We start from the raw sequence: 72,089 nt of genomic DNA on the forward strand, positions 1-72,089 counted from the left end.
GTATCTATAACTATTGGTGGACAAAGAACACTGGAAATACATGCATTTCATGGGGGAAATTCAGTGCAAGGAAAAAAGAAACTGTGCAAAAAAATAAATAAAGGATCTTGGTTTTCACGCCCACAAGGGAAATGCAAACTTGAAATAAGGATTTTTTTCCAGATTAAATTATATTGGCTTTTAACAGAGGTGGTCTTTGCACAGGATCAGGTCCTCCAGGCCCACAGCCAGAAAATGTTCATGGGGAGGAGGGCAAATGAGTACCGTGGTGGTCAGCCCATCATTACTTATTTTCGTTATTATTTATTTATTTCTGCCTGGTTAGTATATGGATGGGAGACCACCAAGGTTGTGATGCAGAGACAGGCAATGGCAAACCACCTCTGAACACTCCAGGCCTTGAAAATCCTATGGATAACAGTAAGTCAGCTGTGACTTGAATACACTTCCCATCATCCACGCAATGGACTATAATTGCCAAATATTTCCATTTTCTGGGGTTCATCAAAACTGCGATGTTGGATCAAAAGGTGACCTCTTACTTACAAAGTCTTCTGGTGAGCTGAAGGATACTTTCAACAAATTCGACAAATTCATTCTGGATCCAACCTGTCATTTGATAGTATGGAGTATAGTTCTGAATCCAAAACATGAATAATAATTGTGTGCTGTCATGGCAACCCTGGGGATGTACAGCATGTTCAAGCAAGGGATAAGCAGAGGTGGTTTGCCATTTCCTTCCTTTGCATATTATCCCCAGTCTTCCTTGAAGGTCTCCCATCCAAACACTAACCATGGCCAGTCTTTCTATGGCCCCTTCCGCACACGCAAAATAATGCGTTTTCAAACCACTTTCACAACTGTTTGCAAGTGGATTTTGCTATTCCGCACAGCTTTAAAGAGCACTGAAAACAGTTTGAAAGTGCATTATTCTGCATGTGCGGAATGAGCCTTTGTTTCCAAGCACTGATGAGATTGGGCTAGGCAGGATTATCAGGCTGTCCCTATACATTGTGTAAATTACATAGTATTTGATCCTGAAATCTACAAGTAGAAGTCATGTATTTTCCCCATATTACCCTCATCCTCTCCAACCCCTAACAAATTCATTCCTAGGGTCAAGGACCTGTGTGGTTTAATAACCATATAGATCAGGAGAAAAAAGTGGAGAAGGGGAATGAAGCAAAACTGCCATCTCCCCTTTCTTCCATCAAAAGGAAAAGAGGATTATTTCTCCCCCCCCCCCCTTCCCCTCTGCAACCTCCTGATGAACCTGTTTATTAGAATAAACTTTCCCAGTGTCAGGGGAAACTGCTGGAGGAGGGCAATGCAAGAAAAATCCACCACCCCTGCATACATAGCTCACTGAGTTCAACCCATACTTTTTACATAACAGAGGCTATAATGACCATCTAAATGCCATCTAAAACGTTCAACATACTTTGCTTGCAATATAAACAAACCCCACCGTGAATATGGAAAGCCGAAACCATTGACGAATATTCAAAAAGCATATTAAAAAGGAAAGCAATAGAGAACATTTGCGCAGTCCTAGTTCTAGGTTGATAATAGCTAAAATTAAAAAGGGACAGTCGTGTCGTACAAATCAGATGTCAGAATGCTGACATCATCAAATGGAAAAATGCACTTCAATTGTATCCAATACTCCTTTCCTCGCTGCAAGAACTGTTAATCCTTTCTGCACTGAAAAATGCACTGTTCAGGAAAGTGGATGAAATCACATCTGAATTTATTACCAAAGATGGTCCCCAGGTGAATGGCAACACTATCCATCTTTTATAGGTAGGCACATATAACAAGTTTAAATATCTCTTTTCAAGCAGTTTAAAGGCTGGGGGTTTTGCTTTCATGGGTTTATTAAGTTTTCATTAAATTACAAAATGGCCCCAGTGGCAAAGTTCAGTTATTTTTGTGTACCTGAACCAGGAAAAGTCAAACTGTTCAATAAAGTAGGAAATTCTTTCAAACCAGCCCTCAAAACACACTTCCATACACATACATATAACTAATGTGGGACATTTTAATGAATTAATGTGTCGGCTGAGGTATAGTCTGACTTATAGCAATCATGAGACGCAACTACATGAGGTGTGTATTCAGAACATCAGAAACAGAAGAAGAAGAAGAGTCTGGATTTATATCCCACCTTTCTCTCCTGTAAGAAGATTCAAGGTGGCTCACAAGCTCCTTTCCCTTCCTCTCTCCACAGCAGACACCTTGTGAGGTAGATGGGGGATGAGAGAGTTCTGACAAACTGTGACTAGCCCAAGGTCACCCAGCAGGAATGTAGGAGTGTGGAAACACATCTGGTTGACCAGATAAGCCCCTGTCATTCAGGTGAAGGAGTAGGGAATCAAAGCTGGTTCTTCAGATTGGAATCCACCTGCTGTTAACCACTACACCATGCTGGCTCTCAAGGGAACCAATTTTAAGTATTATATCTCAAAGTTATATCTCATTTTAAGTGTTATATCTCAAAGTGACTTGGTGAAGAGTATGTGTTGAGTACCATGGAAGCTGAGGCACTGAGGGCCCAATTCATGCTAAGATGGATATAGTCATGGAAATATCTGGAATTCATCATATGCTTGATTACATCACTCGATCACATTACATTACTACATAGATTACATCACTGGAAAACCCAACCAGTCCCTTGAAAGGCCAATCCATTTGAACCCCCGTGGAACACATTTTGGACATTGGGACTGCTGATTTGGGTATCTGGGGAAATCACACCATCCACTTTAGGCAGAAAACCTAAGTCAAATGCAATGAATTAGAATAGCTATGTTGATAGTAGAGCCAGACACTCGCCATTTGCCTCTGTAACTCGCTTCTTCCGTAGGAAGGTTAAGAGCTCGTGTATCTAATCTGGAGGAACCGGGTTTGATTCCCAGCTCTGCCGCCTGAGCTGTGGAGGCTTATTTGGGGAATTCAGATTAGCCTGTACACTCCCACACATGCCAGCTGGGTGACCTTGGGCTAGTCACAGTTCTTCTGAGCTCTCTCAGCCCCACCTACCTCACAGGGTGTTTGTTTTGAGGGGGGAAGGGCAAGGAGATTGTAAGCCCCTTTGAGTCTCCTGCAGGAGAGAAAGGGGGGATATAAATCCAAACTCTTCTTCTTCTTCTTCTTCCCCTAGTTTCTAGTAGTATCAACTATATAGCATTATAATAAATATACCATATCTGCTTGTCTAGTGTAATAAAAATGGCAATGGAAAGATATTATGCAGGAGCGGCAGGCCATATGAGCAAGCATCACCAACTGGAGGGATCCAAAACCTTACATTTGTACAGATGTTTCAGTTACTTGAAAGTGCAGCAGCTGGTTTGGCAGCTGGTAAAAGTCAGTGGCAGCACATCTCACCAGTTCTCATAGAACTTTACTGGTTGCAAAAAAATAAAGGATTGATAGTCATTCAAAGCTGCTCAAGGTGGCAAACTGCACACTCCTATACATCCTTTCCAGGTTGTTAAGATGAACTTTAAAAGTTGTGATCTAAGCAGCTCATATACAGAAGGAAGGAAGGTGGCAACCAGGACAGAGATCTTTTCCGTCATGGATTATGGAATCCCTCTTTGTATCCATTCACTTGTCCTAAATTTGGTGACCCTCAAACTATGGGTACATTTTGCCAAACGATAGAAGAATAAAGGAAAATCCAAGCAATTATTTATTTCCTTTTCATGGAACTAACATATGCCATCAGAGACTTTATTTTCATGTACTGTTAACTGTCATCAAAGTGAGTCACCTCATGAGTGAATTAGGATATATCGACACTGTGCCAGCTCAACAGGTCAGTGTGTACTTAGAAGGACCTTCTGCTCTCCAGATGTCTTATGACAGGAAATTGTGACAGAAGCATGTTCCAGATGCCTTACATCGGCCCTCATAAGTCATTGAGCAGTACAGGAAATGTCTAGACAGTCTACAGATCTTTGTACGTTTCTGGAATATTCTGAGGAGTTCAGAGTGTTCAAAAGAAGCCGCAGCAACAGCTACAAATAGAAAAGTAGTTCCTGCAGAGTTATCACATTGAACTACAACCCTGAGCTTGGTCCCTTTTTTTGGTAAGAATTAGATCTTTCTCTAGTTAAAAGGCTGGCCAAGTTCCAGTCAAGCAATAATGGGGACAGAACTACAAGCTTGGAGGCTGGAAAGAGAATGGGGAGGGAGGATCAAGGAGGCTAGTCCGAGCCAAGAGACCCACAGCTTCACCGTGTTGAGTGTACAATGGAAGCCCCTCCCTAGAAGTAAGCACCACTGTAATTGTGCCCAGTCATGTGGATACATGTTGCATATTTGAGTTGTGCCACGTACTAAAATCACAGTAGACTGAAGTGTACTGGGTCACCAGTGTCAGGTTGGAAAATTCCTAGAGATTTGGGGGTACAATCTGGGGAGAGCAAGATTCAGAAAGGGGGGTCACCTCAGTGGGAAATAAGGCCATAGAATCCACTTTCCAAATAGTCATTTTCTCCACAGGAACTGATCTCTTTACTCAGCTGTAATTCCGGAGACCTCCTAGTTCCACTTGAAGGTTGGCAATGGCAACCTTAAATTACAACCCCCTCCCTCTTCCCCCCTCTCCCCAGTATGGGTCTCCTCCCCCTGGATAATGGGCCCCTCCCCCACCTCCCTCCCTATTCCTTGGGTGGGTTGTCCATGACAAGATGATGACCCCCCTCCCCGTCCCTCCCCCAGGGTGGGTGGGCCATGACCAGATGTCAGAGCCCCTCCCCCCACAGAAAGATGATAGTAAGGTTGTATATTCCTCTGCCATAGAACAAAGCATGCCCGACCTTCTTTGTTGTAAAATGCTCTGCCCGAGTCCCAGTGGTTACCTGGTCCCACTCCCCTCATCCATTTGAAAGGTGTTCAGTGAACTATAAATACTCTTGCATCAAAGAACCATTTTCAATAATGCACAAAATAATGCCTTTGACAAAGTGTAAAAATTAGTGAAAATTCTCATATGCGTTCAGGACTATATTCTAATATAGGAGGAGGAGGAGTTTGGATTAATATCCCCCCTTTCTCTCCTGCAGGAGACTCAAAGGGGCTTACAATCTCCTTGCCCTTCCCCCCTCACAACAAACACTCTGTGAGGTAGGTGCAGCTGAGAGAGCTCCGAGAAGCTGTGACTAGCCCAAGGTCACCCAGCTAGCGTGTGGGAGTGTACAGGCTAATCTGAATTCCCCAGATAAACCTCCACAGCTCAGGCGGCAGAGCTGGGAATCAAACCCGGTTCCTCCAGATTAGATACACAAGCTCTTAACCTCCTACGCCACTGCTGCATACAATATTCTCAACCATTGCACTTCAACTGACCATTTTATCATCTTTCTGTGGAACAGAGTACAGTATGTTCCTATAAGACCAACACAAAAATGGCACTGGGAGAAATGCAGGCCACACTACATCCTGTGAAGTGTTCTAAAGGTCTGTACATCCAAAAAAAGTCTTAATTCCTTAATTCCTAAAGTGTTCTGAGCTACTGCTTAGCCTTGTTCTATAATTCAATGTTAAGTGTGTTTGTCCATTCCTCAAACTCAATGAAATTTTCCACTGTGTTCAGTGAGGCCCTTGTTTCAACTTAAATAATCAACCATTATCAACACCTTGTAATCTCAGGATCTCTGCAATGACTTTGTGAAATTCCACAGATGCAGAAGTAATGCCAAATGGCAGGGCCTTAAATTTATAATGTCCAAATGGTGTCTTAGACGTCATTAAGCTTAGAACTCCTTTAACTACACAAGTGAAAATGCACATCTAACATCTACCACTGAAAATACTGTGTGCAATTCCTTCAATACTTCCACTAGATAACATTCATATTTTATGACTTTATTTAAATCCCAGGGATCAATGTGTATCTGTATTTTGTTATTTCCAGTTACTATTTCCAATTGCATACACAATAAACAGTTTATTAAAGCTTTTAAAATCTTGTATATTTTTCAGTAATACTGAACATTTCCATATTACTGTGCAATTGAAAAGGGGGGCTGAAGCCACATTGGAAGAGGTGGAAGGGTTGCACCAGCATCCATCTCACCAGCACCGTGCAAAGTGGCACAGACGCTAGTGCCAAAGGACTTAGTTTGGTGGCTGGTTGCCACAGTTTCCAAACCCAGAAGCCCACACCAGCATGGAGGGGTATTTCCCAGAGGCGGAGCTGTCCCGAAGGACTTTTGTCCTGGGAATGCCCCCTTCCAGTGGCACAGACTTATGCTACCATAAAAGGTGGTGTGAGTCATTTTTTGCTATGGATCTTCCTGGGAATGAAAGGAGTTTCTCCTTCTTCCCCGGTGGCCACACTGTCAATTGCCTCTTTGGAGGCAGTTCAGGGCACCTTCTCCAGATGCTGTTCTACTGTTCCCCTCTTTGGATTGGGCTGTTAGTGTTGACTTAATATGGGAAACCATACGGCATTCTTGAGCCAGGGGAAATGGCTGCCACTACAAAGTGTCTGCCACAGTTTGGAGGCAAAGAGGTTGCTGTGGCCAATCACAAAATGTTGGGAAGCAGGCATTTCTGACTGAATGCTCCCTAAAGGTTGAAAGCCGATGCCATTTGGGGTCTTCTAAAGCACCTCCCATTCCAGTGAAGTTAAGGAAAGCCAGGACTGGCTGTTTGCTTTGGAGAAAAAAATGGTTTGTCTAGACTCTAGACAGCAAATGGGTACTAGGAAACTCATTGGCAGATGTTACCTCAGTGATCAGTAAGATAGAGCTATGGAGCTCGACAAGAATATATTATTCTTCCAGACATTTAAACCATGACAGGCAACAAAACCCTGCATTTTATATTTCACGTATTTGGGGAAAATAACTATTATTGAAGTTCACAGGACTGGAGAGTCTTCTGCCGCTTTCTCCATGTTAACCCAGTGCAGCACATAGCACTAATCTGAATTTATTGGTGCAAGCATGGAAACGTTCAGTGTTACATCTACGTTTATTGCTGATAAAGGAATTAAAATGCAGTAAACTATAAAAGGAGTTGGTATATCTGTACATAGAAATTGACAATTCACATATTTTGATATCAAATATCTTTCACAGTCAGGCATCGTGGTCCCTGTCTTAAATTGTGGGTGCCAGTAACCCCAAGAGGATTGAATACATTTTTCCTCAGCGGAACCTTTCTCTCCCAAAGTTGAAGGCTCTACGTTAGAATTCTCCCCGCTTCTAATGTTATCTCTGCACTGTCTTTAAACAATTCAAAGTTCAGCTTTTAAGCAGGAAAGGAGATGTTTATAAAGATCAAAGAGTATATTTCTTCCTATAATAACATACACATATTAAAAAGCAGACAGAGATGCATCTTGGAGTGCACAGGAAAAAAATCTTTTTCTGTGTTCATTGTAATTTGCAGCATCCAGCTCGTTTACCACTGGCTGGTTTTCCAAGGAGTTCAGAATGCATACATGGATCACCCCACACATACACACTTTATCCTTATATCCTTATAAGGCAGATCAGAAGTGAGCATGTCTCCTCAAAGGCCACACATGACTGAGGGGGGTTTCAAATCTGGGCCTCTCAATTCAACTTGAGCCATTACACCACACTATACTGTATTCTATCACTTCACAAAGCTAAGTTTTAGCCTTTTCTCAGCATCAGGGGCCACCCACTGGAGACTCATCTCCTAGAGGAAATCTTCTTGATGAACACTTGAATCCAGGGGCGTACTGCCCAGGGGACATATGTGGCCAAATGTCCCCGAGCTGCAGCCATATAGTCACGTGGGGGCGGAAAATCGCCCCTCCCACACCCCTCCTCCTTCCCCCTGGGTCCATACACTGACTCCATACACTGGTCATGGGGGAGGGTGGCTGCCCATATGGATGGGTGGGGGCAGAAAACTCAGATTTTGCATTGGGCTACATTTTCCCTAGATATGCCTCTGCTTGAATCTGCCCTATACACTCATCCTCAAGATCAGTACTGTCTACTCAGACCGGCAGTGGCTCCCCAGAGTCTCAGGTGGAGGTGTCTGGACAAATATTTCAAACACACTTGACTAGAATTGAAGGACGCAACTTATTACCTTCCCAGTGAGAAAGTTTTCTTTAAAATCTCAGGTATGGTTAGTTAACTGTGAATCACCCCAAGAACCACACACGCAGCTCTTGCAGTGCTGGAGTCAACATCCACAGCTCCCCTCGTTTTGGCTGTCAATCTACACATAGGCTCATTCCGCACATGCAGAATAATGCAGTTTCAAATTGCTTTCAGTGCTCTTTGAAGCTGTGCGGAATGGCAAAATCCACTTGCAAACAGTTGTGAAAGTGGTTTGAAAATGCATTATTTTGCGTGTGCGGAAGGGGCCATAGTTTACTTGAAAGGTTATATGAATACAAGCTTATTAAGGAGTCCACAGATAGTCCCATTTCTTTATTTATTTATTTGGCTCTTGTTTTAAAGCCTTACCTATTGCATGTGACTGGGAAAAAAATCAATCAGAGATTAGCTTAAAGCTTAACGACTTACATCAGAATGCTTGAATAAAAATGTCACTGGAGTTATTGAGGTGTACAATTAAACCCCTCCCACCAAATTCTTAGCAGTCTAATTTCTATCCAGCGCTGAGTCAGCAGATCCAAATGCCAATGGTTTCCTAAACTTCCATCTCTGTGAGCCAGCCAATATACAAATTGTTTTTAAGAGCCGCTTGAATAAAAAGCACTATATAACAGGGAGCGTCACGCATACTTCTACGATACACAGATGAGTTTTAAAATATATATCTAAAAAGATCCTTGTGATTTTTTTTCAGCTCGCTATATTTGATTTACATCAATTAGATCTTTCTTAGAAGATATCATATAACAAGAAGGCTAATAACCCAGAAATAACCTCATTAAAAAGACAGCATATCAGTCTAAGTAGAATGAACTCCGAGCAGAAAAATTAGTGACCTGGAAAGTAGCAGGAAGGGCTAATGGCAAAGGAAGAGGAAAAAATACATTCCCATTAACTAGTCAAAAGTAGAAATCACCAGCGATAAAAAAAAAAATACAATAAAAGCCGAGAAGGACATTTTTACAAATTATTTTTATCTTTTCAACGCCGGAGACTTCCCAGTTGACCTGGATAATTTGGGAGTATTGTCCGGTGCTTTCTACCATGACTTTTATGAGTCCAAAAACACATTTGGCAAGTCCAGTAACAAGCCATGTGTATTTTACAACAGAGAAGCCATTGGAAGACTGCTAAATACCATGGCTGTCCTTCTGGTTACTCTCAGTTACAGGAGAGAAGAATCATTGACAGGGTATATAATGCCCTAACATCATTGGTGTGCTATTCCAGTGATTATGAATCCACCCTATTACGGTTGATAATGGCCGTAAAGATGATTTTATAGAGGGCAAGCAGAAAAGGTGATTTAAAAAATTCTGGGCTTATCAGGAAAGTTGCAGAGACTGAACAGGCCCCTATTAACCTATCCATAAGCCCAAAATAACAGAATTGTGAAGCTGTTTTGCTGGCCCTAATCTTACCCCCTGCACTCTCTTTAACACACCCCCCCCCCATTTGCATAAGTAGGGGGAACACAGTGAGACGCGCTAGTAGCATGCCATGAATAGTTGTATTCTGTCTGCAGCCAGCTGTGGGTCTTCCCTACCCAATCAAAAGTGATGGTGACCGAACAAAGTCTTCAGGGGTCATAGAATCATAGAGTTGGAAGAGACCCCAAGGGCCATCAAGTCCAACCCCCTAAAGCACTCCTGTCAGTCACCGAGCCTCTCTTTAAAAACCTCCAAAGAAGGAGACTCCACCACACTTAGTGAATTCCACTGTCTAACAGCCCTTACTGTCAGGAAGGTTTTTCCTGATGTTTACATGGAATATCTTTTCCTTCACCTTGAACCCATCACTCCTGGTCCTAGTCTCTGGAACAGCAGAATACAAGCTTGCTCCTTCACCAACATGACTTCCCTTCAAATATCCAACCATGGCTATCATGTCACCTCTTAACCTTCTCTTCAGCAAACTAAGCATCCCCAGCTCCCTCTCTCCTCATAGGGCCTGGATGGTGTCATACCATCTCTTCCTTAGTTAGCCTCTGGGGATTTGATTCAAACTCTTATTGGGCAAGCAATGGTCTTCATAGGGTGGCTCGTGTATGAATGTGTAGACACCAGTTCTCCTTATGAAATATGCAGTGTGAAAAGTAAATGCTCCATGCACAGGCCACGTGTGCTCAATTGTTTTTATTCAAGAAGGGAGGGGAGAACCACACAGTTTTTATCCATATGGTTCCCATGATCCTCAGCATAACGTTTTCAGTCACATGATCCCTAGCCTCCTTTATTGTTCACCAGTGGAAAAGCTGGATGGATCTAGGGTTGCCAATGCCAGGTTGGGGAATTCCTGAAGATTGAAAGGTAGAGCCTAGGACAGTGGTGGCGAACCTTTGGCACTCCAGATGTTATGGACTACAATTCCCATCAGCCCCTGCCAGCATGGCCATGCTGGCAGTCCCCCCCCACCCCCCCCCCCCCCCACCCCCCCCCCCCCCCACCCCCCCCCCCCCCCACCCCCCCCCCCCCCCACCCCCCCCCCCCCCCACCCCCCCCCCCCCCCACCCCCCCCCCCCCCCACCCCCCCCCCCCCCCACCCCCCCCCCCCCCCACCCCCCCCCCCCCCCACCCCCCCCCCCCCCCCCCCCCCCCCCCCCCCCCCCCCCCCCCCCCCCACCCCCCACCCCCCCCACCCCCCCTCAACCCCACGCCCCCCCCCCCCCACCCCCCCCCCCCCCCACCCCACCCCCCCCCCCCTCCCCCCCCCCCCCACCCCCCCCCCCCCCCACCCCCCCCCACCCTCCACCACCCCCCCCCCCCCCCCCGCCTCCCCCACCCCCCCCCCCCCCCCCCCCCCAGTCCATAACATCTGGAGTGCCAAAGGTTCGCCACCACAGGCCTAGGAGAACAGGGTTTGGGGGAAGAGAGAGACCTCAGTGGGGTGTATAATGCCATACAGTCCACCCTCCAAAGCTGTCAGGAACTGATCTCTTTGGTCTGCAGATCAGATGTAATTCCAGGAGACCTCCAAGCCCGACCTGGACATTGGCAAGCCTAGTTGGACCCAACCCATTATGTTGGATGTACAGCGGACACCAAGCAAAGATGCATGAAACGTGCCCAAAAGCATGTCCTTGAAGGTCTCTTTGGGGAGACGGCACGAAGGTCTACTTGGGGAGACTGCACAAAGGACTCTGTGAAAAACACCAAGCATTTTGCACCCAGCTGTATCTATATGGTGTCTCTCTCTGATGATTTATGATGGTGGATGCCCTGCACACGTTCTATCGTTCCCAATGAATCCTAAATAAGGCTCACAACTTCACTCTAAGCACATTTCCTTTGCTTCCAAGTGTTGGGGATGAGTGGATGGTCCCAGCTTTCTTCCATTAAACAGTGATTCATTCATCAGTACATTTAGTTCTTTTTACATACTGTAGGTCATTTGTATGTACAATATGCACGTAATACTGATTTACTGACACACAAATAATGTTGAAAAATGCATTGGAGGGGGAATTGGTGCAAGGAAATTGAAAAATGGCATGAAAAATCACAGGGTTAATTCGTACAGGGCAGAAGTGAGAATGAAACAGGACTTTTCTGGTCAAAACACCACGGACTGCCAGTTATGAATGCAGGTAAGCAGAGAAATCCTATTTATGGCTAACATGATAGCTGCTGGTGCTAGATCTAAGCTTGGTGTTGATCCTGGCCAGTTGGTCTAGTTTTGGGATCCACTAGTTCTGTGTTTTGTTATTTATGTCATGTATAGTTCACCTTTCTCACTGAGACCAAAAACAGGTTATGTAATTAACAATTTTTAAAAAATAGCATTCTGCTGTAAATATTATGGATATTATGGATATTGTTCACATTCATAACTCACTTAACCATGTAAATTCGGAATAAGCAAAATATCAAACCATCATTTCACAATGTGAAATACTATAGTTAGTAAAAGAATAAGTGTGGAGATAGTTCCCTTTCCTTCTCCTTTCAGTGCAGTCTCTGCTTGCAGAGAAACAGTGTTTAAAACAATCATATGTATGGTTAGAAGAAAGCCTTCAGCTATGTGTTTATTCTGGGTTTAATCTACTTAGAATGGATGTTGGTTTATTTAGCCCTGGGCAGCACCTGAGGCCAAACCGCACTGACTGGTCAATGATGAGGTTTCTCCGAGAATCTGTGACATCTCAATTCATTTCCTTTGGCTCAACAGTATTCATCCATAATAAATGCTACACAACCAAGCTTAAGACCACAAAACACAGCTCACTAGAAACACTGAAAGATCTGTTTGTCTTTACCTTTCTTCAAAACTACAATAAAATCTACTCCTTTTCAAACATCTAAATTCAATTTGCTATAAACAATGATTATGCATCAGTTATCCAGCTTTGTTTTAAAAGATAAAATATGGGAATATGTTTTCCTTTCCACTGTTATGTTTTCAGACGTTTCAATAGGGTGGAGGGGCTTCAATAGGGTGGAGGGACTTCCCAGCAGAGGGGAAGGTTTAGGCCAGTGTCATAGAGTAATGTTTGGTCCCAAACTCTAGGCCCCCTTCCGCACATGCAAAATAATGCATTTTCAAACCACTTTCACAACTGTTTGCAAGTGGATTTTGCTATTCTGCACAGCTTCAAAGAGCACTGAAAACAGTTTGAAAGTGCATTATTCTGCATGTGCGGAATGAGCCTAGGACCCTTCCCCCACTTACCTTAAGCCCCGCACTACTCTCCGCAAGTAGCACGGGGTCCCACTGCACTCCTCACGTCAGGGGCGGCAACAGTGCAGCCGCCCCGACGCTGCCGCTCTTGCGCCCGCTCAGCACACGGCATCCCTGGCGCTGGCGAAAACGGCGCCTTTGGATGACCCCACCCAGAGCGCGGGGTCATGGGGACGTCCGGACGTGCGCCAGGGATGCCGCGCGCTCAGAGCAGCGCGCAGCGACAGCAGCAGCAGGAGAAGTGGGGAAAGGCCCTAGGATAAGAAGGTATCTACCATAGAGGTTTTGCCTAAATTCTAAAGTGTCCCATGTTGCTGGTGAAGCAGTGACATAAGTGGGGTATTGTGTGGTTGTGTGGTTTCTGGCCTGTCTGACCATGTTCTAGTAGCATTTTCTCCTGATGTTTTTCCTGCATCTGCAGCTGGCAACTTCAGAGGATCCTCTGAAGATGCCAGGCACAGATGCAGATGAAACATCAGGGGAAAATGCTGCAAGAACACGTCCATACAGCCCGGAAACCACACAACACCCCAGTGATTCCAGCTGTGAAAGCCTTTGACAATGGAATGACATAACTCTCAGTGTATACTGGATGTGATGTTGTCACATAGAAAAACAAGAGTTGGCTTTTATAACTTGCTTTTTCTACCTTTAAGGAGTCTCCAAGCAGCTTACAATCACCTTCCCTTCCTCTCCCCACAACAAGCACCTTGTGAGATAGGTGGGGCTGAGAGAGTTTTGAACAAACTGTGACTAACCCTAGGTCACTCAGCAGGCTTCATGTGGAAGAGTGGGAAATCAAACCTGCTTCTTCAGATTAGAGTCCACCACTCATATAGAGGAGTGGGGAAAGAAACCCAGTTCACCAGATTAGAGACTGCTGCTCATGTGGAGGAGGGGGAATCAGACCAAGTTCACCAGAATAGAGTCCAAATCTCATGTAAAGGAGTGGGGAAACACACACAGTTCACTATGTTAAATGCACTCCACTCATGCGGAGGAGCAGGGAATCAACCCAGTTCTCCAGATCAGAGTCCATGGCTCATGTGGAGGAGTGAGGAAACAAACCTGGTTCACCAGATTAGAATCCGCCCTCATTCAAGGAGTGGGGAATGAAACCCAGTTCTCCAGATTAGAGTTTGCAACTCTTAACTACTACACCTTTGCCAGTGACATCACTGAGACACCAGCCTAGGTATCACCCCCAATACTGGTAACACACCCTGCCAGCCTGCTGATTATATTGGCAGGGGCTGATGGGAATTGTAGTCCATGAACATCTGGATGGCCATGGTTGGACACCCCTGTACTGAAGTGTGCCATAGCCACACAGATGGGATCCAAAGAACTGACATATCCATGCAGGGGAGAAATGCACATTTATCCAGACCTCTTGCTTTTGTGAAAGAGGTGCTTTAGAAGAACCCAGAAGGCATCCCCTGTGTGTCTGCAGGGAACACCCATTCAAAGCAGCTCCTCGCATCAAAGAAGGATGCTTGATTTGGAACCTCTGAACATCTTGTGACTGGCCCATGTGGCACGCGTTTGTGGGACACTCACTTCCTGTTCTCAAAATTCCCACAGGCTTAACAAGATTGGTGACCCTTGCATGGAACATACATTTTTTCAAGAAAACAGCGAATTACCATACTTTAAAAACTTCCTCTAAAGCTCAGAGGGCATTGGTGAGCTAAGTAGGTGGTTGTGCCGACAATTTTGGCAGCACTGTGCCATCAATAATTTACACATCATGCAGAAAGCATATTTTTCACTGTCATAGCAATTTATCACTAGATAGATGTTCTTGGCACAAACACGCAGTGCTAAAACTTTATATAGACAGCCAAATAAGTGAAATGTGGAATGCTGACAGAGTAGCTATTGGCAAGCTTTGATGTATCAGTATTTTAGAAAAGATCAACTTCTCTGATGAATGCTGAGACAAGGCGAACAGTCGTCAAAAGTATTGTCAAAAGTAAGTGATTGGTGGCTGTTCTCTTAAAAGCAAGGTTCCCTCACACGCACACAAAAAATGCATATGTTTAGTAATAATTTGAGAGTTTGTTGGCTTCCAAATGAACTATAAGTGAGGTCAAATTTAAGTTGGGTTGAAGCTGAAGGCAAAAGCCACGCTAAAACTCCTGAAACTGCACTGCTTGGTAAAACTAGAGCTTTTTCTAAAGTCAAGGTTGTGGCTAAAGGGCATTTGATAGGACAACATTTGTGAAAGCCATTCATCATGGCTTGCTCTAGACCAGGAGTGTCCTACTCTGGCTCTCCAGATGTTCGTGGACTACAATTCCCATCAAAACCATCCACCAGCAGCTAACTTATGAACCCACAAGCTTTTTAAGGCAAGAGATGTTCAGAGGCCATTGCCTGCCTCTGAGCAACAACCTTGGACTTCCTTGGTGGTTCCCATCCAGTTACTAACTAGGGCCCCTTCCGCACACACAAAATAATGCATTTTCAAACCACTTTCACAACTGTTTGCAAGTGGGTTTTGCTATTCTGCACAGCTTCAAAGAGCACTGAAAGCAGTTTGAAAGTGCATTATTCTGCATGTGCGGAATGAGCCTATGGCTGATCCTTCTTAGCGTCTGAGATCTGATGAGCTTGGGACAAAGCCAGGTCATCCAGGTCAGGAGTGTTTAATGTCCTAAGAAAAATATAAGCTGGGGGAAAGAGTTCAGGGACAAATGGAGAACCCCCAACAAATCCTACTAGCCCCCAAAATGACCTACAAATCTCACATTGCTGCAACCACTACAGAATATTATAAGATTTGCCACAGTCATCAATGCTGCAGAGCATTTGCATACATTTATGAAGCAAGCAAACTTCTCCAAATTTCCCAAATGGTAGGTGATCACCTAGGAATGTTCCAATCATTACTCTCTTTTTGTTAGTCGGGAAAACCATTATTATCCTGTAAAAACCTTTTGGGCATTTTGTAGTGGTTAAGAGCAGGTGCAGTGGCGTAGTGGTTAAGAGCAGGTGCATTCTAATCTGGAGGAACCAGGTTTGATTCCCCGCTCTGCCGCTTGAACTGTGGAGGCTTATCTGGGGAATTCAGATAAGCCCATGCACTCCCACACATTCCTGCTGGATGACCTTGGGCTAGTCACAGCTTTTCAGAGCTCTCTCAGCCCCACCCACCTCACAGGGTGTTTGTTGTGAGGTGGGAAGGGCGAGGAGATTGTAAACTTCTTTGAATCCCCTACAGGAGAAAAAGGGAGGATATAAATCCAAGCTCTTCTTCTTCTATTTTATGGCATTTTTGCCATTGTAATGCTATATGCTGTTGTTCATGTTTTATATGCAACTAGTGCATAAACTGGAATATATCTATAGTGCAATATTTCTACTAGACTTGGTCAACATCCTGAGGAGAAAAAAAGGTGAGCACCATTTTGACACAAGCATGGAGGAACCAGGAAAGAAACTTCCAATTCCAACCACAGTTACTGAGAAACTCAGTAACCCCTCCTATTCGGTGGTGGGATCCATAAATTTTAGTAACAGGTTCCCATGGTGGTGGGATTCAAACTGTGGCGTAGCGCCAATGGGGCTGGGCGGGGCACGACGGGGGCATGGCCAGGCATTCCGGGGTGGGGCATTCCTGGGCGGGGCTGTGGCAAGGACGCAGCCGCTGTGCCAGTCCTTGGGTGGGAAACGAATGCACGCAGGCGCAGGCTGCCACACACACCGGTGCACCTCCTGCTAGACTGCTTTAAGTTCTGTGCGCTACTGCTGAGAGGAGGGGCATAACTAAGGCAAAAATCATGTGACAAAATCACCAATTAGTAACCCCCTCTCGGCACACACAAATAATTAGTATCCTACTCTCGGGAACCTGTGAGAACCTGCTGGATCCCACCTCTGCTCCTATTTCATATTCACCAAAATACCATTCTGAAAAGGCTCCAAGGTGGACTCCAGCAATTTCAGATGTGGACTCTCTCGCCCATCTCAGAGTCTGCCGCATTCCTACCCTTTCCTAAAGATGCTTACAGTCCAGAAACAGGTAAGACGTGGGGGGAGAAAGAGGAAATGATAGAGAATAATGAAGGAGGCCCAGGAGATTACTGGTACTTTAAGGTCAGTCTTGCTGTCTGATTGAAATAGTGCTGCGTTTCCACCGGGATCATTTCTGTTCTACAATCCCACCCACTTTGGTCAGAACATATTCTGAAAAGAGACAAGGAGGAGGGGTTTAGGATTGGCTACATTGTCTGGAGTGACACTTAAACACTGTTAACACCTTAGCTGTGGAGAAATATGGTCTCCTCCATAAAGGTTGCTTAAAACAAAAGCTCATTTATCAGAAGGCAGAAGACATAATCAATTTTCATGAGGAATTTCAAAATTAGTCAGATTGTAATGAACTATGAAATACTGATTAATGCATTTTTGCAATGTTTGATTAGAAGTGTACCATTTTCTGCAGCCTATTCTCGCTATTTTGGCATTTGTAGGCTAATAATGTGTTTCTTATAAATTGCCATCACATAAATATTCTCTGAATTATGTCTTTCTGTTTCTGACCGGGTTTTTTTTTTAATGAAAGCAAAAATAGTGTTGAAAACAGAGAGGCTACACAATAAGAGAATACAAAGCTTGAGATGCGGTGTATGTCCACATGTGCCCCTTTGAAAAATTCTATTCTATTCTATTTACATTTTATTGCCCGCCCTATCAAAAATAAAAATCCTTGAGGTGTCATTTCCAGCCTCCATGTGGTAGCTGGGGATCTCCTGGCTTTACAGCTGATCCCCAGGCCATACAGATTGGTTCACTTGGAGAAAATGGCCGCTTTGGTAAGTGAACTGTATGGCATTATACCCCACTGAAATCTCCCCCTCCCTAAACCCCGCCCTCCTTAAGCTCTTTCCCCAAAATCTCCAGGTATTTCCAGGTGTGTATTATCTCTCCACGCACTTCCTTGAAACTGTGAACCAGAAACTGCTAGGTTTAAATCTCAAAAAGTCTTTACCTGCTTGCAGTAGCCAGTGATAGAAGGAATTTAAGTCACGCGCAGGTTGAATCCAAGCACAATTTCTCTCTCACACAATGATCCTTATGCTCACACAATGCAATAGGAGGGAACCTTTGGATACAGTCCTACCGTCTGGATTCTGCCCACAAAGGCACATTATTTTCTTTCATGCCATGAATCCCAAGAAACTGGCTCTCCTAACAGTGAAAAATAGGTCTAGTACATTTTTTGTCTAAAGTGAGCATAACACCACATTAGAAAATTAGTCCAAATTTCTGTTTGGCCCGCGATCCCATACAGCTCATCAGCCAGACAAGGGTAATAATGTGAAAGAAAGGATCTTCCCAGTCCTGTTACTGCATTGTTCCATAAACTCTACACTGCACTGTATTCCTTCTACAGGGAGGAATGCAGCAGTCTACAGTGCCTGGGCATAGGTGTTGTTCTTTGATTCCACTGGTTTCCTGAGAAACTGCATCCTTCCTTCGGATAGGATCCAAGCAGGAAGGAGGGCAGAGCCCTTCCATCGCAGTCTATAGAGAAGTGCACAAGGACGGAAACTCACCTGCTTCAGGGTCCAGTAAAACAGAGTTCGTTTGTCGTGTGTGCTTGCAATTTGGGGGCTTTTGACAGGAGAGGAAGGACACTGTAGTCTGGGTGACTTGGGTATTGACGACTTTAATGGCTGCTACCCTGGACCCGTGAATTGGCTGTCCATAGACAAGAACCTTCTCTGCAATGGGTATGCACAGCAAATTAGCTGCTCTTTGGCCGTTTCCGCACGGCCTTTTTATGGCGCCCCGGGGACGGGATAAACGCCGTCCCCAGGGAGCCATTCGCACCTAAGACATACTGAAACTATTATTAGCAAGAAACAATATTTTGCAAAAGTAAAAAAAAAGTGCTAGATTATTGCAGAGCATGCAATACCTCTAAGTGACTGCGGTATTATGCCAGAATGACTGCGCATTCTGATTAGAATGACCTGACTGCGCTCCCCCTCCCCCAGGGCGGCGTCAGGCCACCCTAAAAAACAACCCTTTAAAGGGTTGTTTTTGCCGCAACAGCGTGCTCCTGGCGGCCCGGTGCGAACCGCACCGCCGGGAACACGCTGTTTCCCTTCCCCGTCCCACTCACCTTGTCCCCGTTGTCGGCCTGCTGGCCTCTGCAGCCCCTCCCTCACTGTCCTCCGACCCCTGGAGGTCGGAGGGCAGCGTGGGCGGGGCTTCAGAGGCCAGCAGGCCGACGACGGGGACAAGGTGAGTGGGACGGGGAAGGGGGCAGAGGCGGCTCCATGCGGAGCCGCCTGTCCTCCGCCGGCCTCCCCTGAGGCCGCACGCACGCTTGCGTGCGAACGGCCTCCACCCCCACGCCGGCAGAATTCTTGCCGGCGTGGGGGCGCCTCGGGGGCCGTGCGGAAACGGCCTTTTGGAGTCCAGCAAAAAAAATGCTCCTTCACTTGGAATTCAGGGGTTCTTGGAGGGAGGGAGGGAGGGAGGGAGAGGCCTACATTTCATGCAGTTCTGGGGCCATTATCCTTAATGACTGCTTTTCTAGATCCTCAAATTCATTGCCCATCAACAAGATCAGTGTCTACAGTGCATGGACACAGAAAATGGTCCTGAAAATCTAGAAACCAAAAACACCACACAGATTTCAAAGCCCTGTCCATTGAAAAGAACCTTCTCTACAATGGGTATGCACAGCCAATTAGCTACTCTTTTGGAGTCCAGCAAAAAAAATGCTCCTTCGCTTGGAATTCAGGGGTTCTTGGAGGGAGGGAGGGAGGGAGGGAGGGAGGGAGAGGCCTACATTTCATGCAGTTCTGGGGCCATTATCCTTAATGACTGCTTTTCTAGACCCTCAAATTCATTGCCCATCAACAAGATCAGTGTCTACAGTGCATGGACACAGAAAATGGTCCTGAAAATCTAGAAACCAAAAACACCACACAGATTTCCAAGCCCTGCCTTAAACAAAGAAATCTCCCGTGCAGCCCGGATCCAAAACTGTAACAAATTTTTTCTCAATGCGCACCTAAGACATACTGAAACTATTATTAGCAAGAAACAATATTTTGCAAAAGTAAAAAAAAGTGCTAGATTATTGCAGAGCATGCATATGGGCTGAATATTATTTAAAATTTGAACCAGCCTGAAGTTTCTGCCAGAAATGTTGGGCTCCTAATGGAATGACTTCTCTGCAGTTTAACAAAACATATTGTAAAGATTTCATGCTTGGATTTTAAATGACCAATCTGCTAATCCCACCTAATTTTTTTAGGAATTCTTTTTTTTGTTGTTGTTATTGCAAAACAAGATTATTGGGCCTCAAAACAAAGAGCAGCCTACATGATAATAAAGGGGCATTCTCGTGTTGTCTTTACAATGACAATTTAGAAGTAGTACATTATAATTACCCGTGTGTGTGTGTGTTTATTGTCTCCCATATGTCCCTTATACATGAATGCTTTTGAAAATTATTCCATGGGATATGCAAAAATTCCGATTGTACACAATGGCAAATCTTTCAAGTTTTGGGTTGGTGGTTGCCAGTAGCAACAAAGAATGGAAAATTGCCATCTGGCTTCTAGTTTTAAATGAGATTTGAATAATCAATTTAATAATGGGATAGTGTACATGCTTTACAGAAATAATCACTTGTCTTGGCTCCTAAAGAAAACTTTGAAATAAGACAAAGATACACTGCACAAACATAATGTAAACCAAACAAACATTGGCTATGATTTTGATTTGCATTCCTAACGGAGAAGTCGAGTCGAGCCGCTTCATTCATTTGCTTGGGTTTCAGATAGAACCAGTTTGTAATAATCAAGATGAAAGCCGCAAAAAGAGTAGCTGAGCTATAAGGATTCAGCTCTGCTCATCTTTCCGGAGGAAACAAAATGGCTGGCTGCCAAGGTAAAGCGGTTTTAATTGGGATGTTGAGGCAGCTGTCCCCTTGCAGTAGATTTGCCAGGGCTCTCCAGGCACAGCAGCTTAGGGTGCCATCTTAACACCAGTCCATAAACACGTCAGGATGGCACCTAAGCTCCATTCTGGCATAATACCGCAGTCACTTAGAGGTATGCCAGAAGGTCTGGAGGTATGCTGGTATAGCGCCATGCTAGTACTTCATGAGAGCCAAAGTGGTGTAGCAGAGCCAGCGTGGTGTAGTGGTTAAGAGCAGGTGAACTCTAATCTGGAGAACTGGGCTTGATTCCCTGCTCCTCCACATGAGCAGCAGACTCTTATTTGGTGGACTGGGTTTGTTTCCCCGCTCCTACATTCCTGCTGGGTGACCTAGGGCTAGTCACAGTTCGTTTAGAACTCTCTCAGCCCCATCTTCCTCACAAGGTGTCTGTTGTGGGGAAAGGATGGGAAAGGAGTCTGTAAGCCACTTTGAGTCTCCATAACTGTTAACTGGAAATCAGTTATTTGTGCTATAATAAATATATTTACAGCATAAATTTTTTATTTTTTGAAAGTCCAGTAGCTGGACTTCATCTTTTGGGAAGTTCAGTAGCTGTTCTACTGCAAACCAACATGGCTACCACCAGAAACCATTTGCATTTTTTTTTGTATTTGTTCATCAGCTCTGCTTTTATCCAGTCAGCTGAATGCTTTTGCAATAAATTTGCTAGTATTTAGAGTGCCATGAAACTCTCATTTTCCACTGCCAACAGGAGACTAACTCTGTTCTAAAATTTAACCATATCTATAGATGGATCTATCGTCCGTGTCTATAAGAACAGGAAGAAAGGGCTTTATCCTGTGTCACTGCATAAAAAAGACTTTAGGGAAAATTAGATGTTCTCCCCCAACACCCCAAATCCATGGACATTCAAGGTAATGGCATGGGAAATATGTGCTGAACCAGCTTGGCTCCTTGTGAGGCGCAAGGCAATATGTTTCAACTCATTTGTGGAATGTGATCAGACTTGGAGATGAAATGGACGTCTGCCTGCTCGACAGGTGCCAGAAACATCATTATTCCGTCTCTGTGTGATTAATTCCTATTGGTCCCCTGCCAGATGGCATGGGGAGAGGACTCTGTGCTGCCAATCAAATGACCTGAGATGACAGAACAACATTGTGGGGTAGCCAGCCTAATCAGGCAAAAGTCCAGTAACTACCGAATGTCATTTATAATTTCTATAACATATTTCTTTCCCCTCCACAGCCCCCCAAATAACACTGTTGATTTGGACAGTCATCAATGCTTTCATTATAACAAATTGTTCTGGAAATCTCCTTCATGGAATAAAAGTTATCCAACCAAGGGGGGACGGCCTAGATTTTAAGGTTAAATATAGCCAAGTGGGTCTTAGCAATAGCAACGCAAAACTTGAACTAAGTGACCTGCAGATCTCTTGCTGGACCATACGACTTCAAAGGGAAGGTAGTGGAGAATTAGTACTGGAATGCTTCCCATGACCTATCTCCTGCATACCAAATCCCCGTCTAACATCTCAGGGAGACGATTAGCTTGAAATCTTCCTCTCTGATATCCCAGTTATGCTTGGAGCCAAGACCACATTGATCTGATCTTTATCAAGGTTTTTAATGTTGAGAACCATTTACTCCCTCAGTCTGAAGTGGCGAATCTGACAGCAGACACATCATATGACATTGCTAAATGCAGCTTTGCACATGTAATAGAAAAGGGTGGCTGTAATGTAAGGATTCAGCCTCAACCCTCAAAGTAGTTCTTGCACAAAAGGAACGGCCCACTAGACAAGGGGTCTGCAACCCGCAGCTCCTGAGCCACATGCAGCTCTTTCAGCCTTATACTGCGGCTCTGCATGGCCTGGAGGTCGGAGGGTAGTGTGGGCGTGTCCCTCCAGCCCTCCAGAGCAGTGCTGGAAGGAAAGGAAAGGAAAGGAAAGGAAAGGAAAGGAAAGGAAAGGAAAGGAAAGGAAAGGAAAGGAAAGGAAAGGAAAGGAAAGGAGTGGCCAAACTGGCTCGGTAGATCTTTGGGGCCATGGAAAACGGGTCCAAATGGATCTTTGGGTGGTAAAGGTTGCCGACCCCTGCACTGGACTCTTACAACTCACTGCTATGATGAGCTTGGCCCAGCGGATGCATCAAGGTTCTTCTGCCTGAAATTGATTTTATTACTCTGATGTCTCAAGGATCCATAAAATCTTGGGATAGGCCAGTAGGAAAGATCTAGGATTTGCGTTCTAAAATCTATGAGTATTTTTGGTAAGGATTTGGATTGTAAAGTCCATGAGTAGTTTTTGGTAAGGATTTTTGATTTTTTGTTTGTTTATTTGTTGGGGGGGGGGGTTGGTAAGGATTTCAATTTTAAAGTCCACGAGTGTTTGTTGTTGGGGTAGTTGTTTTGGTAAATAAACTAAAGGGCCTTGCAAGATGGCCGTTCTTTGGCACAGATCAATGGAGTGTATTTGAGACCCAACGAGTAATGGTCCCAGACAAAGGGTGCTTCTGTACCGAGTTTGATTTTACAAACCAGATAAAGTGTAAATGAACTGATCTTCTATGCAGTACATTTCAAATAGAAATTTTTGAAAATAAACGTTCTCCCAGATTTTTACCTCAAAAGAAAAGGACTGTAAGATCACCACTCAGTAGCCTAACCCAATGATTTTCCATGAGTCTGAAAAACCTACCAAGTCAGTCAAATTAGCACCTATTTGTAGACTTCAGGCAGGATGTGATATACTTCTGCAAAGAAAACATCATGACATAGTAATTTGGGCGAGGGGAGAGTAATTGACTTAAGAGATGCTGATAAAGATCAATTGCAAAGGTTTGGAGTTATGACACCAACAAAGTTACAATGACATTAGCACAAAGAGAGAGACACAAATCCATTACTAAGATACAATCAAATATTCAAAAAAGCCCAGCTTGCTCATTACTTATTCATGCTAATACAAGTATATTAAGAAATCTAAACAGTGTTAGCACTCAATCTCTCACAGACCAAATGAGGTTTTGCATTTATCAGCCGCAAGTCATCAAGGCCCAACGTTAGCTGTACAAAGGTGGTAATGTGACATAACAGAGATATTTATATCAGCACACACTGACTGAAAGATACAGTAGAATTTATTAAATTGAGTAATGCCTTTGCATTCTGCACTTCAATAAAAGAAATAAGTGTGCAGAAGTCATTTCCCCAGACAATAAGATTTACCTTTGTAATCACTTGAGGATGTAGTATTATTCTCTCCCCCCCCCCTTCACGGGGGGTTTGTCTGACCATTTTCCAGCACAGTCTGTAGAAACTGGGTTCTCACTGTCAATATTGTGCCCCCCCTTAGGATATTTCCACCTTAAAAAAATATTTGGGCCAGTTTTTGCAAATGTGCAGATAACAAGAATAAGCTATTTTATTTTATGTTGCTGTTTCTCATCATCCTCCAGAGCATTCTTCCTGTTTTGCCTCCCTTCCTGAGCTACTTATGATGACTCATTTACAAATATAACAGTATAGAGCTGGCTAACTCTTCTACACCATCCTGGGTTATCGCTAATTGTCAGTCCCTTGTCCTCCATTCAGAGCGACATGGCCAGGAATGTTGGAAGAAGCTGACCATTGTTGGCCGGTTGTCTTCTGAAGTACAGTCTTGCACAAATGACATACCTAAAGGAAATTAATAAATCAACAAAACAGATTACTAGTCTAAGCAGACAGTAATGACACACAATCATTCTAACCTACAGCTGCCTTAGCTGTATGGCCTTTCTGTAAGATGCCAACTCCGGCTTGGGAAATTCCTGCAGATTTGAGGGGTGGAGCCTGATGAGAAGGGATCCCAGTGAGTTCCATATAATGCCATATAGCCCATCCTTCAAAGCAGCTAACATCTTCCAGGGGAATTGATCTCTATGATCTGGAGATCTTTATAATTGGCCTAGATCAGACAATAGACCTTTCTGTGTGGATCAGACAATACAGTTTTGTTCATTTCTTTTTGTTATCTTTTGAGGTTGAGCAAGACATGCAGACTATAAAGCAAATAAACAAATGTGGCCTGGGTGTGAGGCATTTTCACCCCAGTTATATGTCATCTGCCACTTATGCCCAAACAGTGCAGAAACAACACTGAAAATGTCTTAATGATAATGGGGAATATTCAGCACATGGAAAGAGAAGATGGTACACAAAGAAAGACGTGCAGGTTTTCCTCCCCAAAGGAAGAAAAGAACACGAAAAAGTGATATTCAAAATGAATCAGTCCGCTTTTGAAATAGGGCTCATTGCTGCTTTATTCTTACAGAGGGGACATTACAATATATTATTTCTTTCTAAAGAGACAGGAACAAGTCTAATATACGAGGCTAGGGTTATATGGGGATATTTTGAAATGTGGATTTTGTACTTTTGCAACCAACCCCATCTAGATCCTGTATTTCAATCCTATACTAATTGCTGAGGTCAGGGTTTTTTTAATGTAGTTTTAATTGCTGTTTATTGCTGTTTTAATCGTTATATTTTATTCATGATGTTTTTATTATGGTTTTTATGGGGGGGGTTAACCTTTTTAAGCCACTTAGAGACCCTAGTATGGGGCAAAGTATAAATATCATAAATAAATAAAATAAGATCTACACATTCCATCGCCAGAATCAACTGACTGTTGGGGATTTTCTGGGCTATGCAGCCATGGTCTGGTAGTTTCAGCTCCTAAATTTTTGCCTATATTTATGGCTGGCATCTTCAGAGGCATATCATGGTAAGATGTGTTTCTCTCCACGGCAGAGTGTGGAGTCAAGTTCATGCGCTTTGTTGAATTCTGGGATTTCATTGCACAAAATACAACGAAAAGCCTTTCTTCCCTAAATAGACTGGAAAGTTCCAGTCTGAAAACGTATGTAAACAAAGCATAACTATTATTGGAAAAACCATTTCACCATTTGCAATTTTGGAAGTGGCTATGAAAAATTATGCCAAGTTTACATCTGAGTAGGCTGAGAGAGTGAGTTTCTTTTTTTCACTCCTAAATCTGAAACTGGTTTTTTTTTTAAATGTAGATATGGTATTTATTGCCCAGAATAATTTCAAGCACAAGGACATATGTATATCCACAAAGACTGTTTACAATCGCTTTACTGCAAACACTTGAGTAAGGTTTGATCCCAATGACATTTCATTTATTAACTGAGACTGATAAATTCAGTGCCTCTGAAATCAGATAAAACTTTGATAAATGGCTTCTGAGAGAACACATCGCAATAGCATCTCCTGTCCACCCTTGGCCACCCGGCTGCAATCAACACCATTTTGTTTAATCAACAGCTCTGAAAACAATGCATTTGAGAGCTATCATTCCATTAAGAGATAGGAGAAGATGCATCATTCCTGAAGGGTCCCTTGGAAGACAGAAAACTACAAAAACTAAACTCTGCATGTGTGATAGGAAGTTTTATACTCTTAAGTAAAAAACCAGGGGAGGAAATCAAAGCATCACAAAAGAATATGGTTATGTTGTTCTGTGATTCTCTAGTACATTTTGGAGTGGGTGACAACCTACGGTGTCATGTTCCTTTATTCTGGGGACAAAAGATCTGCTGGCTGCATGCCCAGATCCCCCTCAAAAATACAGTTCACTTTCCCCCTGATATTGATATAACTAAGAAATTCTGATCTGATAAAGAGTGATTGGACTCTCTAAAGCTTATATCCCAAATAACTTGTTTGTGTATGAGATGCTACTGGGCTCAAATCTAGCTGTTCTACTGCAGACCAACACGGCTATCCTCTGAAGCTAGGAAATCCTTGGTAACCTAAAGAGCAGTCTTCTGAGATCCACTTTGGATAGTCTCAGGAAGTGCAATAAGATCTGGTTAGCTAAGATTTCATCATTTCCATCTGCTCCTGGATATTGTAAAAAATGAAGAGCAGTCCATGTTTTGCTCCTGAATGTGAAGTAGGTGCATCTCTTCTCTCAAGATGAACCCAAAAGTGTAGGGAAAAGAGCATTTTTCCACCACCTACACCTATCACCCCTAAGCTGGACTTCTGTAGTATGCTTTACATGGTCAACCTTGAAGCAGCAGTGGCATAGTGGTTAAGAGCAGGTATGCTCTAATCTGGAGGAACCAGGCTTAATTCCCCGCTCTGCTGCTTGAGCTGTGGAGGCTTATCTGAGGAATTCAGATTAGCCTGTGCACTCCAACACATGCCAGCCGGGTGAACTTGAGCTAGTCACAGTTCTTCTGAACTCTCTCAGTCCCACCTACCTCACAGGGTGTTGTGAGGGGGGAAGAGAAAGGAGTTTGTAAGCCCCTTTGAATCTTCTTACAGGAGAGAAAGGGGGGATATAAATCCAACAGACACCTGGAGAGGTAGGTAGGCCTAATAGAGTTCTGAGAGAATTGTGACAGGTCCAAGGTCACCAAGCAGGCTTCATGCAGAGGAGTAGGGAAGCAAACCCGGGTTTACCAGGCTAGGGTCTGTTGCTCACATGGAGGAGTGGGGAATCAAATCTTGGAATCCACTGCTCTTAACCACTATACCAGTGGTGGCGAACCTTTGGCCCTCCAGATGTTATGGACTACAATTCCCATCAGCCCTTGCCAGCACGAGCAATTGGCCATACTGGCAGAGGCTGATGGGAATTGTAGTCCATAACATCTGGAGGGCCAAAGGTTCGCCACCACGGCACTATACTATTCTGGCTCCCTGGACTTCCACGGTGGTGGTGATCCATCCAAGAACCAACCACGGTCAACCTTGGTTAGCTTCCTAGAACAGGCTAGCCTGGGCCACCCATGGCAGGCCAACTTTTTTGCTGGATTGCATAAATGATGGTTAATTTTGGTTTCGTAACAGGACCGTGGATTGTTCCATGAAAAGTGACATGTACACCATTCAGTACCGTCCATATAGTAAGCCTAAAGAACTGTAGCATTTTCCAAAACAGTCTGCACATATGTTCCTGCTTTTTTAAAAAAAATGCTAGAGTGCGGCTCCATTTCCCTTCAGCAACCCTGGTGGTTTTCAGTTATTTTCATTCAGCTGCAGCTACAGCAAAAGAGAGAATTCATGATGGGCTGCTGTTTATGGAAATCTGACATTTATCATTCAAGTGAGAAAAGATCTGATGATTCTCAAATGACATAGCCAAGAGCAAGTTGTATCATCTTTGTTTCCCACACATGGAAATAAAAGTCACAAATTCTCTCTGGCCCATAATTCATTTTCTTCCCAGGCACTTTTTTTTTTTGCCATTCCTGACTTCTTATTGTTTCCCACAATCCCTGGATCCTGGCCAGCTTCTCTTATTTTAGCTTATCCACACTACTACTGCAAAGGAATCAGCATCAAAAAGGGCTACCAAACACCACTGGGGGCCTGAAGCTCTCCAGGAATTACAGCTGCTCTCCAGAGTATAGAGAAATGGCGGCTATTTAAAAAAAATGAACTACATGGCATCACTGAGCCCCCTCACCAAACTCTGCTTGACCCAGGAAATGCCCCCAACCAGGGGTGCATCTACAGAAGACGGTACACAGGGAAAGCATTGAAATTGCCCCCCTAAATCTGACAGCTCCTCCCCATTTTAATCCCTGGCTGACACCTATTGATACATCATCAAACCTACTGGTGAATTCTGATACAGAGGAGTCAACGTTATTTGTTCATCAGCCAAGCAACTTTATGGGATATGTGCATATTGTATGTATCGACGATGCACACTGTACATATAAATACCATACTCATTGAACAGAAACCTCACAACACAAATGCAAGCCAAAAACAAAAAAAGAAAGGCAAAACTGCTGATGAAATAGGAACAAATATATATCGAGGAAATAGGGAATATATAATCCATTGTTTGTAAAATGGAAAGATTCATGACATTATAATGTCGCTTAGCACACACAAGGTGAAAGTTTCCTTAAGCTGGCTTCTCAGAGCTACTAGCTCTTGGAAAATGCGGCTCTTGGAAAATGTGGGGAAGTCATTGTCTTTGAGCCTGCAATGCAGCCAGAGTTGAAGGACTCAGGGAAAGCAATGTTGGGCACATCTGATCTGTGGCCACGGGAACAGCAGTTTCTATCATTTCTTCTAGGCCCAAAACAGGATAGTTTGCCCAAACAAGAGCTTAGGTGGGGAGATGAATGCTCTCAGTTGCCGAGACCCATTAATTGTTTCCACTCGGTGAGTCAGAGTTAATCAGGTTAATAGATTCCACCCCTTCTGCAAATCCTTTAAGTATTACAAAAAATTCAGCCCGTTATTTAGCCTCAAAAGATGTCTCTTTCAGCCTTGCTGGTTGGGTGAAAAACAAATATCTCCTCAAACAATTGCAAGACCCTCATGTCTTCTGGCAGTCCAGTTCAAGCCACCTTTCCTTTTTCTCTCTTCTGAAAACTTGTTTTCCATCAACGTGTAGAAATTTAGGGTTGAAAGCAAATAACCTAAAAGAAACTTTCTGACTTCACCTGCCTTCTCAACACTTCTTTTTAAACACTGACAATATTAGGGATGAACATACAAATGTCCTTATCCTGAGTCAGACTATTGTTCAATCATGGCCAGCATTCAAAAAATTTACAGCCCAGTATTCAAAAATGTATCTTAAAATTTCTAAACGAAAGAAGAAATGAATGTTCTCTGTAAACAGTTTCAAATTCCTCACTTGTGGCATGAACATGCACCGGCGAATCAGACCCAAGTTTTTAGTTAGTACTTTTCTTTGAAAAGAAAAAGAAATCTTCTGCTGCAATGCTATGAAAAAGTATTTGGGAATAACTTCCACTGTACATTGAGAAACATGATTCCAGGTAAATATGCATAGCATCTGACTGTAAATCTATTTGCAACCTATTTTTCTGCTACACAGCAAGAAACACAAAACAAAAAACTTTTTTTTGAAAATGTAGACAGTGCAAAATCTTAAATTGCTGCAATTCATTCATTTCATCCCTCCGTCCACACGAGAATCAATAGAGTTTGCATCCTTTGAAATGGTTTTAAGCTGGTACAGATAAAAGCAACATATTTAACAGGGGGGAAAATAACTCCAAAGGAAAAGGCAAGCATTTGCTTATAGAAAATAAAGGGAGTAAACTTTTAATGGGTTTGCTTCCAAACAATTTAATAGCTAAGTGATCTATGGTTTACTTTAACACACATTCTCATTAAAACTCAAGTAAATATCTCTGGATACAGACACATTCCATGCCATTCTCTTTATTACTTAATTTTCCAGGTATCCCAGCATGATCTGAATAAATTATGCTGACAATACAAGACTATAAATGATAAATCAACAACACAATTTTAGTGATATATGGCATGAAATGTAAATAATAACCAGAGCTGCTAATTGGCTCGCTACCTGGCAACAAATCAGTAAGTGAGCTATTTTCACTGGTAATGCTTCAGTAGTGTACCACCCCAATCATTAAGCATTTCTGGCTTGTAAGCTCTTTCTACAGTTTTTCTGCAGGAGATAGAACTGCGGGATGAAAATAAACTTTTAAGGGGGAGGGGGGAGAAAATAAATCCTAAAGAGCAATAGTACTGTTCATAAATTGTATCCAGGTCTGACAGACAACGTTCTTTACGAGTTGGAATAGGATTGTGTCAAATTTCTCGTCTCTGTTTTAGTTCCCGTGACGATGTTGCTTCTCTCTCATGTGAGCTGGACTCACGAGTCGTTATTCTCCCATTCCGTTTCCTGTTCTTTCACACCAAATCTTTGGGTACACATTTTGTTGTTGCATTTGTGCATCAAGAAAACAGCCTGATCCATGATATTTACATAGATAAATTGCCTATAAAAACTGTTAAAACGTGCCTGCATGGATCTATTAAATCAAGAGCAAAAATTAGAGAACTGGCATCATGGACCAAAATATCAATAGTGGGCATTTCACTCACGTCTAATTTGTAGTTCAGTCCATCATGCAGGATTTTCAAGATGGGAGAAGGGGATACAATAACATCCTCTAATGTGTAAACACATAAAGCTGCCTTGGGCTGAGTCAGATCACTTGTCCTTCAAGATCACTATCATGCCCCCACAGAGGCTTTTGATATTTCCCCATTAAGCTTCAGTTTCCCCATAGTTAGCTGGGGTTTAGTTCATTGTAAAGTCTTCTAAGGGAGGGAATTTAAGTTAGCCCCTGTCCCTTTAAGACATTTCCCAAGTCTTCCTTCTTTACCCAGCAATCCCCTGTTCTGGCTTGTCTTGGTTCCAGGCTCTGTGTGCTCATTAAACGACTGAACCGGCTAAGAACTGTGTCCAGACTATCTTTGGTTCCTGAGGGCCTATGTACGACATGAAGGCATCAGACATCAATATTATTTAACTTGCTGCAGTTTCATAAGCTCTCCTCCATCTCTTTTCTGCAAGCTGAGACCCACAAGAGTGAGAACTCTTATGGTGTAATCAGTCTAGATTTACAGTGCAATCCTAAGAAAAACACTTTCCTGGGAATAAACTTCACTGAACAGGCCTGAGCAGGATTCTGGGTAGATATGTTTAGGATTGCTTTGTCAGTGGGCCTTTCCCCACTTACTGTAAGCCCCGCGCTACTTGAGGAGAGTAGCGCGGGGTTCCTCCTCCCTCCCCACGGCAGGGGTGGCCACAGCGCAGCCCAGCCTCGGACGCTGCCAAGTCAGCTGTCGCACCCCCCCTTAGCGTTGCTGGGCATCCCAGGCGCTTCTTCCGAACGGAGCCTTTTGGACGCATCTCCAAGACAGAGCTGGGTCGTGGGGACGCCTGGCTAGCCCAGCGCCTGGGATGTCGCACGCGTGAGAGCAACAGCAGCAGCATGACATAGGGGATGGAAGGGAGTGGGGAAAGGCCCAGTGAAGTAAGGGTGAAGGACAGACATTCTACAATGTAGTCGAAGAGGTCTGAAAATATATTCTCTATCCTGGAAACAAAGCCTTGAAATGCAGCGAATCTGTTTTCTTTTCATCCTGTTTCAGTGTGGCCCTTATCTTTGAGATCAAGCCAATATGATTCAGCCACTAATTTGAAATTAAGCATGAGGTTAAGTTATTTATGGAAGAGGGGTAGGGGATGCGGCATGCTTGCAATGCAAGCTTAGGTGTATTCTGTATTTCTGTAATATCAGTCTGCAACTCTAATCAGATAAAGAGCTCCTTTACAATGTTTAATTGAGAGAGGTGGCCACTTAAGACAGACATTAATTACCCTTTGCTTTTGAGCCCTTCGGGTACTTGTTTACCAAAACCTAGTTTGAAAGATAGCAGGTTATCAGTTACTTTATTGCATGAGATAACAGGTTATCTCGCAAGCTGAATTTGCAAAAACAAGCACCTAATCGTTCAGCACCAAAGGGCAATTTACTCATTGGCATTTGATTATGCAAGCATTCCTTGGCGATCTTTTTGCAAAGATAAGCTTGCTGCATGGTAAGAAGGGCCTTCAAACTGAGAAAAGCGTTTCATTCAGGCAGTAGCACTCATTGGAGGAGGTTGCTCAAGTGACCATGGTATAAAATGGTCTCCGGTGTCAATATCCCCAATAATTTAGTATTTTACCCAGGATCCACCAGGCTTCCCTTCCCTTGCTTCTATTTGACGAGTCCTTGGAATAGTCAGAAGGTTCAAGTAGTGACGCTTGGCCTAGGTTGTACCACATCAGTTGAGGCGAGAGGGACAGTATGTTTGAATGCCTGTCCATAAAATCTTCCATGTTTAGATATTATGTCCAGAAGGCAGCTAAACCCTTCTCCCTGACTTACTAGGTTGTTATGGAGAAGAATATTAAAAATAACCTTCACCTGAAGTCATGCAGGCTCTCATATAACTATATCATAATACAGTTCCCCACTTCCAACCTCTGAAAAGAGATGAAGCTGCCAGGAAAGCAAAGCCGGGCTATGAGCAGTCTACCATCTACTCTCAGCAAGTCACTTGGGCCAATTATACAGAGAACACTTACCTCGGGAATCGTATCTTCACAGTGGGCTTGCAGAGGGCTCTCCTCACATTTCTCTGTTAACACGTGAGGAGGCAGCCCAGTGGCTGTCCTGCAGCTGAAGTCTCAACCGGCCTCTCCTTTTACTGCTTCTCTTAATTCTGGCCATCAAAAGCCTTAAAGGCACAGATCTCACTGATATTCTCTGCTCATCCCTTCCCCTACACAAACACACACACACTTCCACACACACACTTCCATTCATTCACACACACTCTCTCAAGTTCTGTTGCAAAAGCGAGGCTTGTTTTTAAAATAAAAATAAAGTTTTTAAAATGCCATCCTGAACATCGGGGATGGCAGAAGCAGAGTGGGAGAGGTGGGGTGGAGCCAGAAGGAACCCCTGCTTCAGCTGTTTCTTTGCAAAAGCCAGCTCTGTTACTACTATTATCAATGTATCAATACAAGCATTAAAAACCCACTCAGAATATAAAAACATACAACAATCAGCACCTTAAAATGGATTTTAAACTATTTCCATACTAACAATCAGACCAAAATAGCATTACAATCCGATCCCTTAATTAAAAACTTGGGTGAAAAGGAAAATGGTTGCAGCTGGTGCCTGTAGTCTGAAGAGGTACAGTCCATTCCACCACCTCAAGAATTCTACCACCTCATTTTGCTCCATGTCTAGACCACATTCAAATTCATGTAGCTTCAGAACAGTGAAGTGTTCAGTCAACTAAACACATATGAAATGCCGCATTGGATAACCCAGTAAAATACGTTTTAAAGTATGAATTTCTCGAGCAAAATGCCAAGGACAAAAGAAATTCTGAAGAGAGGGACCAGCAAAGCAGAGCAACAGAATGCCAGTGTGCAGATAACCAGACAAACAGTGACAGAACGGAGCCAGGGGGATTTGCTCCTCTCTGGTTTTACTGAGTCATTTGCTTCGTTCATTTGCTGTCCATTCTGGCTGACACTTCAAGGACCCAAGCACAGATCTTTCTCAGCACTAGCTATCCAATTTGAAAAAACAACCCTGAAGGTGCCAGGGACTATAACCAGGATAATTTACATGAACTCTACCACTAAGTTACTGCAGTTATCCCACACTTTGTCCAAAATGAAGAGCCATGTGGCGTAGTGGTTAAGTGCTTGCACTGCCACTCGTGCGGTCAGGAGTTCGAGCCCCCTGTGGGTTAGATATCCTGGCAGCTGGCTCATGGTCAACTCAGCCATCCATCCATTCCTTGGTCGATAAATGAGTACCTAGAACATAGCTAGGGGGTATAGAATAGCCGGGGAAAGCAATGGCAAACTACTCCACAAAAAAAGGCTTGCCTATGAAATCACTGCTTGCAGTGGTACCCCAGGGTCGAACACAACTGAAGGGGAAACTTTACCTTTACCTTGTCCAAAGCAAGAACATAAGGAGAGCCCTGCTGGATCATAACATTGAGTCTATCATCCTGTCTCACACAGTGACCAACCAGTTCCTCTGAAGGTTCTACAACGGGGCCTAGAAGCAAAGTTGCCTCTTGCACTGATATTCGGAGGGTGATTGCCTCTGAATATGGCGGTTTCCTTTAGTAACCATGGCTAGTAGCCACTGACAGACCTATCCTCCATGAATCTGTCTAATCGCTTTTTTAAACCATCTATATGCCTGAGGTCGTCAGAGCATCCTCTAGCATCAAATCCCACATTCTGATTACCTTTTATCCAGCCATCAACTTCATGGAATGGCTCATGTTGCAGTATTCATCAACTCTTTCCACACCGTCCATAATTTTATAAACCTCTATCAGCCCCGCCCCCTTAGTCATCTCTTTTCCCAGACTCTTCAGCCTTTCCTTAATGAGAAGATGATGCCAGATATTCAGAGTGGAACACACTTCTCCTTCTCTCCATTTGCTCATTACTAGCACCGAGGGTTGCCAGGGATGGGGAACCTGCCCCCATTGTGTTTATGAGTTGGAAGCAAGAAAATAGAGACATAAGTTTATGTTCTTTTGAGCTTATTGACCTTTATTGAAATCATTTGTGGAATACAGGCTGCCATTCAGCTGGCTAAGCCACTTGGTGAAAATATTTGGCGACATCCCATTTTGCCACTGCTCTTCATGGAGCTATGGATCCTTCCAGTGTTAAGCACAACTCCTTGTTTCTTGAATGGGCTTGGCTTCCGCCTTTCCCTAGAGCAGAATTCATGGTAAATTGGAATGCTTCCTTACAATCTCGACATCTTACCTCCAAAGAGTTGGATTCAAAATAACCAACCTTAAAACTACCACTCAACAGATTCCAAGTAGGTCCGGGTTGGTGAAAACGTGGAGATTTGGGGGATGGAGGGAGGAGTTTGGGAAGGGGTGGGACTTGAGTGGGGTATAATGCCATAGGATCCAGCCTCCAAAGCTGCCATTTTTTCCTGGAGAACTGGTGTCTGTCACCTGGAGATCAGTACTAATTCCTGGCGGTCTCCAGGCCCCATCTGGAAATTGGCAAGCCCAAATGCAAAACAAGGTTTTGAATTTTTTTAAGCAACATTTTTTTTCAGTCCCTGCTGAAAAATCCATTTTGCAGCCCCTCCGAAGCCCATAAAAAATTCAGCGCTCCACATCTTACGACCCTTTAATGAAGAACTCCTTTCATTTCTGAGCGGGCGCGCAAGCGAAGTCAAAACATTTTAGCATTTGGCAGACGATTGCAGTAAATAAAATAGCCCCCGTGAATGCTAGAAAACTGTTAATTATGTTGTGTTTGCTCTATTGTTTGTGGATCACTTGCATGGTTAAAAATTAATTTTGTGATGTTATTTAAAACAATACATGTGACATCTCAGATGTTTCTATGAAGGATGCTTAGCAAGAATCAATAGGTGGGGCTGTCAAAGGAAATTTGCCAACTCAAGCATCTTTAGCGTATAAAAAGAACTATCTATAAATTATCACAAGGTAAAGAAATGGCTTCCTTTTCTTTAGAGAAGCCCCCCACGCATCCATCTTTTGTTTTTATTCACTGATGAATTCTGGATAGTCAGAGAAAAACAACAAAAATTTGATGATTACACGGCCAATCTTGACAACCTTAAATATTTCAGAATAAGAAAAATATCAGTCTAGTGTGAAACTTAAAAAGACTTCCAGCTCTAAGGACCCCAACTGTCAAATATCATCTTGAATGGGGGGAAAAAACCGTAAAACTATATCATTTGAAAATATTTTACATTTCATGTCATTTCACTCTTTATATGTCCCCGTTCAGACATGAACACGATTGCTGTTCCACACCCAGATATGCAAATGGTATCCTATGAGCTCCGATTCTGAATGAACGTTACAGAACTGGTTTTAATATTTTAACATTTCCTCTTTTTCTACTTTTCTTTTTTAACAGTCACGTTTTGCCGATCTAGACAGGCTCTGGTTTTGAAACCCTGTCCCACTGAATTCACTGCTTTGCAGAAACAGCATTAGTAATGTCCTCTGGAGGCATGAGGAATTTTCTTTGGATACAGAGAATCAAATTCACCCTAAATTTTCATTCCCTTTCATTCAGTAATGGTACAACAGAACAACTGCCACACTAGTTCAGCAACACTGAGACCAAATGAAAAAATGTTTTTAAATGCCCCCCCTTTTTTTTATTTCCTGCCCTTTCAGGCTAGGTTACATTAAAAAGATACGATAAGTCAGCTGTTACTTGACGACACTTTACACACAGACACTTTTGACAACCACATCTTGGTAGATAAACGGTTGCTATGGGTAGTTGGCATGGTTAGAATTAGGTATGAGGACAACCTTGCTCCCCTAGTTAACTGCCCAGAAAAGGCACCAATGCTTTCTAGTTTCCGTAGGGTGTTATGAATACTACAGCCCTTGATGCATGCAGAACAGGCTTTAAGACTTGGAAAATATCTCGCAACACATTTTGTTACAACTTCTATTCCCTCTTTTTCTTTTCTGTAAATCCTTTGTACTACATTGTCACATTTTTAATACATGAAAAAGATTTTGTAAGAAAACTTCTTATTGATCTGCCTTAAAACTGTCTGACGAGTTCCCTTTACTAATTCTAAAAAAACTGAGCATCTTATTGTAAATAATTAACTTTTTTTTACCCTTTATCCTTTCTCATATTATACACAGAAGTGTCTGGATCCTTCTAACTTTATAATGGCCGATTTCATATACTTTATCAGTCCTTACGCGGATGTAATAAAACAAACAATTTATTTAAAAATGAGTCATTTATATCATAAATAAATCAGAAATGTTGTATTCTGAAAACAGAAATCAGTCAGACAGTAAGGAATTAAAGAATCCACAGTGCAACCAACCCTTCTTTGAAGTAAAATGTCTTCATAATGTCAATAGCACCACAATATACTTGAGCATGCTATAATACTTCCAGGCATTGTAAAAGAATCAGGCACAAATAAATGACATTGTTTATATTTTCCAGAAATATAAAACAGGCAAACTGTAAAAAAAAAATCAAGGATTCACAATCCATTGAAGACTAAAAACGTGACCCAGTAGACGCTAAAGTACATGAGACAGCCACCAATGAACTAGGCCAAATGACTGTTTTTGTGGTCTTCATGTCCCTTTTGTTTTGCATTCTTAAATGATATCTAAACCAGAGTCCAACATTCACCAGAAATGTGATGTGAAGTGGATTGGAAAATGTAGTGGATCAGTTAAGCAGTTTACAGTGCAATCCTAAACAGAGTTGTAACTTCCTAAACTGCTGGTCTACGACTGGTGTATCTATGGGGCCATCTCTCATGGTAGGTTACTGTAGTTTGTTGAGCGGAAACTGACTGAAGGCCCCTGACCCTAAAGAGATTCTGCTCGCCTTAACCAGAGCCGGGGCCTTTTCAGCACTGTCTCCAGCCTGGAGGAACACTCTGTCTAATGAGACCTAGTCCTATGGGATATAGTACGGGTTCACAGGGCCTGTAAGACAAAGCTATTTCCACCAGGAATTCGGTTGAGGCAGCTATGATAGTAAGGGGAAGGGAGACAGATATGATAGGAAGGGGAAGGGACTTTGTGAGGAGAATAGACAAATTCATGGTGGATAGCTTCTAGCCAAGATGACTGCAACTTCCACAACCAGATCACCTCTGAATGCCAATGCTATGGTCGGAGGCCTTGACCACTATATGACCTGTTTATTGGTCCTCAAGGGCAAGTGGTTGGTCAATGCGTGAAACTGGATGCTACTCTAGATGGTCTGACTCAGCAGATCACGTGTTCTTCAGAAGCCACCTGTGCAAGCACACAATCGGTGCAAGCACACCGATACCTTTCTCTAGGGGGCTGAATCCTCCAAATCAAATGTATCTCTTTACTTCATTTCCTCTTTTGCTCTAACATGAAGAGCTATACCATCTCCCAACAGTCTGAAAGCTCAGCTGCTGGGAGACAGAAAATTCCCCAAGATTCAAAGTGAGGTGAAACATTTCAGCTATGCAACGACAGGCATTCTAGCCGGCTGGAAGCTCTCTGCTCTGGTTCCCAGTTGGCTGAGATGGAAAACTGGCTCCGGCAGGCCTCTGCCGTTAAGACAACCAAGTACACAACACCAGGCAGCCTCGGTGCCAACGCTTGCTCAGCCTCTTCAGTATGGTTTGCTGCTAATTTGTCATGGCACATATTTGCCTTATGTCTAATTAGCATCAAATTGCAAACTGCTATTTGCTAACAATTTGTTGCATCAATCTGCTTGAAAATCTATAGTTTAGCATTGGATTGCAGCTTACTCTGTCGATCAAAATCCCGATTCACACCATACACAAAATAATATACTCCTCCCGTCAAAAAAGAGGGGGCGGTGAAAACGTGGCAATGTTTTATTACACAACCAGAGAGAGAATTAAACAGGGAAACTCTATCGCATCTCATATCAATTCTGGTAATATAATTATGCACCATGTTCATCTCCTTCCTTTATGGCAACATATGGACAGCTTTGGATGAGGAATGAGATAATTGTGCTTTATACTTCTTTTACTGTCCAGTAGATTCTTTTCCAGGCTACTGTTGTTGTTCTTTCATAACAGATCTTCTTGCAAATAGGATTCTTAAAGTATAAGTAGATTTCCCACCTGGGAACTGTTAATAATGCCAAGAGATCAACCTGTCAATGCTGTTTTATTTATTAATTTCAAAATATGTATAGCTCTCCTTCCCTTCTCAGAATGAATCATCAGAATGGGCTATAAGCATTTAAGATCACTTGGAACAGATCTGCCAAGGACAGATTTCAAGGGATATAAAAATGGATCACACACTTTAGACATAGAATTTTAAAGGGTTAGTTTATTTGCAAAGTTGTGCAGAACCTAGAAAGGGCTGAGATTGCCTAGCCCTAGTGACTAATTGAATCTAGTAGTTTCTTTTAGTGTCTGTTTTGTTCATTCCTTCCTTCTGGTGCTTGATGGATCTGCTTCACATGTGGAGAGAGGTCTGCCCTGCACACCAGTCCTGTGTATCTAAAACTTAAGTAACGATTTCACTTCTTCGGAAAAATCTTCAGCCTGGGCTCCAGTTTGTTGGCAAAGCTGAAATGTCTATCACTACTTTTAGCTAAACAGTTTCTCGTGAAGCAAGACTGCGAAAGACCCCTGCTCTGAATACTTGGAGATGCACTGTTAGTAAGAATTGACAGTTCTGGAAAAGATGGAGCGTAATCTGACAGCTGACATATTTGTTTTGGAAGAACAGCCGTGGCTTATTGATAAAGCACATGCTTTGCATAGGGATTCTCAAGTGCAGTCCCTACAAACTCCATTGAAAGTCTCCGAGGTATCAGGTGCTAAAAAAATCCTTTCTGAAACACTGGAGGGTATTGCCAATCAGAGACTTAACTAGTGAGACCAAAGGACTGTCTTGGTATATGGCAACTCCATGTACTTTAGATTAGATTTCCAAACATGAAATGAGAAAGAACACACACACACACACACAAAGGTGCTTAAAAGTACTCAGCAATGACATAATTAAATCTACCACATCTAGGTCAGCTGAGGATGCGGGTTTAAGCACCTATGATTTATTCACAACTTTTCAACAATGCTGCCTCCATTGACAGCTCCTTAATGCTCACACATCTCATAAAATGGTTGATCTGCTTAGGCAGCACACGTGTTGTGTACGGATCGGGGGGGGGGGGGGAATGCAAAAAATAATAATCTTTCATGGATGGAGTCAAACAGAGCAAGCATCTTTCAGTGATGGGAACGCCAGGTTGCCTGTGGTGTATGGAAATGGTGGTGTCTCAGCTACAGTGTGTGAGCTCAGCAAGAAGAAGAAGAAGAAGAAGAAGAAGAAGAAGAAGAAGAAGAAGACCCCACCCCCCCCCCCCCCCCCCCTCCCCCCCCCCCCCCCCCCCCCCCCCCCCAACCCCCCACGCCCCCCCCCCCCCCCCCCCCCCCCCCCCCCCCCCCCCCCACACCCCCCCCCCCCCCCCCCCCCCCCCCCCCCCCCACTCCCCCCCCGCCCCCCCGCCCCCCCCCCCCTCCCCCCCCCCCCCCCCCCCCCCCCCCACCCCACCCCCCCCCCCCCCCACCCCCCCCCCCCCCCACCCCCCCCCCCCCCCACCCCCCCCCCCCCCCACCCCCCCCCCCCCCCACCCCCCCCCCCCCCCACCCCCCCCCCCCCCCACCCCCCCCCCCCCCCACCCCCCCCCCCCCCCACCCCCCCCCCCCCCCACCCCCCCCCCCCCCCACCCCCCCCCCCCCCCACCCCCCCCCCCCCCCACCCCCCCCCCCCCCCACCCCCCCCCCCCCCCACCCCCCCCCCCCCCCACCCCCCCCCCCCCCCACCCCCCCCCCCCCCCACCCCCCCCCCCCCCCACCCCCCCCCCCCCCCACCCCCCCCCCCCCCCACCCCCCCCCCCCCCCACCCCCCCCCCCCCCCACCCCCCCCCCCCCCCACCCCCCCCCCCCCCCACCCCCCCCCCCCCCCACCCCCCCCCCCCCCCACCCCCCCCCCCCCCCACCCCCCCCCCCCCCCACCCCCCCCCCCCCCCACCCCCCCCCCCCCCCACCCCCCCCCCCCCCCACCCCCCCCCCCCCCCACCCCCCCCCCCCCCCACCCCCCCCCCCCCCCACCCCCCCCCCCCCCCACCCCCCCCCCCCCCCACCCCCCCCCCCCCCCACCCCCCCCCCCCCCCACCCCCCCCCCCCCCCACCCCCCCCCCCCCCCACCCCCCCCCCCCCCCACCCCCCCCCCCCCCCACCCCCCCCCCCCCCCACCCCCCCCCCCCCCCACCCCCCCCCCCCCCCACCCCCCCCCCCCCCCACCCCCCCCCCCCCCCACCCCCCCCCCCCCCCACCCCCCCCCCCCCCCACCCCCCCCCCCCCCCACCCCCCCCCCCCCCCACCCCCCCCCCCCCCCACCCCCCCCCCCCCCCACCCCCCCCCCCCCCCACCCCCCCCCCCCCCCACCCCCCCCCCCCCCCACCCCCCCCCCCCCCCACCCCCCCCCCCCCCCACCCCCCCCCCCCCCCACCCCCCCCCCCCCCCACCCCCCCCCCCCCCCACCCCCCCCCCCCCCCACCCCCCCCCCCCCCCACCCCCCCCCCCCCCCACCCCCCCCCCCCCCCACCCCCCCCCCCCCCCACCCCCCCCCCCCCCCACCCCCCCCCCCCCCCACCCCCCCCCCCCCCCACCCCCCCCCCCCCCCACCCCCCCCCCCCCCCACCCCCCCCCCCCCCCACCCCCCCCCCCCCCCACCCCCCCCCCCCCCCACCCCCCCCCCCCCCCACCCCCCCCCCCCCCCACCCCCCCCCCCCCCCACCCCCCCCCCCCCCCACCCCCCCCCCCCCCCACCCCCCCCCCCCCCCACCCCCCCCCCCCCCCACCCCCCCCCCCCCCCACCCCCCCCCCCCCCCACCCCCCCCCCCCCCCACCCCCCCCCCCCCCCACCCCCCCCCCCCCCCACCCCCCCCCCCCCCCACCCCCCCCCCCCCCCACCCCCCCCCCCCCCCACCCCCCCCCCCCCCCACCCCCCCCCCCCCCCACCCCCCCCCCCCCCCACCCCCCCCCCCCCCCACCCCCCCCCCCCCCCACCCCCCCCCCCCCCCACCCCCCCCCCCCCCCACCCCCCCCCCCCCCCACCCCCCCCCCCCCCCACCCCCCCCCCCCCCCACCCCCCCCCCCCCCCACCCCCCCCCCCCCCCACCCCCCCCCCCCCCCACCCCCCCCCCCCCCCACCCCCCCCCCCCCCCACCCCCCCCCCCCCCCACCCCCCCCCCCCCCCACCCCCCCCCCCCCCCACCCCCCCCCCCCCCCACCCCCCCCCCCCCCCACCCCCCCCCCCCCCCACCCCCCCCCCCCCCCACCCCCCCCCCCCCCCACCCCCCCCCCCCCCCACCCCCCCCCCCCCCCACCCCCCCCCCCCCCCACCCCCCCCCCCCCCCACCCCCCCCCCCCCCCACCCCCCCCCCCCCCCACCCCCCCCCCCCCCCACCCCCCCCCCCCCCCACCCCCCCCCCCCCCCACCCCCCCCCCCCCCCACCCCCCCCCCCCCCCACCCCCCCCCCCCCCCACCCCCCCCCCCCCCCACCCCCCCCCCCCCCCACCCCCCCCCCCCCCCACCCCCCCCCCCCCCCACCCCCCCCCCCCCCCACCCCCCCCCCCCCCCACCCCCCCCCCCCCCCACCCCCCCCCCCCCCCACCCCCCCCCCCCCCCACCCCCCCCCCCCCCCACCCCCCCCCCCCCCCACCCCCCCCCCCCCCCACCCCCCCCCCCCCCCACCCCCCCCCCCCCCCACCCCCCCCCCCCCCCACCCCCCCCCCCCCCCACCCCCCCCCCCCCCCACCCCCCCCCCCCCCCACCCCCCCCCCCCCCCACCCCCCCCCCCCCCCACCCCCCCCCCCCCCCACCCCCCCCCCCCCCCACCCCCCCCCCCCCCCACCCCCCCCCCCCCCCACCCCCCCCCCCCCCCACCCCCCCCCCCCCCCACCCCCCCCCCCCCCCACCCCCCCCCCCCCCCACCCCCCCCCCCCCCCACCCCCCCCCCCCCCCACCCCCCCCCCCCCCCACCCCCCCCCCCCCCCACCCCCCCCCCCCCCCACCCCCCCCCCCCCCCACCCCCCCCCCCCCCCACCCCCCCCCCCCCCCACCCCCCCCCCCCCCCACCCCCCCCCCCCCCCACCCCCCCCCCCCCCCACCCCCCCCCCCCCCCACCCCCCCCCCCCCCCACCCCCCCCCCCCCCCACCCCCCCCCCCCCCCACCCCCCCCCCCCCCCACCCCCCCCCCCCCCCACCCCCCCCCCCCCCCACCCCCCCCCCCCCCCACCCCCCCCCCCCCCCACCCCCCCCCCCCCCCACCCCCCCCCCCCCCCACCCCCCCCCCCCCCCACCCCCCCCCCCCCCCACCCCCCCCCCCCCCCACCCCCCCCCCCCCCCACCCCCCCCCCCCCCCACCCCCCCCCCCCCCCACCCCCCCCCCCCCCCACCCCCCCCCCCCCCCACCCCCCCCCCCCCCCACCCCCCCCCCCCCCCACCCCCCCCCCCCCCCACCCCCCCCCCCCCCCACCCCCCCCCCCCCCCACCCCCCCCCCCCCCCACCCCCCCCCCCCCCCACCCCCCCCCCCCCCCACCCCCCCCCCCCCCCACCCCCCCCCCCCCCCACCCCCCCCCCCCCCCACCCCCCCCCCCCCCCACCCCCCCCCCCCCCCACCCCCCCCCCCCCCCACCCCCCCCCCCCCCCACCCCCCCCCCCCCCCACCCCCCCCCCCCCCCACCCCCCCCCCCCCCCACCCCCCCCCCCCCCCACCCCCCCCCCCCCCCACCCCCCCCCCCCCCCACCCCCCCCCCCCCCCACCCCCCCCCCCCCCCACCCCCCCCCCCCCCCACCCCCCCCCCCCCCCACCCCCCCCCCCCCCCACCCCCCCCCCCCCCCACCCCCCCCCCCCCCCACCCCCCCCCCCCCCCACCCCCCCCCCCCCCCACCCCCCCCCCCCCCCACCCCCCCCCCCCCCCACCCCCCCCCCCCCCCACCCCCCCCCCCCCCCACCCCCCCCCCCCCCCACCCCCCCCCCCCCCCACCCCCCCCCCCCCCCACCCCCCCCCCCCCCCACCCCCCCCCCCCCCCACCCCCCCCCCCCCCCACCCCCCCCCCCCCCCACCCCCCCCCCCCCCCACCCCCCCCCCCCCCCACCCCCCCCCCCCCCCACCCCCCCCCCCCCCCACCCCCCCCCCCCCCCACCCCCCCCCCCCCCCACCCCCCCCCCCCCCCACCCCCCCCCCCCCCCACCCCCCCCCCCCCCCACCCCCCCCCCCCCCCACCCCCCCCCCCCCCCACCCCCCCCCCCCCCCACCCCCCCCCCCCCCCACCCCCCCCCCCCCCCACCCCCCCCCCCCCCCACCCCCCCCCCCCCCCACCCCCCCCCCCCCCCACCCCCCCCCCCCCCCACCCCCCCCCCCCCCCACCCCCCCCCCCCCCCACCCCCCCCCCCCCCCACCCCCCCCCCCCCCCACCCCCCCCCCCCCCCACCCCCCCCCCCCCCCACCCCCCCCCCCCCCCACCCCCCCCCCCCCCCACCCCCCCCCCCCCCCACCCCCCCCCCCCCCCACCCCCCCCCCCCCCCACCCCCCCCCCCCCCCACCCCCCCCCCCCCCCACCCCCCCCCCCCCCCACCCCCCCCCCCCCCCACCCCCCCCCCCCCCCACCCCCCCCCCCCCCCACCCCCCCCCCCCCCCACCCCCCCCCCCCCCCACCCCCCCCCCCCCCCACCCCCCCCCCCCCCCACCCCCCCCCCCCCCCACCCCCCCCCCCCCCCACCCCCCCCCCCCCCCACCCCCCCCCCCCCCCACCCCCCCCCCCCCCCACCCCCCCCCCCCCCCACCCCCCCCCCCCCCCACCCCCCCCCCCCCCCACCCCCCCCCCCCCCCACCCCCCCCCCCCCCCACCCCCCCCCCCCCCCACCCCCCCCCCCCCCCACCCCCCCCCCCCCCCACCCCCCCCCCCCCCCACCCCCCCCCCCCCCCACCCCCCCCCCCCCCCACCCCCCCCCCCCCCCACCCCCCCCCCCCCCCACCCCCCCCCCCCCCCACCCCCCCCCCCCCCCACCCCCCCCCCCCCCCACCCCCCCCCCCCCCCACCCCCCCCCCCCCCCACCCCCCCCCCCCCCCACCCCCCCCCCCCCCCACCCCCCCCCCCCCCCACCCCCCCCCCCCCCCACCCCCCCCCCCCCCCACCCCCCCCCCCCCCCACCCCCCCCCCCCCCCACCCCCCCCCCCCCCCACCCCCCCCCCCCCCCACCCCCCCCCCCCCCCACCCCCCCCCCCCCCCACCCCCCCCCCCCCCCACCCCCCCCCCCCCCCACCCCCCCCCCCCCCCACCCCCCCCCCCCCCCACCCCCCCCCCCCCCCACCCCCCCCCCCCCCCACCCCCCCCCCCCCCCACCCCCCCCCCCCCCCACCCCCCCCCCCCCCCACCCCCCCCCCCCCCCACCCCCCCCCCCCCCCACCCCCCCCCCCCCCCACCCCCCCCCCCCCCCACCCCCCCCCCCCCCCACCCCCCCCCCCCCCCACCCCCCCCCCCCCCCACCCCCCCCCCCCCCCACCCCCCCCCCCCCCCACCCCCCCCCCCCCCCACCCCCCCCCCCCCCCACCCCCCCCCCCCCCCACCCCCCCCCCCCCCCACCCCCCCCCCCCCCCACCCCCCCCCCCCCCCACCCCCCCCCCCCCCCACCCCCCCCCCCCCCCACCCCCCCCCCCCCCCACCCCCCCCCCCCCCCACCCCCCCCCCCCCCCACCCCCCCCCCCCCCCACCCCCCCCCCCCCCCACCCCCCCCCCCCCCCACCCCCCCCCCCCCCCACCCCCCCCCCCCCCCACCCCCCCCCCCCCCCACCCCCCCCCCCCCCCACCCCCCCCCCCCCCCACCCCCCCCCCCCCCCACCCCCCCCCCCCCCCACCCCCCCCCCCCCCCACCCCCCCCCCCCCCCACCCCCCCCCCCCCCCACCCCCCCCCCCCCCCACCCCCCCCCCCCCCCACCCCCCCCCCCCCCCACCCCCCCCCCCCCCCACCCCCCCCCCCCCCCACCCCCCCCCCCCCCCACCCCCCCCCCCCCCCACCCCCCCCCCCCCCCACCCCCCCCCCCCCCCACCCCCCCCCCCCCCCACCCCCCCCCCCCCCCACCCCCCCCCCCCCCCACCCCCCCCCCCCCCCACCCCCCCCCCCCCCCACCCCCCCCCCCCCCCACCCCCCCCCCCCCCCACCCCCCCCCCCCCCCACCCCCCCCCCCCCCCACCCCCCCCCCCCCCCACCCCCCCCCCCCCCCACCCCCCCCCCCCCCCACCCCCCCCCCCCCCCACCCCCCCCCCCCCCCACCCCCCCCCCCCCCCACCCCCCCCCCCCCCCACCCCCCCCCCCCCCCACCCCCCCCCCCCCCCACCCCCCCCCCCCCCCACCCCCCCCCCCCCCCACCCCCCCCCCCCCCCACCCCCCCCCCCCCCCACCCCCCCCCCCCCCCACCCCCCCCCCCCCCCACCCCCCCCCCCCCCCACCCCCCCCCCCCCCCACCCCCCCCCCCCCCCACCCCCCCCCCCCCCCACCCCCCCCCCCCCCCACCCCCCCCCCCCCCCACCCCCCCCCCCCCCCACCCCCCCCCCCCCCCACCCCCCCCCCCCCCCACCCCCCCCCCCCCCCACCCCCCCCCCCCCCCACCCCCCCCCCCCCCCACCCCCCCCCCCCCCCACCCCCCCCCCCCCCCACCCCCCCCCCCCCCCACCCCCCCCCCCCCCCACCCCCCCCCCCCCCCACCCCCCCCCCCCCCCACCCCCCCCCCCCCCCACCCCCCCCCCCCCCCACCCCCCCCCCCCCCCACCCCCCCCCCCCCCCACCCCCCCCCCCCCCCACCCCCCCCCCCCCCCACCCCCCCCCCCCCCCACCCCCCCCCCCCCCCACCCCCCCCCCCCCCCACCCCCCCCCCCCCCCACCCCCCCCCCCCCCCACCCCCCCCCCCCCCCACCCCCCCCCCCCCCCACCCCCCCCCCCCCCCACCCCCCCCCCCCCCCACCCCCCCCCCCCCCCACCCCCCCCCCCCCCCACCCCCCCCCCCCCCCACCCCCCCCCCCCCCCACCCCCCCCCCCCCCCACCCCCCCCCCCCCCCACCCCCCCCCCCCCCCACCCCCCCCCCCCCCCACCCCCCCCCCCCCCCACCCCCCCCCCCCCCCACCCCCCCCCCCCCCCACCCCCCCCCCCCCCCACCCCCCCCCCCCCCCACCCCCCCCCCCCCCCACCCCCCCCCCCCCCCACCCCCCCCCCCCCCCACCCCCCCCCCCCCCCACCCCCCCCCCCCCCCACCCCCCCCCCCCCCCACCCCCCCCCCCCCCCACCCCCCCCCCCCCCCACCCCCCCCCCCCCCCACCCCCCCCCCCCCCCACCCCCCCCCCCCCCCACCCCCCCCCCCCCCCACCCCCCCCCCCCCCCACCCCCCCCCCCCCCCACCCCCCCCCCCCCCCACCCCCCCCCCCCCCCACCCCCCCCCCCCCCCACCCCCCCCCCCCCCCACCCCCCCCCCCCCCCACCCCCCCCCCCCCCCACCCCCCCCCCCCCCCACCCCCCCCCCCCCCCACCCCCCCCCCCCCCCACCCCCCCCCCCCCCCACCCCCCCCCCCCCCCACCCCCCCCCCCCCCCACCCCCCCCCCCCCCCACCCCCCCCCCCCCCCACCCCCCCCCCCCCCCACCCCCCCCCCCCCCCACCCCCCCCCCCCCCCACCCCCCCCCCCCCCCACCCCCCCCCCCCCCCACCCCCCCCCCCCCCCACCCCCCCCCCCCCCCACCCCCCCCCCCCCCCACCCCCCCCCCCCCCCACCCCCCCCCCCCCCCACCCCCCCCCCCCCCCACCCCCCCCCCCCCCCACCCCCCCCCCCCCCCACCCCCCCCCCCCCCCACCCCCCCCCCCCCCCACCCCCCCCCCCCCCCACCCCCCCCCCCCCCCACCCCCCCCCCCCCCCACCCCCCCCCCCCCCCACCCCCCCCCCCCCCCACCCCCCCCCCCCCCCACCCCCCCCCCCCCCCACCCCCCCCCCCCCCCACCCCCCCCCCCCCCCACCCCCCCCCCCCCCCACCCCCCCCCCCCCCCACCCCCCCCCCCCCCCACCCCCCCCCCCCCCCACCCCCCCCCCCCCCCACCCCCCCCCCCCCCCACCCCCCCCCCCCCCCACCCCCCCCCCCCCCCACCCCCCCCCCCCCCCACCCCCCCCCCCCCCCACCCCCCCCCCCCCCCACCCCCCCCCCCCCCCACCCCCCCCCCCCCCCACCCCCCCCCCCCCCCACCCCCCCCCCCCCCCACCCCCCCCCCCCCCCACCCCCCCCCCCCCCCACCCCCCCCCCCCCCCACCCCCCCCCCCCCCCACCCCCCCCCCCCCCCACCCCCCCCCCCCCCCACCCCCCCCCCCCCCCACCCCCCCCCCCCCCCACCCCCCCCCCCCCCCACCCCCCCCCCCCCCCACCCCCCCCCCCCCCCACCCCCCCCCCCCCCCACCCCCCCCCCCCCCCACCCCCCCCCCCCCCCACCCCCCCCCCCCCCCACCCCCCCCCCCCCCCACCCCCCCCCCCCCCCACCCCCCCCCCCCCCCACCCCCCCCCCCCCCCACCCCCCCCCCCCCCCACCCCCCCCCCCCCCCACCCCCCCCCCCCCCCACCCCCCCCCCCCCCCACCCCCCCCCCCCCCCACCCCCCCCCCCCCCCACCCCCCCCCCCCCCCACCCCCCCCCCCCCCCACCCCCCCCCCCCCCCACCCCCCCCCCCCCCCACCCCCCCCCCCCCCCACCCCCCCCCCCCCCCACCCCCCCCCCCCCCCACCCCCCCCCCCCCCCACCCCCCCCCCCCCCCACCCCCCCCCCCCCCCACCCCCCCCCCCCCCCACCCCCCCCCCCCCCCACCCCCCCCCCCCCCCACCCCCCCCCCCCCCCACCCCCCCCCCCCCCCACCCCCCCCCCCCCCCACCCCCCCCCCCCCCCACCCCCCCCCCCCCCCACCCCCCCCCCCCCCCACCCCCCCCCCCCCCCACCCCCCCCCCCCCCCACCCCCCCCCCCCCCCACCCCCCCCCCCCCCCACCCCCCCCCCCCCCCACCCCCCCCCCCCCCCACCCCCCCCCCCCCCCACCCCCCCCCCCCCCCACCCCCCCCCCCCCCCACCCCCCCCCCCCCCCACCCCCCCCCCCCCCCACCCCCCCCCCCCCCCACCCCCCCCCCCCCCCACCCCCCCCCCCCCCCACCCCCCCCCCCCCCCACCCCCCCCCCCCCCCACCCCCCCCCCCCCCCACCCCCCCCCCCCCCCACCCCCCCCCCCCCCCACCCCCCCCCCCCCCCACCCCCCCCCCCCCCCACCCCCCCCCCCCCCCACCCCCCCCCCCCCCCACCCCCCCCCCCCCCCACCCCCCCCCCCCCCCACCCCCCCCCCCCCCCACCCCCCCCCCCCCCCACCCCCCCCCCCCCCCACCCCCCCCCCCCCCCACCCCCCCCCCCCCCCACCCCCCCCCCCCCCCACCCCCCCCCCCCCCCACCCCCCCCCCCCCCCACCCCCCCCCCCCCCCACCCCCCCCCCCCCCCACCCCCCCCCCCCCCCACCCCCCCCCCCCCCCACCCCCCCCCCCCCCCACCCCCCCCCCCCCCCACCCCCCCCCCCCCCCACCCCCCCCCCCCCCCACCCCCCCCCCCCCCCACCCCCCCCCCCCCCCACCCCCCCCCCCCCCCACCCCCCCCCCCCCCCACCCCCCCCCCCCCCCACCCCCCCCCCCCCCCACCCCCCCCCCCCCCCACCCCCCCCCCCCCCCACCCCCCCCCCCCCCCACCCCCCCCCCCCCCCACCCCCCCCCCCCCCCACCCCCCCCCCCCCCCACCCCCCCCCCCCCCCACCCCCCCCCCCCCCCACCCCCCCCCCCCCCCACCCCCCCCCCCCCCCACCCCCCCCCCCCCCCACCCCCCCCCCCCCCCACCCCCCCCCCCCCCCACCCCCCCCCCCCCCCACCCCCCCCCCCCCCCACCCCCCCCCCCCCCCACCCCCCCCCCCCCCCACCCCCCCCCCCCCCCACCCCCCCCCCCCCCCACCCCCCCCCCCCCCCACCCCCCCCCCCCCCCACCCCCCCCCCCCCCCACCCCCCCCCCCCCCCACCCCCCCCCCCCCCCACCCCCCCCCCCCCCCACCCCCCCCCCCCCCCACCCCCCCCCCCCCCCACCCCCCCCCCCCCCCACCCCCCCCCCCCCCCACCCCCCCCCCCCCCCACCCCCCCCCCCCCCCACCCCCCCCCCCCCCCACCCCCCCCCCCCCCCACCCCCCCCCCCCCCCACCCCCCCCCCCCCCCACCCCCCCCCCCCCCCACCCCCCCCCCCATGAACATCTGGAGAGCCGCAGGTTCCCTACCCCTGATCTAGGCCAACTCTCTCCCTGACATGCAGTTTCTCAATATATAGATAATTTGCCACAAATACATCACTGAAACACACTGTTCTTACAACCAACGCAGACTACTCCTGCCTACATTGATACCATCTAAGAAAGGCTTTACCACATTGGCTAAAATAGCCATAATTCTACTTCCGTAAAGAGGGAAAAGGAAACAACCCAAAAGGAAATTCTACTTCCGTAAAGAGGGCACAAGGAAAACCCATTGTAATATCCTTCAAACCTGACATTAAGTATTCAACTGTTCCTTAAGCAAAGTGCGAGCAATTAAATTAATCAATCTTCCCAGCCATGTACAGAGCAGATGTTCAATAAATCGTCTGCTTATGGTGTTTGAGGGAGAAGGAAGTCCACTTTTAGCCGTCCTTCATCGGTGGCATGCCCCTCAGCCCGTCCTTCCAGCAAGCCTCATGGGCCACTGTCAAGGCAGTTCTGCTGTGTTGTTTCTTTATTATAAATAACAACAGGCCACCTGGTCTACCTGCACTACCTGAAAGCTGAAGTTTAATGATCCTTCCGGCTACATCCTCTGCTCTCTCCTGATCCCCGATAATGGGACTGATGGGAACAGCGGAGGAGTGACGGATGGCATTGACAGATGACTCCAGACAAACATGTGCTGACAACTAGTGAATATGGGGCAGCCTTGCAGAAAGGTCAAGATAAAAGTACTTGCTTGACTTTCAAAGTTTTTTTTCCCTCCCATGAAAAACAACAATTCACTGGCTTCATAGGACTACAGGATGTGTATGATTTTCCCCTTTTTTATGATTGGGTTCGTTTTTGCTCCATGAGCAAAGCCAAACGGTACAAAGCATTATCTGACCACTTCAAATGAAAAAAAGGGTTTCCTCAAAAAATGAACAATATTAGTTGAGCAAGAATGAATCCCCTCCCAAATTCTTGCAGCCGAGAGAACAATCACCATAAACATGCAACCCAATTCTTAATTTAAAGCATGGGGAGTTAAATTAAGAACAAAGACAATTAACGGTATACCAGATAGAGGTTTATAATATTATCATCAGTGTGAAGAGACTAGACGGAGGCCCTTTCCGCACGGGCGTTAAATGGCAGCCTGGGGACAGCAAAAACGCCGTCCCCAGGGAGCCATTTGCACAGGGGGGGCGGCTGCTGCGCAGCCGCGCCGCCCTCGCACCGCCCGACTGGCGCGAAGCCAGCATTTCCCAACCTCGCTCGGGGAGCGAGGTTGTTGGGAAATGCCGCCTTGAAGCCGCTGCCGTGCGAACGGCAGCAGCTTCAAGGCGTCCTCCCCCTCCCACTCCCACCCTTTACTTACCTGGTCGCCGGCCCTCCGGCGCGTCGCCGAGGCCTGGGGACTCGCCCCCCTGCCCTGCGACACTCAAGCAGGCACGCAGGGCCGGGGGGCGTGTCTCCAGGCCTCGGCAACGTGCCGGAGGGCCAGGGACACGTCAGGTTGGCCGGGCGACGGCACTCCGCGGCGCCGTCTTCCCAGCTCTTTCTGGGACAGTTCGTGCGAACGGTCCCAGCAGCGTCGGGTCGGCATGGAGTACACCGACCCAAGCCCTTCCGCCTCCGTGCGGAAGCAGCCGGAGATAAATCTTTAACTTTCATAGTAACAGAGAGAGGAATTGGATACATCCTTTGTCTATCAATAACTATGTCAAGCTAAATGAAACCACCATGTTCAAAGGCAGCATATTTCCAGGTACCAGATGTAAGAGACAAACAAACAGGGATGGCCAATAACTTCCTGCTGCCTTGGAAGTTTCCCAAAGAGATCTGATGGGTTACTGTGGGAAACAGATTGCTGAACTAGTTGGTGTGCTTCAGCGCGGTACTTCTTAGGGACTATAGTTACACTAAATGATTAATTACACTAAATGGAGAATGTGGACTAAATGGAGAATTTGGGACATCATACTAAAGCTCATGAACATAATATTGGATCCTGTACCTTTCTTCTACAATGTGAGGAGTCTTACACCAGAAGGAGGATTATTTGAAAGGTGGACCAATTTGGGGCAACTATGGTAAGTTTAAGAACATCATTTGAATCCTACAACTCTCTGCGCCCAAGAAGTCCTACTCTGGAAGCAAATATTCACTAGGTAGAAAGGAGTCGTAGGATCCAATCATATCTTCTTAAGTTTTATTATGGTCTCCAAAAGCCTCTATTTTTCAATCAAGACCTATCAAAGTATGCCTCCTTCCCAGATTAGAGATGATGTTGTATTTCTTCAAGTTAGACAAAATACAATGATGAATAACAAACCAAACCTTTTCAATCTCATCCTTAGAAAGCCCAATTGCTTAACATCTCACACTTATTTGTTAACACCGCCCTTACACTCTATCACACAACAACAAACACAGGACAATGGGGGGGGGTAACAGGATGAATCCTGTCTTGATCACTTCTTCATGTTAATATCAACCCAAACGAGTCGACTGACATTCAACCGTAATTGTTAAAATCCCTACACCTCAGATATACAACTTCAACCTTTTGAATGCTGCCATTCCATATATGGACTTTATCCACATTTTAATGAGGCTTTAAAATCTCCAAGATTAAGCTGGTATTTTATGTAGAACTGCCTGCTTTTTTATGATATCTTGACATGTTGTACAACATTTGAGACTACATCGATCCTTATAAATTCTGCATCTATATATATTCATGAAAAATATTCCCCTCCTACTCTAGCCCTTCTGCCTCTGCATTAAAGCACACAGCACTATAACAAAGAGGAGGGCTGTATTTTTTCCTTCTCTTCTTCCATAGAATGCCAATAAACAGTTGGTGTGGTAATGCTAACACCTTGTCCTGCAACTTAATCCCTCACCTATGCATAAAACACAGTTCCCCAAATTATGTCCCATTTTAGATATGACCAAGAAGTAGATGATGGTACATAAATAGAAGCAACCTTGATTCTGGGGACAGAGGGGTCACTAGAGACAAGAACCATGTTTGGTGCCTTATACTAATGGTTGTAGTGGAATACGTGGTCAATGGAAACGAGGGCTTGAGGCCTTGGAGATAACATCTGGTGGAGATGCATGTCTTGAGAACCCGAGGTCCGATGTTCCTAGCGAGTCTCGATGCTGGTTCCTGGCACCTTTATTGTTATTCTCAGTGTGGGAGGGAGGAACCCGGGGGGGAGTTCGGGGCCCGGAGTCCGGGGAGATCATCATGTGATGCATGATCTCACCTGGCTACGTGCGGAGAGGAGCGTAAGCGTCTGAGCCTAATCCTCACCTGGGGGCAAGACCATTGTCCCTGCGGCCGGTGACTGAGCCAGACAGTTCATGACCCGTGACTCCCTGGGGGGGGATGAGAGGTAGAGTGCGGTGCGACTTCAAGCCGTGGAGTCCGTTGGCGTCCCAACGTTCTACCACGGTGCTGCTGGGTCAGCAGTGCATTACTACAAATGGTGTCCTTCTTGGCATCATCCTAGAGCAATTAGCACTGTACTGGAGGGATATAGTGGGCTTTTGTGCACTTGTGGTCTCCTTTGCACTGAGCATACATTCCCTTTGCATTTGATTCTCAGTGGCACACACATTTTGCACTCTTCGGTTGTCATCCTGCAGTCCTTTCCTTAGAGATACCATAGAGAGGAACATGGAAAATTCTGCATGCAAAGCAGGTACTGTGTTCCTGGTACTGGAAGACTCACATTTCTCTAACACTGACCCGGCAAGCAAGGTGGAATAGGTTTATATGTGCTTTGTAATATACAAGCCTTCCTTCCTCAAACATTTACTGGTCATATCAATGAGCCTTTTGTAAAAGAAACAGTGCCTAGAGTCCAAATGGAAGATGAGGATGCATTTTTAACTGCACCTTTGGGTCTAAGAAAATTAAAATGATGATTCCTAAGTGGACCAAACAGACACCCGGGACAGGTATACATCTAAGGTTTTGGACAAGTATACATCTTCATGCTCTCATGTTTGCCTGAACACAGATACTAGCTCCCTCCACCCCATGCTTCTTTGGTCGCTTCCGTGCTTTTAATCCGAAACAAATGATTACAAGGTGGGGGTGAGGGCTGGGGAGGGGGAGAGCGGAAAGCACCTTGGCGCGACATCAGGAGTATTAAAAAGAAAGGAGAAGAAAGGGTCTATGGGCAAATTCATCTTCCACTGCTACAATCAATCTCTCACCTAAAGAAATACACAATAACTAGGCAGGAAAGGTTTAAGATTTATAGCCTAGAAACATCTACACTGACCAGCGTACACCTAGCCTTCTTGGCTTCACTTCTTGCTGGAATGGCTCTTTCGAACAGTTACAATGATATACTGTCTCTCCCTACTGTTTTACAAGTACATTAGCTTTATTTAATGAGATCTCTGAGTAATTTAACAGATGTATATAGGACATAAGACTAGGAAAACTCTTGCTACTGAAATATTTTTGCCAAGGCGGCTCATCTGCGTCACAACGTTATGGTGCCTAGGTATGTTATTATTGGAATTTGGGGAAAGGTTTTAAAGATGATTTTTTTAAATGGACAAATCATATTCTAATTGGCGACAAGACTGTGATGGTCACAATTACTTGCGGCCAGGTTAGATTGATCTGCTTCCCCCCCCCCCGCCCCCCCCTCATCTTATCTGTATAAAAGGCAAGGCATACTCACTTTTTGAAGAGCTGCACAAGCCCGTGAGCAGAAGCGGGGGGGGGGGGGTCTGCCCTAAAGCGTGCTGTATAAGATAAAAGGGGTGGGGACCCCCGACCACTACCATTTACAATTGAGGCAAGATGCATTGGAGACAACTTACTTTTTAGAGAATTGCGCAGGTGCACGAGCAGAAGGGGATCCATGTCTCTTGTCCTCGGAGGATGGACATCCTACATGCTTCTACACATTGCCTTTGAATGTTTCATGAAAAATGACAGAAAAGGCCAGTTTGCTAGGACCCCTTGTGTTTTTTCACGCAACGGGGCTTTATTATTCGTCTTAAATACGACGGATGTCGCCTGTTCAGATCTTCAGAGATCTTTATGGATTTGAAGACCACAAAGGAATGAAAGGTGCAAATGGATCTTTCACAGCTTCTTCTCCAGCACAACCCTTGAAAACATGCCAGATAACCATTGTTGGATCTGAGTGGCAATGCCTCTCCAACATCTCAGGGGAAATCGTTCCAACTACCTGCAAACCTGAATCTCAACTTGGAATCCCAGGATGGAACCTGGGAACCTTCAGTATGCAAAGCATAGACTCTGCTGTGGTGGTGAACCTTTGGCACTCCAGATGTTATGGACTACAATTCATGTGGCCAATTGGCCATGCTGGAAGGGGCTGATGGGAATTGTAGTCCATAACATCTGGAGTGCCAAAGGTTCGCCACCATGGGCATAGAGCCACATTCCGTCCCCAAATTCTGCCTATACTGTAATATCAACCCAAAAACTTCATCCCCACATTGGGAGTGGATCCAGTGGGTCTCCTTTCATTCATGGCAGGAATCCTTCCATAAACAGGACATTTCTCCATCAGCGGAAGCACATTTATTCAATTGGAAAGAATAATTCAGTCTAATAATAAACTGTTTTGTTCACATGGATGAGGAAAGCAGCAAATTCAGGTCTTCCATAGACATGTTACGTGTTTCGATATAGTCAGGGGACACCCCCCCCCCCAAGTATGCAGAAAAATTTGACCTTGTAAATTACCCAAAAGAAACTACCACTTGAAAAGTGGTAGTTTTGATTGACAGAGGCCCATCATGCACAACACAAATAAAACATCCAGGACAGAAATAAAAGCATTTTGGGGAGGGGTTCCGCACAGCTTTCCCGCCGAATGTCTTGATAACATTTTATTTCCTTCTCAAAACATTTTATTTGGAAATGCTAAACTAACAATCTTTTTTTGCCAGAACATTTTGAAAATGTTTCCTGCTTGCTGTGTGGAGATCAGGAAACATTTTATTTCTCTTGCCCAATGTTGAAGCTCTCATCTCACTTTCATTTTCTCCGCTGCTCGCCGCCTGCCATTTTCTGCAGCTTGTGATTTTCTGTGCTGTCCGCCATTTGCTGAAGTTTCCCGGGAACATTTCATTATCTGGCAACACATCTGTCCACCATTTTTGTCATTAATCTACATTAATAAACTCAGTATTGCCTGCCGTTTACCTGAATGTTTTGTTCTTCCTTTTAATAAAAAAAAATTATGTGAGGTAGCTTCGAAGTTACCGAGACATCATGTAAGAATCAGCAACATGTGCAGATCTCACGTCTCAGTAGCTTCAAAGTTACCTCCCAGAAATTTTTTAGAAAACCCGAAAGAACCAGAAGTGTTTTATTTTTCCATCCTATGAGGACAAAAAAAGCCCAAATGGTTCTTTTTATAAACTTTGCAAAACATTTTAAATGTTCTGTGCAGAAAAAGTCAGAGACTGACTGATTCAAAGTCACTCAATAAGATTCATAGCCACGGAGGGAATTGAACCCAGGTCTGCCAGTCCTAGTCCCATTCTTCAACAGCTGCGCCCACTGGCTCTCAAATGGAAAAGAAAGAGTTTGTGTTTCACACAGTCTCACATGTGAGCCAGATAGTGTCTCAAGTGTGGCATAATAATAATGCTACACCCTGCAGCAGTGACACAGCTAAGATGTCTGCACTCTCCTTTGTAAGTCCTTCGACGCTGGTGCAGCGTACCTTAGGGACCAGGTGGCAGGCATTCAACGTGGGATTCTGAAATCTTATTGGGACAACAACCACAGCCAATAAACACTTTAATAACAATAATGCCTCTTTGCCATTGCAAGAGTGCTCCGGTTTCTTAGGCCATTCCTCCCAGACAGGTTCTTTAAAAGGTATTAGAAGGAAATGACAATGGTAATAACTTCAAATTACTAATTAATGACACCGGGAAATGGAATTAGGACATTACCTGTTCTCTCTTTTGGCGGGGAGGGTGTCAATTTTTACACAAGAAGAAGGCTGGACGGTCAATTTTGAAAGCACATGATGGTATGAACCTACATCGAAGATTCTGAAGCACATAAGAGAGAATGAGTTGCTCTTTTCCTATATATGCTGCTCCAGCTTCATTCTTTTCAGTGAACACTCTGCTACAGATTCAATAAATGACTGCAGGGGAAATCAGCAATTCCAAGTTTCTCCCAATGTGCTAATTGAAATCAGCAGCTTTTCTCCACACACCAAGTAAGTAATATATAGTTTCATTAAACAGAGGGGCTTGCTTCAGTTTATGGATGTATTTGTTCTTTAAAATTGCTTTTTTAAAAAAAAAAAAGCCCAAAGCAGTCCTGTTTATTTTGAATTATTCTGGGGAAAGTGTGTGATGCCTTCATGTCCTTCAAGAGATTGTGCTAACCTTGAACCAGACCGTAACTTAACAGCTACAAGACATATATACTTTTTTTTTCTTTCACAAAGGTTCTGGCTATTTTCAGTCTGAGGTATGACAGAGATTGAGTTCATGTTCAGAATAAGCCTGTCCATGTATTCCTGTGCTACCCATTTATTTAGTTATTAAAATATTTATACTCTGCCTTTCCACGGCAGCTTAAGGCAGCTCACAATCTCTAATTCGAACCATATTCCATACAATTAAAAAAAACCTGACGCCTGTCTCTTCCCCTCGTCCCCCCGCCAAAAGCCTGCAGCTTAGATTCCACTGAATGTCCCCACGAATAAAATTAGTTTGCAGCCCTTCTGGAAAACTTCTAAGAATGATTCCCCACCTCATCTCCTCAGAAGGCCCGTTCTACAAAGTGGGAGCCATATTGAAAAGTACCAGGCTTCTGCAGATGCCAAGCAAGCCATTTTACATGTGAAAACAACCAGAATGCAGTAGCCAGAAGACGGTACTAAGCACATAAGGAGATATGAGAAGAGATTTCAATGTGTATAATAAACATTTAATATTTAAGTAATGTTATCCGTTACCAGTGGGAGGATTCAGGGGAATGGGGGCAGGGACATGAGCCCATGACATTGACGACATTGCCAACGTCCCTACTTCATTTCTGGGTACAAAACAGAATTGATAATGGGTAGCTCTAGGAATCACCATAGAGTTTCTGGTGATTCCTAGAGTTACCCATTATCACCTCCAGGTCAGAAGTGGAATACTGACACAGAGCAGGCAGCTGATTCCAACTGTATCAATCAGCCAGCGGTTTCCCGCCATAGTGGGAGGCCTAATTTTGAAAGGATCAACCCCAATGAGCAAACTTCTCTAGGACAGCTCATCAGACTATTCAGCACACAAAACCTAGGAAGTAGAGAAAAAAGACATTTTAGAGCATGATAGAGAAACCCTGAGCTATGGCCTGTGACACATTTTTCTCTTCCCAGTCCTCAGCATCAAGAGTTCTATAAAACCTGAAAGGTTAATTATTGTCTAGTATTATTTTGGTCGGCCTTATTAAGAGGGTATTACCTGACTCTTCCTTAGTGTATATGGGGCAGCACATATATAAAGATTGTACATAATTCTGTTATTCTGCTGAAAAATTCCAAAATATAGATATTTACAATCTTTTTAAAGGAGTATGTATTGCTCTAAATATACTTCAAAAAGCCTTTGTGAGCAGGACAGTGCTTTTTTAAAAGAAGTTTTTCGAAATCCAAAGTCACCAAATTACAAACCCCGAATCTAAACCATACAAAATTGTCCTCTGAATCAAACTGGGAGGACAGGAATAGAAAAGGACAACGAAAGATATCCGGGTGAGCTGGCAGAGCACAAATTCATTGCATGAAATTTCATTTTTTTTGAGAGCTATACATCAAACTGCATTTGTTTAATGAGAATGACACCAGAAAGATGTATAGAACATGTCAGACACCCAGTACCGAGGCGTTCTGGAGAAAAGATAGCATCAGGAATATCTGACCATTCACTCTGTCTTGTAGCCAGACTTCTCTATCTCCTGGTTCTTCAGGGAATTATAAATGAGAGGGCAGAAGGAACAAGGCGCAAAATAATGGAAAAAAACACACACACAAAGAAAAATTATAACGTTGTAGAGCAAAGTAAAGCCAGATTTATCGACTTTGCAACTATATAATCAAGCCCAAAGTTATCACTGCAGAAACTTTTAAGCAAGGCGAATGATCTTAAATAACATGGGAGTACCACAAAATTTACAGCACCTTTAAGATATGCAAATTGAATGCAAGGTATAGACATAAGGGTAATTAATTGTAAATCTAAGAATAATGTTTCTTTGTCAGGGCTGTCTCCATGTTGCAGAATCCATTCTAATGTGCCCTAACTCTGAATATTTCTTAACGGCTGGTCTAATTATAAGATGTTCAGAATTTCAAAATAGCAGTTATTCTTATCATTTAATATAGCCATGGTAAAGTTTCGTAACAGAATTTACTGATTACATGAAAATATTTTAATTTTCAGGGATAAAAGGGCTTGTTTAAAAGTCCAAGTGCCGGAAGAAAGGGGAGGGGGGATGTTCTTTAGAAATACTAAGATTAAACCCAGCTTTTTCCTTCTTTTCGCAAAAATAAAAAAGAAGTGTTAGGGCTGAAAATAACTGCACCCTGTCTACTTTGGTTCCGTATTTAAAAGTCATAATATTAGCTGTATGTTTGCATGCAGCATAAAGGTACAAAATATAATTATAGGGCTCTATTATTTACGCCACATTCCATATATTATTTGGCAAGCCATATTCACGTTACAATAATTAAGGTCAACATTTCCATTATAACAGAGCCATAAAAATTCACCCACTTGTTTTTAAACCCGGGCATAAAGCCTCATAGTCTGAAGGGAAACGGAGACAAAGTTATGCGGCGTGCAAAACATTTGTGCGCCGTCGCCGAACCTCCGGCGCTGTGCAACTCTCTTCCACCTCATTCTGAAGTCTGCTGACCTACGCTCTGCTCTTTTTTCTTTAACCTAGCAAGGATAACCTACTATATGAAGAAGAAAATCACGCCCTCTGTCTTTTCGCAATGCCTGGGTCAGCAAAATGACCCAAAATTATGTAGCAGGGGACATGCGATTGCCAGGAAAAATAAAATAAATAATCAAAGGGAATCAGTGATCCCAGAAAACCTACACACAGGAAGAGCTTTCTCCCTTTTTGCAGCTCTGCTATTATTATTATTATTATTATTATTATTATTATTATTATTATTATTATTATTATTATTATTATTATTGATACAAAACAGTTACACACAGCAAGCAAGATCAATATGCTGGATTTTGTATTACATCACACGTCGGACACTTCCCAAGCATCTAGGACTGTGTGATGTATCGACAAATAATGCGTGCAGAGCCGAGTAGGGTGGCCTTTTGCAGCTGACATATGGTGATTTTGTCAGCGCCAATTGTTTTTAAGTGCCGTTCAAGATCTTTAGGCACTGCACTATTATTATTATTATTATTATTATTATTATTATTATTATTATTATTATTATTATTATTATTAATTTATTTATTTATTTATTCGATTTGATAAACCGCCCTACCCCCGAAGGGCTCAGGGCGGTGTACAACAAAACAAGAACAACCATAATAAAACAAATCGAATAACCCCAGTTAAAATACAAATCTTAAAACTATAGCAGCAGCAATCCACAATAAATAGTTAATAATTAATAATAAGGGGCGTCTGGCATCACACCCTGGCGATCAAGACCTGGGAGTGGACGAATTCTGGGAGGGGGCTGGCAGATGGTCAGATGGTCAGGTGCACAGCCAGTAAACAGGGCAATAAGAAGGATTGGGATACTCGGGCACGCATATTCTCTCACAGCCCCATGTGAGCCCCACTGCCCCTCCCCAATGGGTCACTGCTGTGCCCCACTCTGCAACCAATGGTTTAAATAAAGAGTGAGCAAACTAGTCAGCCACTTATTCATAAACGTTCTTTGTTGTTCATTTAAGGCATTTCTGCATAGTACTGTGGGAGTTGTAGTTCCCACCATGACATTTAATGATTTGACCCAAGCTCTAATGATTCTGGGGAAAGTTGTACTTGCTTTGTAGATGGAAAAGGAGGCACAGGGCAGAAGTAAAGGAGCCTCCATTACCAAAGCCACTGCATTGTCACAAAACAGTTTGGTACCTGCTTAAATGAGACAGCAGCAATACGAGAAGATTCAAGATTCAGTTAATGCATTAACCGCAGTTATCGAAAATGGTAGGTACATCACAAAGTTCACCACATGCTTAATAGCTGAATGATTCACTTTTCTTGCCCTGTCTACTTCCTCCTAGCCTCAGTTAAGAGCAGCAAATTCTTCTCTGTCTCTACACTGAGTTAGAGTTAGCAGATCTAGTAATTCCTACAATAGTGATGTAGGAAAGTACCCAGTCTCAGAGATCACCTGTTGCATCTCTGGATGATTTGCTGCACTGACCTTTCCCCATTCACCAAGACTCATTTGGGAACAGCCAGTTCTGTCTCTCAGTTGTACATCTTTCAGTTTTGCATCTCTGATTAACATTGCCTATCTACTGCTCCATGGCTATCTCAGTAGCATGGCCATAACACTAACTGAATCAGAAACAAGTAGGGTTGTCTCCTCCGAAGGTGGGTGACTCCAGGTGGGATCTGAGGATTCTTCAGGATTGCATCTCATCTCCAGATTACTGAGACCAGCTCCCCTGCTTTGAGAGGTGGACTCAGTAGCATTGTACACCACTGAGGTCCCTCTCCTTCCCAGGCTACAGCTCCAGATCTCCAGGACTTTCCTAAACTAGATCTGGCAACCCTACCACCACATCCACCACCAGTGACCATGGGAAACCTCACAACCGTGGTGCCAACACATCCTTGTGTCCTGCCTGGGAGTGTGAGGAAACACCCCTCTGCTCCCTCAGCCCTCTTTAAAAACACTACCAACACCCATGTTTTCTCAAGATTTCCTTGTCTCATGAGAGTCTGGCAGCCATTTTGGTTACCCTAGCAACAGAAAATCCCAAACAGTGGCAAACTCTCATGAGACAGTTTTTAGATGTGGCTGGATAAGCAGAGCCATCCTCTCCAGTTCCCAGAGGGGGACAGCAGGAGGATAGTTGGTTGGAGGCAGGAAGCTGGTAGGATAGGCGGTTGCTGCCTCAAAAGGCAGTTGCCTTATGTTTCCTCACCAGACAGCCAGCCAGGAGGAAGAAAGTACCAGAAATACAACCTGAAGGATGTACAAAACTAGGATCAGCCCTGTAGGCACAAAAAGGACCTTGTTATGCACAAGTGTCCACTAAATTCACAGAGTAGATGAGGCAAAACATGATTCAGGGGTGAAAACCATCAGAAGACTCTACCCTCAAGTTATTATAATATGGGAGGGGGGAAATAAGCCCTATTTATAGCAAGCTTGACAGTTTCAGAAAATAAACTTTGCGAAAGGTCAAATTGAAAAAAAGGGGGGGGAGTTAGATATTTTCACCCTGTCCAAAAAATCAGCTGGAAGGTTCAGTACACTCTTCTCCCTTGGTGGGTGAAATAATTTGCACAGCTTGACACGGACGGCTTGAAACCTCTGTGCTTTTGTGTTGCGTTCTGTCACTCACCTAATACAAGCACAGGTTCCCTTCCTGCTGCCAACACAGAAGAAGTCCTAGAATACCCAAAGCACGGGTTTACGAAGAGGAGGACTCTTATTTGCAAACGGCTCTCACATCAGAGAGCCTCACCAATTAGCAGAATAAAAAAGTCACTCAGACAATTAGGAGGGCAAAACTCAAGAGTATATAATCTGAAGCCGAGCAGAAATAGGCACACTGATCATTTGGTTCCAGTTTTGCTGGCTACTAAAAGGCCAGTTAGCAGCAACAAATGTCTTCTCCATTTTGTGGACAGGCTCATTATTATAGTAAGGGCCATCTCCTGTAGATCCTTAATCTCTTGGTGACGTTGGCTTCTCTGGACTGTAAAGTCAGAAGGTCTTCAAACTGCCATCTCTAGAAGACCTAAAAGCTCCATTGTCACAACAAAACATTACAATAATCATTGATTTACAAAAACAGAGCAAGACGGCCAGCACAAGCTCAGAAAATGATGCCGATGAGGATGTCTGGGAGATATGGGAAACGTCTTAAAGCAGAGGTGTCCAACTCTGTTGCTTCAGATGTTCATGGACTACGATTCCCAACAACCCCTGCTGGTATGGCCGTGTGTGTCAGGCACGTTGCTTGTAAAAACGCCAAGTGAATTAATAATTTTTTGATCAGCATAAAACAGGGGAAAGATTCATTCAACTACATAGGATGCAAGTCAGAGAATAAGATGGCTTTTCAAGTTTGTGCAAACTTTCCCCCCAGCTTTCTGAGCACAATTTGGGTATGGTTATTTAGGATCAACCAGAGGAATAAGGTATGCAGACAGGGATGAACATTCACTCTTATACCATTTATCACATGGAAAGAAGCTACGAATCTTTTAGGGAGCAAGGGAGCAAAATTCATTTTTTATGATATTTATTATGCCGCAGAAGGCACTCTCCGAATCCTTCTTTTCTTCATCCGAACAGGTGACTTTGTATTTTCATGACATTTCACTTTTATCGAATTCTGTCACTAATTCCAGACCTGCAGATGGTGTCCGTTTACAGAACTACATCACATGATGCCATATTGTCTGAATGTTTCAGTAGTACATTCGGATTCCAGTTTTAGCCCTTTCTGTTGTATTTTTCCTTTATCTTCATCACTTTGTCCCTTCATCATCCTTCTATCTATTTTTCTATTGCTGATCCTTGTATCTATTTTTTCTATTGTTGATTTCTAATGTTCATCCATTAGTGCCCCACCACCCTACCATCTTTCACATTCTAATATCTCGTGGGTCATGAAATGTAGTTCTGTGACCCGCTCAAGTTATACCTTGCACAGCTGGACTTTCAGCTAAATTAAACCATTTGCAGTCCCAGTTCCCAGTTAACAATGGCCCAGTTCCCAGTTAGCAATGGCCCAGTTCACAAGTTAACAATGAACACACACACACAACTTGCTTGTATAAGCGTACACCTGCTTCTAAGAAAGAGGCAACCCTGTGTGTGTGCCTCACAATTGAATGAAACGAAAACATAGATCAGATTCTAGATAACTGCGCAGTGGACTTTCAGCAATCCACGCAGGTGCCATTTGTACATCACAGAATCAGGTAGCAGAATCAGTGCTTAGCCATGATCATCAGGAGAAGGGGACAGAGAAGATGTGCAGAGCAAGGAGAGTCCATGAGCTTGCCACAAGCCAGATTCACATGCACACACCCCTTTTGAAACATTGCAGCTCTATATAACGTCTCAAGGCAGCCACTGTGCCCTGTATGGCCTCATGCATAGCAAGCTGCATATAACTGTGCAGCAGTTTCTGCCTTTGGGGAAGGGGGCAGGGAGATTGAGGTTCTTGGTGTCTTTCTGACAGGCAAGACTCCAGCAGCGCCATATGTCAAATGCTGCCACCTATTCCGGTCATGTCCTCATGCTGTCCAGCTGTCACCACAATAATTACTGACTCCGCAGCCCGGAGAAGTCCGCAGTTTTTTGGAAACGCTCTGGTCTCCTTAGATCTTTACTACCGACGTTATAGCTGATTAGGACCCAGCTCGCCTTCTGTTGGTCTCTTGAAAACTGCCGCAATTCTCATTCATCATGGAAGGTAACCAGCTGCTCCAAAGTCATCCCCCTTTGAAGGCAATGTTTGATGTTATCCGGGCCCATTTGTTGTGACCTTCGGGGCTTTTGACATTCCAAGGACACCTATGGTAGAGGAATCTCTTGTTCGCCAAGATCCTGCTTGACAATTTCCACATGCAAAATTGAAGAAGACACATTATTAATAACCCCCCCCCCCATGTCACCTCAGAGTCTATGGTGATGGTGCCTGTAGTCAGTGAGGTTTAATTCTTAGAGCACTCTCTTAGTGGCCTATTTCAACTTTGAGGATTGACTGTCTCTGTCTTCATCGTGGTGCCCTTAAGAGGCGGTAATTTCCCCATTGCTGACCTTGACAAGGAAAAAGCATGACTCCTGAAGCTCAGTGAGGGTTTCATCTGTTACATTTTTTAATCCTTCTTCTAAGGAACTCACAATGGCAGACATAATTCTACCCTCCTCTGTTTTATCCTCACAACACCCATGAGGTAAGTCAGGCTGAGAGATTGCCCCAAGGTCATATGGCAAGATGAGAAATTTAACCCAATTCTAGTTCACACAGAGCAGGCAGTGCCAGATTTACCTATAGGCTTTGCAGGCTGAACCTGAGGATCTCAAAATCTAGCGGGCCTCCAGCCAAGGTGTATAATATTTTTGACACTATCATAGGCCTTTCTTACACATGCTGTCATAATACCCTACAGTCTCTAAACAACCCTTTAGTAATTTCCCTTGCACTCCATTTCAGAATAATACTGTCTTAATCCAATAACTCGACACTAGCATTGATTTACATATTAATTTTGTCCATCCAAGACTTCACTGAAGCAGACGCCATTTTATGAACCCCATCCTCCTCTAGTCATGAGGGTGGGGGATTGGGAAGGGCCTCACAAGTGGAATAGCCTAGGGCCGTGGTGGCGAACCTTTGGCACTCCAGATGTTATGGACTACAATTCCCATCAGCCCCAATTGGCCATACTGGCAGGGGCTGATGGGAATTGTAGTCCATAACATCTGGAGTGCCAAAGGTTTGCCACCACTGGCCTAGGGCATAGGTGTCAAACTCACGGCCCTCCAGATGTTATGGACTACAGTTCCCATCAGCCCCTGCCAGCATCATGCTGGCAGGGGATGATGGGAACTGTAGTCCATAACATCTGAAGGGCCATGAGTTTGACACCTGTGGCCTAGGGCCTCTCTTAATCTACATCTGGCATGGAGAACAGGTGCTCTATCACCAGAACTCAGAAATCTGATTAAACATAACATTCACCTCAAAAATTCCTTCATATGTATCTCTCTACAGAAGGGGAGAAAGTCATCAAAAGTAGCAAACAGAACTCACACCCCACCTTAAGCTGAGCATGGTGATGTTGGGAAACAGCTCTGCAGCAGTGGCGTAGTGGCTAAGAGCAGTGGCTAAGAGCAGGTGCACTCTGATCTGGAGGAACCGGGTTTGATTCCCAGCTCTGCCGCTTGAGTTGTGGAGGCTTATCTGGGGAATTCAGATTAGCCTGCACACTCCCACACATGCCAGCTGGGTGACCTAGTCACAGTTCTTCTGAGCTCTCTCAGCCCCACCCACCTCACAGGGTGTTTGTTGTGAGGGGGGAAGGGCAAGGAGATTGTAAGCCCCTTTGAGTCTCCTACAGGAGAGAAAGGGGAGGATATAAATCCAAACTCTTCTTCTTCTTCTGCCTCAACCATCTTGATTGACAGACTGACACACCAGTGGAGCCTCTCCCAGCCATTCCACACTTGGCTGCTGTTGAGGTTTTCCCAACCTTGCCAGCTGCGGCAGACACAAAAACCCTCCCAAGAGTGTCAGATCCCTTTCAGAAGACCACACGTGGGAGACTTAATGATTTTGATTGAAAACATGTTAATCTGGAGCTATCATCTCCTCCAGCATGAAAGCCTCTCCAACAGAAGGCAATCCCTTATTATTTATATGAGCTGAAATCATCTCTGCTTCCTGATTCATTTAGATGGATGCCAACCCCCTTGGAAAAAAATACAAGCATCCTTCATAAAGAAAAGATGAAAATTACTGGAGACTTTGATCTCTCACCACCCAATGCTTCCACTACAAAAGCTTACAGCCGAAAGATTAGTCACAAAAAAAGGAGGCTCGGGGAAGACAAAGAGGAGGCGGAGAGGGAGGAGAGAGAAATGCCTGTGTGTCCAAAAAATATTTGAAATGAATACTGAAAGCCACATTTGATAAAAAAAAAAGTAAATACCGTTTCTGCCGAGCTGAGCAACACACAGTGCATGAAGCCCTGCATTCCGCTCTATTGGTGGCTGTTAGAACTGTAGATTTTCAATTTGCTTTTTAAAAACAAATGTCCAGCTCTTTGGCATGATAATTATTACAGATCGTTTGTACGGCGCAGAAGGCTGCCTTATAGAGTTAACAGTGGCAAAAACAGAGAGGCCCCTGTCCTCGCAGACCACACAGGGAAGAAACAGAGGGAGGGAAAGGAGAGAGTAGGTTGGAGAGGGATGTATTTGGGTGCCAATTAGGGGATGCCAGCTTCCAGGTGGAAACTGGAGATCCCCTATAATGACAGTTCATCTCCAGATTTCAGAGATCAGCTCCCCTAGAGCACAGGTGTCAAATTTGTGGCCCTCCAGATGTTCATGAACTACAATTCCCATCAGCCCTTGCCAGTATAGCCAATGCTCATGTTGGGAGTAACTGATGGGAATTGTAGCTCATGAACATCTGGAGGGCCGTGAGTTTGACACCCCTGCCCTAGAGAAAATGGCTACACAAGAGGGTGGGCTCTATGGAAATGTACCCAATGAGGTCCTGGTCTTCCTCAGGTTCCATCCTCAGGTTCCACCTCCAGGAGTTTCCCAACCTGGATCCGATAACCATACCCCGCCCCCATCCTCTGCCAGTGGTCAGGGGGTGTCTGGCAACTCTAGTGCCAGCAGTTACCTACACTGAAAATGCACTGTCAATTGGAAATCAAGAGCCAAAAGAGCCAAAGGCAAGGATAGTCTAAACAGAAGCAATTCGACATCACATGCATGTTCAGGATGTTTGGTGTATTTGGTTGTAAAGTATGTTTTAAAAGGAAATGCTGATAGCTGTGAATTGAAGATCTGAAGGCAAATGGGCACATTTGTTTGTTTTTCTCCTGAGTAGGACTGTTATGCCACCGTCCTTCTCTAGTACGTAAACACTGTTCACAATGTTCAAATAGAACACGGAGGTCTGTCAGTGACTGCTAAAGAATCTCCACTTTAAAAGGAATAAACCTCGAACACCAGTGCCAGGAGGCCACATTAAGGGAAGGCCTCAGCCTCTATGGTCTGTCACTGGCCCTGCAAAGTACCTGGTTGGCCAGGCTGGATGGTGAGTGTTTGTTATCCAGCAGAACTCTTCTTATGTTCTTAAATGGATGAGCAGGGGCACAACTAGCAGGTGCTGGAGTATGTCGCGTTTTATTTCTGTCATTGCTTAAGTCAGCAATTTTGGTTCTCCCCTCTTCACGGTTTTGTAGTTGTCACTTGTAGTGAATAGCACACTGTGAGTGTTTGTGTGCATCTCCACCTCATCTTTCAGCTACGAACGCATACAAACACATACCCCACACACAAGCACACATATCCATGCACACATATAGCATTCAGATCATTAGTGAAGCTGATTTATAGATACACAAAGAATGTCAAAGGCATACATTTTATGAGAGAAAATTAGTGCAAGAAAACAGAATTGTTGTTAATTTAGATATTGTTTTTAATCTTTACACCCCTGTCTTCTCCCCAGTAGGACTCCAAAATAGTTTACTACAACATCCTCCTCTGTTTTATCCTCACAAGAACCATTTGAGGATGGTTAGACTGGGGGAGAGAGAGACTGATCCAAGATCACCCAGTAAGCTTCTACAGCACAGTGGGGATGGGAATTCAGGTCTCCCAGATCCTAGCAGGGTTGTCAGTTCCAGTTGAGAAATATTTGGAAGATTTGGGGGACGGAGTCTGAGAATGGCAGCGTTTGGGGAGGGGAAGGATTTCAATGAGATACGATGTCATACAATCTACCTTCCAAAAGCAGCCATTTTCTCCATGGGAATTGAATCACTTGAATCCCTATGCCACTTTGGCACAAAAATTAGGAACTGAGGATTCAGAGAAGCAAGATCCAAAACAGGATATAGTGGTCAAAACTGCTGGTTGGAGGACCTAAAAATTATCCCGACCTTGCACCCCTTCCGGTCTTGCCTTTATGTCATTCCAAGCGGCATTGTTTTCAAATCTGATCCCCAAGTCAGTCTGAGAACTGAGGTCACAATGCATTACGATTAAATGTAAAATAAGACAGGAAACATAAAACCCCAATCCTGTTTGCTCCTTGACTGCATAAACAAAAGAGAGATTAAACAAGGCAATCAGTACTCCCCAGCTCCCTGGCCACGCTTATCAAATTGGGATTAAAAAGAGCTCTGGCCGTAATTTGTTATTATAAAGCGAGCTTAAGTCACCAGAAACACCCAAGCTTATAATAACGGCCAAGACACAACAACCCAGATTCTCGGAGGGCAGCTGTCTTTAAGATACAGTATGTACAATATAATGTGATAAAGAAATGTGAAACATAAAGTGTCAAATGGAGGGAAACGCAATCAGTTCCCAGACTTTAACTGAGGAATTAAACAAGGCAATAGCCTTGAGGAGAGCAAGACCCTCTGATCTCTCTCACAGCAGGTGCTGCCTGTATTCCCCTTGTACAACTGTAAATAATCAAAATCAATGGCCATCTTACGAAGGCTCTGGAACTCGAGAAACAAAAACAATGTCCAGGTACACCCAGCAGCAAAACAGCCATTCCCAGGCAGGAGAGTTACTGTTTTGTTACAAGAAGCACAAGGGGGGGGGGGGGGGCAGATGTGAGCGGCCAATTCTCAGGCCCTCTTCTGCAAGACCAAACATTGCTGCAGCTGTTTTATCATGCACGTGGAGAATTTGAATAAGGATGCCTTGGGTTCTTGCTCTATAAAAGGGTAGCACATTTCTTCAGGGTCAGATACAAATTTAGGGCCCTCCAGCAACCCAACTGAGCCCAAATACCTTCTTTGTGCATGATGCTAAAGACACAAGCAATAGGAAGCAGGAATGGAACAGCAAGCTCAGCTCCATCCGTTCTGATAAGCATCTTTCTATCCCACATTCTTCTGCACTCCAGAGGAAGTTCACAGAGCAACAAAGCCATTAAAATGACATCAACCCCTGCATTTCGAGCAGCTGGGGCTGTTAGCTCCCTCCCCTGCTTTAGAAGTGTGGGCACCAGTGACATTCAGCCAGCCAGTGGGAGAACTTAGGGCAGTAAACTTACTCTGTGGTGGTCTGGCATTCGAAAAGTAGCGACATTTCTGGGCAAGTACTACTGTAACCTCTATCTGTGGGTTCTGTGGGGCAGAACTTGGAATGAGTTTGCAACAACAAATTTAAAAAAACCAAAATGGTTTACTTTCTTAACATATAACATCAAACATCAACATTTAACATCACACTTCAAGGTCCTGTTCAGGTTTCATTTCAAGTCCTTCTAGTTACAGTCTTCTGATCTTGCCAAGTCCAATTCTTCTTTGCAAGTGGGTTGGTGTCCTGAAGACTCCAAGGGCTTGGTGAACAGGATTCAACATGATGAAGGTTTCCAGGAGAACTCTCACCCATTACAAACACACAAAAAAACCCTGAAACAATAAACTCCAACATTTACAACACAGCAAAAAAATAAAACAGCTTCTACTCTTCCCACTAGTTCCCAACAACATTGCAGTTACCTTAATAAGGTGTTAAGGGCTTATACAAATCAAGGTCTGGTAGCCTTGTCTCCTTCAAACTACATGAGCTCTGCAGCCTCCTGCTGCTTTGAGTCTCCACCCCTTTCTGGGTCAACCCATTCTGAGCAGGGGGGTTACACTACAGCGTTGCCCCAGTTGCTTCTAGGTTGCTCCAGAAGTGACACCATCACACAGCAGTGAAGATTCCTGCCCCCCACAGAAGTACCAACTTTCCCCTATCTCCCACCGGTTGCCAGGACATACTGTAATAGATGTCAAATTCTCTACTACAACAGTTTAGCATTCAGTCAGTCCTGATTTCTCGTACTATAGGGACAGCAGCTAGAAACTGGGGGACACCTCATTCACAAGAAGATCCAGACAAAACTTAGACCTGCAAAAGCAAACAACACCGTACTTAGCTTATCCCATTTTGTTATCTGGACCTGTCTTTTACATGAAATCAGCATCTCTGAGGCACCTCTTACAGATTCACACGGCTGTAAAGCCACAACTAAGCTGTATTAAGTCAGACACAACAGCACAATACATTCTGCCACTAAGCACACTGCTGGAGGAGAGGAGGGGATCCGGTAAGACACAAACTGTGACTCATGGAGCTGAATAAAGCTCATCAGCTATGTGTGGGGACCTGCTAGAAAGCCTGTTTCCATTGCCTGCTAAGAACTGCAAAGATTGTCAAGCTCCCAGCAGGCCTCAATGCATGATGGGCTGCACTCAGCTGAGGGGTCACAGTTGTGCAGGCCTGGACTAAATATTCGACTGGCTTTCCACCCAAATGTATTGGGGGGAGGGGGATTCTCTGTTTGATTTCACCAGAGAGAGAGCGAGAGAGTGCACAGTACTTCGGCTGTTTGGTAGCACAGTCAATGAAGCTTACAACCCATTAAGGGTTGGCTCCGTGTGCCTGACTGTATTTTTCAGCAATGTGCCCTTCAGCAGCTTTACTGCAAATTTTACCACACTGTGACTCAACAATATGTCCACTGCTTCAGGAAGCGTCAGCGCTGCTGCTATAATCACGTCAAAGGAACAGGGGAGAGGTCAGCTCAAAGACAGGACAGAACAGACATATTTAGTTGCAGGAGCATTTGTTTTACCCTGGAACTTCCAAGCGGCTTTTGTAAATTGTTAGTGAAACACAGGAGCGGCTCAAATTTTGACCAGTCTTTCCACAATACAGTCAGATGGTCCCCATCATTAATTACTGGATACGGTTGCTGATCTGGTGGAGCAATCTAGGTAGGATCCTTGCTCAGCAGGCCTGTTACCATTACTTATCTAGGGCCCCTTCCGCACGCGCAAAATAATGCGTTTTCAAACCACTTTCACAACTGTTTGCCAGTGGATTTTGCTATTCCGCACAGCTTTAAAGAGCACTGAAAGCAGTTTGAAAGTGCATTATTCTGCATGTGCGGAATGAGCCATAGTCTCACATTCCCTAGAGGAGAGTTCTCCAATCCTTTTGAGCCTGTAAGCACCTTTGGAATTTGAATATACGGTGGGAGGAGCAACTATAA

Source organism: Sphaerodactylus townsendi, linkage group LG14 (assembly GCF_021028975.2).
Source record: "Sphaerodactylus townsendi isolate TG3544 linkage group LG14, MPM_Stown_v2.3, whole genome shotgun sequence".
In the NCBI taxonomy this organism is placed as follows: domain Eukaryota; kingdom Metazoa; phylum Chordata; class Lepidosauria; order Squamata; family Sphaerodactylidae; genus Sphaerodactylus; species Sphaerodactylus townsendi.